The sequence below is a fragment of the Sceloporus occidentalis genome, unplaced genomic scaffold, assembly GCF_023333645.1.
Source record: "Sceloporus occidentalis isolate IW3139 unplaced genomic scaffold, rSceOcc1.0.p SCAF_16, whole genome shotgun sequence".
Classification (NCBI taxonomy): domain Eukaryota; kingdom Metazoa; phylum Chordata; class Lepidosauria; order Squamata; family Phrynosomatidae; genus Sceloporus; species Sceloporus occidentalis.
The window spans coordinates 9,374,979-9,435,926 of record NW_028316996.1 but is presented as its reverse complement, the minus strand read 5'-3'; the positions used below and the strand labels follow the sequence as shown (position 1 = coordinate 9,435,926).

The following is a 60,948-nucleotide window of genomic DNA, read 5'->3' as shown; positions in this document are numbered from 1 at the left end:
AACATAATTAACATTATGTTTATTGTGTCTTGACATTAAAAAGGTATACCAGACTTTTTCCCCTCACTCTTGGAAAGGCCTCACTTGCTGTTAAGTAGAAACCACAAGATCTATATCCAAGGTAATTTCACACACATAACCTATACTGTAATGTTCTAGGTAGAAACTGAATGAAGCATATTTTAAAAAAGATCAAAAGGTGATAATAAAGTTTAAAAATGGGCAAATGTGTTCTGCAGACAGGTTTTATAAGAGTATTTTACAGGTGATTAGTAGCTTCCAATACTATTATGCTAATGCCTTGGCATAAAGACAGGGAGATTCCAGACAAGCTAATTTCTTTGATGATAAAAATAAGAACCACTATATGGCAGCAAATCAATCCTCTAGGGTAAAGTAGAAGAAGACACTTGCAGTGTGGTGGAAAGTCTTGAGCATTGGGGTAAAAGGGGTTGCAGTCTCATCTATTACTACTGTGGACATAATTAACCACATCATGAAAGCTACGTTTCAAGATATGAAACAACGTAAAACCTTATGGGATTATTCTGTCAAATGTGAGTTTACATGTTAGTTGAGTGGGATGAGTCCCCGGCCATCTGTTTGGAAATATATAAGATGGCGGACGCAAGAATCCAATTAAAGGGGAACTGACACCTGGGTCCACGTATCGACATATCCTATGGGATTCTGCATACTGCTCCTCCTTCCATTCCCCTGGCAACAGAAACATGCATTGGATACCAGGAAGTATAAAAACCCTCTGCACCATGCCTTCAATGCTAGGTTATTGAGCCTTTGTGCAGAACATACCCCGGCGTTATAACTCCTGTTTCTGCCCCTGATCCCGTTACCAGTCCCGCTCCTGATCCCTGATCCTTCTATACGGCTTCCTCATTACCAGACCTCGGCTATCCTTCTGAACTTGCTACCTGCTGCCCGCCTCGGTTCTGTTATTGACTACGGCTTGTTTACGCCTTCTGTTGTGAAGTTTTGGAATTACCTAAACCTCTATTAGGTCCTTGCCATTGGGTTCCATACTCAACCACCGGGTTCCATACTCCTCCAGGCGTGACAATATATAATATTATAGTAATTAATATAGTAAATATTTACAAGTAATATATTACTAGGCACTTCAATAATATTTCAGTACTTACCTTTCATTCAACCATTAATTTGATTAAGTAAATTAAGAATTTATGATTATAATCCTAAAAGTGTTTTTTTTGCGTATTATGCTTAACTATGTCCCCAAATATCTTAAATAATTATTCCACTGCACCACATTTATCAGCAACGGATAAAAAAATCCCAGCACAAATCCCATTCACAAATGATTAATAACACCTATTAGTACTAATTTACTGTAAAGTTAATCAGACGTTAACACCTCATGCAAAAACATTCATTAGTGATATATTAAAACGGCTTAGTATACACATTAATTACAGCAAAACCTTGCAGAGCTTCAGAATGTGGACACTAATAGAACAAGAAGCCTCACAATGTGTGGGGATTCTGGGTACGGTAGACATATCTCCATTGCTTAAAATGCAAACAGCTTTTAGAACTAGGTGCTTGGTTTTGGTTATTATTATTATTTTTTTAATCTATTTTCAAACATCCTTATATTGCATATCCCCCAACATTTCCAAATTAGGACACCTGTGATGTGGGGTTGGGTAATAGGTAGGGGGGTTGGGTAATAGGTAGGGAGGGTGGGGTGTAGGTAGGGAGGGTGGGCCACCCTCCCACATTACCCAAATAGCCACCTCACGACGCTAGTGGCGCAAGGATGCAATGAAGAAGCTGTAATGCACAGATCTTGAGCACACCTCAACAAGACCAAAAGCGGAACGGTCGGGCAGCCACCAAGGACGTAGGGACAGTGCCCAAAAATCAGATAGTTGGAAAGTGTGGTATTCTGCAGCACTGTAGAATGGGCAAGCAGGATATAACAATTATAATTTATTGTTTTATATAGCGCCATCAAATTCCGTAGCGCTGTACAATGGGTAGACAAAGACATAACAAGTAGTATGTAACATAACAAATTGACTTACAGAGACAACAGGTGAGGAGGGCCCTGCTCAAACGACAATTAGTGCATCACATAACAATTTGGACTTACAGAAACAAAAGGCGATGAGTGTCAGAAATGGGACATAGTTGGGGAAAGAAGGGGTTTCTAAGCGTTCACACGCCTTCCTCTATGGGTTAAAAACCCTTAATGTATGAATCCTCCAATGGTTCAAGGGTTTATTTCTGTGGCTCAGCATTAGGATTTCTGCTCACAGGCTTACAGCAGGAATTTCGAAAATGTTGTAACAAGACTGGGAACGGACAAGACATGATTCTATGGTAGGGATCAAAGTAATATAATTTATCACTATATATTATATATAGAATTATATTTAGCAAATAAATGCTACAGTTTTTACACTACTACTACCATCCCACTATGAAAAACACTTGATTTATTCTTTCTCTATATAGTTATGAACTCAAAGTTCAATCCCTTACTGTACAAAGCATGAATAGTGTGAGGACAAGAAAATCCAAACACTCTGCCAAATATGTTCTGCATTCAGATCCGATTAGACAAAAAAAAATAAAGGCAGCATTGGCAAAGTTACTCCCACGATGTCAGCAATCTGATGTGCACTTCCAAGTTATTTAATCAACTTGGGAAAAATGTCATCATCTAAGGGCACTGAAAACATCTAAAAAAATAACAAAAAAAATGTTACTTTATATTGTAATCTAAAAACTGATGCAGGATATATGAGCTCTTGGAATGAGTAGCTCCATGCGTATTTCTATAATCAGTTAATATGGAAGAATGTTTTTACAGATCAGGGCAGGAACCTCGCAGTTATGCTGCATTAATGTATTTTGCTATTTTTTTTAGGACGTGGGGGCAATTAATTCCAAGGATGATCTTATTTGAAGGCATTTGTTGTCACATTTCTATGAAACGTTGCGACAGCTAACATATAGCACAGATATAGATCTATGACCTTAACCGAGGTTCCTCGACATATTTTCTTCCAATGGACTGGTACGGAGTTTTGGCATCTATGATGGTCCTACCCTTGTGAGCGTACAGTTACATTTGTACGTATTTGTAATGCCTGTATAAAAACAAAAAGAGGGATTTCTGGGTTGATTGGGGCCACAATAGCTAATGACGTTTCACTTCCAGTAGCACGCATTACCTGGTTACGACAGGTACTAGTAAGTGCTTTGACATTAGAGACTAGTTAACAGGCCTACAGCCCAAGCATTGGCGAGTACATATCAAATAATACCAGCGTAAAGTTAACGGCAAGCGTATATTCGCCAACCGCCAATACAAGCTGCGAACCTGGGATCCAGCCTGTACTGGCCATCTCTCATCAAACGTAGCGTCATCAGATGCGGGGGATGTCTTGCCATCACCAGTCCGGCCAGGGCCGGCCCAACAATGGAGCCGAGTGGGGCACTCGCCGCAGGACTGCTGAAAGGTAAGTACAAGGGGGGGCGGCAGGGACGGAGGAAGGGTAGAAAGGGGGGGGGCATTTTGCCTTGGGTCGGCCCTGAGTCCGGCCCTGCTGGCACCCTGGACGACCAGCCGCAATGAACACCTGTTAGTGGTACACATTCGATTGCTTAGTAGATACAGTGATGCATTCTGGCCTAGGATTAGGGCAGCTGGTCCAGGGGGTGGTTCCAAGAGAGATCTCTCCCCAACCAGCCCCCCATATTATCAATAACCTGCTTTAAGTCACAGAGTGCTGGGATATGAAGTTATGACAGGTAAATACCCCGCTAAGTAGACAGAATCACACGCATTGTTGGCACATCTGACAAAAACAATGGCTTTGTCAATGTTAGCCTCAGCCACCATGTTCTGTGGGCAGCAGAGAAATGGTTAAATCGCTACCTAGCAACACTTTGAAGTGGAGATCACCTCAACGAATCACTGTGTGATCACAAGACAGGGAGGTAAAGGGAAGACAAAGCTCCCCTGCTAAATAAAAAACTGTAAAGTCATTTACTGAAAGGTCGCTCTGTCACAATGCGTTCATTTTGGATCCCTGGGGATCTCTGATCAGTTTCCGAAAAGCTTATTTAAGCTACCTTCCTCTGTACTGCCCTTTATCATGACTTGTAGCACACTAAGAGTACTAGGGACCGCCTCATGTTCTTCGTTCACGCCGCAACCAAAACCACGTGACCGAACCAGGCGCGTTCTCCTTCTGCCATTTTTGACAGGGGCATGGAGACGGTGTCCCGTAGTGGCCAAAAAAGTGTAACGAAACGCGCAGGCTAAGCCAACTTAGCACAGTAGCTCACACATCGACTTAACGATAAGAGCCCAAAGCGGCCTGATAGAGGTGTGTGCCCTCCAGCCCGCCTCTGCTCCGACTTCCCTCCTCTATCGCATGGGGCGGAAGTTTGTGTGAATCAATGGTACTTGGTGCAAGCACCCAGCGAGCGGCCCGGAGCACTGCCACCAAGGGCTGATCCCGGGAATGAAGGAGGTAAGATGAACAGACATTTAATGCGGGGAACCATCGGTGCCCGGTTTATCCCAACACCGGGGGCTATTTAATTTCGATCTGTCACTTCTATAGCCAGTGCTGGCGAGAAGCTCACAGCGTTCGATCGTTAGACAGCCTGCATTCTGCTCTGGAGTCTGATCGTATCATAGGAACATATATCATACATGTGGCTTGAACAACATGTCTCTCCGGCATGCAGGACTTGTTCCTCATCTGTGGATCGTGCATTAAAAGGGATAACCCCATGCCTGCCCTTTAAATGCTTTCAATGTGTCACTCATCCTTATAGCTCGTTCTGTGGGGTCATCAAGCTGCATCATCCAGAGCCAGCTGAAAACCACCATGATATTCTACTTAGATCAGGGGCCAATCTTCTCTTTGTGCAAGCCGTTCAGGCTCTTGTTTTTAATGCATTCTTTTATTTTAGTGATTTGTTACAATATGAGAACAGATACAGTGTATAAAATGAATTGAGGTTTATTGACACATAGTTATTAAACCAGAGTGTTGTGCACGGTTCTGGAGATCCCATCTCAGGGAGGACATTGATGTTCTGCAGAGAGTCCAAAGGAGGGCTATTCATTTTTATCCTGCAAAGCAATCATTGTATCAGGAAAGACTAAGGGAACCCAATACGTATAGCTTGAAGGAAGGAAGATAGAGGGGAGATGTGATAGAAATATTTAAATACTTAAAGGGATTTGGCAAATGAGGAAAGTTCTACTTCAATGAAGGAGAAATGTTAGAACAAGAGGCCATGATCTGAAACTAGAGGATCAGAGGCTTAGATGTAGTGTATGGAAGATTTGCTTTGCTAAGAGTTACCGCACTTTTAGTAAAGTAAATCTTCCTTACGTTACATACAAATATAAAAACAACCTTCCCAGCAGAAGGGGTAGAAGGTAACGCTGTGAAGCAACGTAAACATTCATGCCATAGGCATATGACTCCTCAATCTAAGACAGCATTGGCAAAGGTCTGAGTAAGGATCTGGAGAAATGAACAGACTAGATGGGCCGAATGGTTCTTATCTGCTGTCAACTTCTATGTTTCTAACTTGGTAAGTAAGGATAAAGCTGCAGCCTAAGCACAATAAAGTGTAAGAAAAGGGTGACACCTATGTGCGTAGAACCTAATGCATGAGTATTGTTACTTATATTTGAGCCGTACTGTATTTGAACTCTACAGTCTAGTATTTGGGACTCTAATCATTAAAAAGAACCACTACTTGAGAACGCTGTCTAGGATAAACTCTTGGCATGAGTCCAAGCCTCTAGTATTACTGATATCCAGCATTTTAGACAGATATTTGGTAGCCCTATCCTAATAAATACTGATTTTGGTGTTTCCCTCTGCACCGTGCTTCCTCTAAAAGTAGAGAGCTGGGATATGATGTCATGTCTCAATATCCAGTAAAAAGGCCAGCGGCCCAGAAGGGGATGGCAGATGGAGCTGCGCTGGGGTTGGCCCTTCATAAAAGGAAACTACAACTCTCCTGCCAACTCCCTCTTCAGTCTATAAATCCCATTGTTTTAAAGATGTGTTGCCATGGAAAAGGATTTGTTAAAAATATAACAAGGTGGATGAAAATTGTGAACCACTTGCTGAGGGACGTTTAGTTCATTTAGTAGTTAAAATATGCTGGTTGTAAGTATTTGGACACTCCTGAGGAAAAGGATGGGAGCGCTGCCCTGCCTCAGGCCTAGGGCTGCACCCAAGCTCCATATGTCCCTCTCTATACGGAGTCTTAAGGTAGTTATTTGAAATCATGGTGATGCAAAACCTTATAATTTATGGCGTGAGAGGTGTACACAAATGAATGTCCAGCGAAAATACTTCATATTATAAAGACAAGAGGACTTGTTACATCTGGCGTGGCATTTGCTATGCAGAAGTTGCTGATTTGGTTACATCATGTGTCAAATCACCCTTGTTTAGTAGGCGGTTGGCAGAAGACTTTTGCACACGTGCCCCCTTCCAACTCAGCAAAGCTTTATACTAAGACATTAGTATACCTCCCACCACGCAAACATTCAAAGTCATAGGTCAGATGTTAAAAATTAAATGACAATACGCTATACAAACACTGTTTAGATAAAAAAGATACATTTTCACAAGTATGCCAGCATTTTGCTTTTCTGGTGCAACTGCTTTTGTGGGCTACATCTCCCTGGTCAGCCTAGCAAAGGGTTTGATTAATTGATCTTATTTGTAGGAGATACGTTTTTCCATTGTGCCAGCTAGTTTTAGATCAGGTGGCAACCTATTGGCATCAATTTTTTTTTTTTTTTTTTACTTTTCTGAGGCTGCTGATCAGTCTCTAATCGATCAGCAGCACTCACTCCCTGTGAACAGAGCATTGGATTCATTGTAAACGCAAGGCATCAATTCCAGCCTCAGTAGGGTAAGTGATGGTCCCAAAGTCTAAACTGGCGGTTTTAGGGGTTAAACCAGTTCATATGTCAAACACAAACTGCTACCTTGGACACTGCTTACAATCAATTGTTTAATATTAATACAAAATGTAAAAAAAAAAAAAATGGCAAAAAATATATATTTTTTTTAAGTAAAAATGGCACAATCTACACATGAGCTTGCAGACAATAGAACACAGAGGACACACATGGTCACATACTGCAGGTCACCTTCATTATCACAGGCTTTTAGCTCTCGTCAAGCTTGCATTGCGGTTTTACCATGTGAAAGCAAAATACGGTTAGTCAGCTTTTTCTTTTTTTTTTTTTTACCAGTAACTGGAATAAATTATTGGTATGTCCCATAACGTTTTCAAACTGCTTGCGGCATATCGATCAACTGGTCGTACCGAGACCTCTGTTTTGTTGTTCACAACTTAGGCTGTACAAGGCTGACAGTGTGTGAATGTAATTACATCATAATTTCCCGGTACAGCAGCCCCTTTACACAATCCATGCTCTGTGTACGCATGAAAACAGCCAACAGAAGCACTTTCTCATAAACAGCTGAGGAAGGGTGCGTTCTGCACAAGTATTTTGGCTTAATGCCTCATTGACATGGCCAGGTTTACATATTAAATTAAAGGGACAGTTTACTGCCCCAAGCATGCTCATCAGACATGAATCCATATTAAAGTAGTGTATTTAACAAAAAAAAAGGCACTTGTTCGCTGGCAGTAAAGTTCCCAAGCACTCAGTTTCTTCATGAATTTGATTTGAGTTGACATAAGAGAGAAAAAAAATAAGATAAATCATTTGATTTCATTAAAAGATGGAAAGAGTGAGTTGATGGCCCCTTTGAAGATGTTGCCACGGGATGATAATATAGCATTCTCTATATGGCCGCTAAAATACTGAAGACACTCCTGGCTTTATTCCACCTTTAGGATGCATTGCAGCTCCTCTGCATTGCTGATGTTGCTACAGTCTCAGTCATGGTGAAAACACATTTTATAGCAAGAGAGGATCCAGAGTGATTCAAAACCATATAACAACTTAGCTCTAAGCTGATTTTGGAAGCTTTAGTATTTTTTTTAGAGTTCCTGTACACAGGCAGTATTTTTTTTTAGGAGCGGATGCTTACCTCTTATCCCTCTAACCCAAGAATGGTTAAAAATGCATAACTAATGTTTATCTCCGAACCAGCGGCTGCACTATTTTTGCTTAAAGTTTTTTAGTATCTGAAATTACAACGGCCTTGAAAACAAGATCCTAATGCTTTATTTTATTTTCCTCCTATAATTTTATGTTGCAAACATATGACATATAACTTTGTTGAGGAGGGTTGTGTGTCTGTGTGTATGTAAGTATTTTGGAAGTGGTCGATTGACAGCTTCCATTGCTTGTTTAGGTACCCCACGACAAAACAAACAATGCAACAAGCTCCAAATTTGCGCTTGAAATTCTTTGATTTTTAGCTCTCACGCTGTCTTACACACACTCTTGTTCACATTCTCTCAAGTCATTCAGGCTTTCTCTAAATGTCTCCCTGCCTTCTCGCCGACAGCTTAAATGTCCCAGTCTCCTTGCAGCACTGTCTTTGTCCACTACTCCTCATGTCTTCTGTCTTCGTCTGCTTGTGAACCTGGCTTCTTGGTGAACTTGCTCTCTGATTGGGGGAAGTGTTAGCTCTGCCATTTTGCGGAAGTTCACTGGAAGGACCGATGCAGACAAAGAAAGAAGACATAAGGAGCCGAGGCAAAGAGAGAAGACAGAAGGAAAAAGCAGGGAAAGGAGATAGGGACACAGAAGTGGTCTGTGGGGAAGCTAGGGAGACATTCAAAGAGAGTGTGAGAGAGTAAATTAGAGTGAATTTTGCTTCCGAATGTAAAAACCCCCTGAATTTCATCCGAACCGAAAGCGCAGGAAACAGACTTTATCTGAAAACAAAACTAAAGATTTGTCTGAATCGTTTTTGGTCCATTTGCACAAGTCTAGCGGGTATCATTGGATCCTCCTAAAAATCTTGTGTAAGCCATCACCGAAGGTGGCTGGTGGGGTGAGCAGCTTGTGCTTGTCCACTGCTGAGGAGGGCATGCTTTTTATGGCAACCTGAAGAAGTTGGGGGCAAGGAAAAAGACCACATTTTTTTCTGCATTTAGATAAAAAAGAAATGATAAGCTAACATAAGTGTTCAGTCTGAGGACTGGAGCTTACCCTTTAAGAATGCTCTGTAATGTCAGTTTGCCCTTTCCAGCTCTCCTGAAATTTTCCCGTCGGTACAAATGGAACAGCTGTGGAATTTTCTTTTTTCTGTAAGGAATTCAAATGTGCTTTTTATTCAGTCAAAACTTGTTAGTCTTCTAGTTCTGATTTCTGTTTTTTCCCCCTATCTTTATTGTGGTACAAAATAACCCGACTATGATCAGTGTTTTTTGTCATTCTTGAAACATAACTTTTTGGAATTTTTGCATAAACGCAGCTGGCAGCGGCATAATTGCAGCAGTGTTAATTGCAGAGATGTAATGGAGCGCATGACTAGAGTGATTTGCCTCATGCAAATCCCTTGTAATGTGGTTCACATCCAATGATTTGATTTGGAATAGATCTGCTCCATGTAGCCGGATAATATTTATGCAGTATTTGTGATTTGTTCTTAACCTGGTAGTTTTAGAATGATTAAAGTACTTCCCATGAAGCTGTATAAGTAAACGTGTATAATGCAGATATATCTGTGTGTATAATTGCATTTTTCTATGTTCCGTTGTCCATCATTGTGGAATGACAGCACATTAATAATTCTGTTCTTTGAAGCCTAACTATTTTGTTCCTTTTCTTACTCCCAAGGTCTCTGTGTAATACTCCATAATTGCATCTAAAAAATAAATAAAAGTAAATGGTAATAAATTAAAAAAGTAAATGAAATAAAACCCCTCCCCCACCCTTACATGAATATAACTTTTTATACTAGTCTTGTAAATAAATATTTACAGTCATTATCATACCTGGAACGCTCTGGGTTTTGCGCTGCTTCTCTGTGTCACTTTCCTCTTTCTCCAGGCAAGGGAGCTTTGTTTGGCCATGGCTGCTTCTCCTCTCCCCCAGTCCACATAAGTCTACATGGAGCCTAGGAGTGGGGCTAGTACTGCCTCCATGGGCGGCTAGCCCAGACGCCTCGCAAAACTACTCCCTCAGAAGAGGGAGAGCTCTAGGCGACCTACCCTGGGAAGTACTCAGCTTTGGTCATCACTTATAGCCAATATTGTGATAGTTTTTTTGTTGTGTTTAGGAAAAAGATAAATCAAGGAAAGAAAAAAAAAAAAAAACCAAAAAGTCCTACACTCAACCAAAAGGTGACATAAACTAGATGCCAAGATTTCACCTTGCTTCTGATTTTCATATGATCCATAAAACTCATCAGTTTTACAAGCAAATGTTAACAGTAACAAGGTAAATCGGGCTCTGTAAGTCCACTAAAAATGAGAAGTAGGCTATTCAAATCTTATTCAAATTGTAATAGAGAGTTATAAATGAGTAAATTCCTCTAATAGTGTAACCCAGGTTTTTCTTCTGGTAGTGAGGAAGAATATAGATCATGATTTAAAATTACACACTTCATGGGACCCATGGGAATATTCTAGCCTTGCCAATAATTAGTAAGCACTGCTTATAGATATTATTCATTGTTTCAATGGATTTGATTGAGTGAATGATATCACTTATGTGATTAAAGTTGTTTCAGTAAGTGAAACTAACTTTGTTTTCTATTCATCTCAAATGTGTTAGTTTATGGGGGGGGGGGGAAATGTCAAGATGCGCCGTAGCATACAGTAGTCTCCCTGGGGCTCTATTGTGTTCTTAGCAAGCAAGAGCAGGAATAGATCACCAGGGACATAGTTAGCCTAGGAAGGACAGGCCCTTGTTATCATAGTATGTTCACGTTCAAGAACTAGTCTATAACCGGATTATACAGTATGAGTGCTGCTGTTGTGATTAGATCTTCTGGCAAGTATAACGTCCGAAAATTCAAACCGAATATTTGATGTTAAGGAGACATTCCAACCATTATATATATAATTTATTTTTTTTTTATTTTTTTTTTAATCAAAATATGAAAAATGATGAGCTATTATTATAGGACCACTCGGACAATATTAATATAAAGAGATTACCAAAATGTGTAATTCAAAACGAGATATCATACTATAGTTGCAAAAGATATACTGTGTGTGTATATAGTGTGAAAAATCTATCAAATTTCAATATGTTTGTGTGCAGTACAAAATGTTTAAATGATTTAAAATATAGCATGCCATAGAATACAGTGTATTACTGATCAAATATCAGTTACTTTCCACCCTCTGCAACCAGCCAGTTGACTTTATTCAATCTACTTGGCGGCAACAACAAAGATCTCCGCTTGTAATTGCAATCTGACAAAAGGCAAATGCGTTAGTTAGCAGGTAACAAAATCTGTATCTCACTGTGTTGCAATGTTGCTATTACCAATAATTTAAAGAGAAACCGACTCAAGTCATTACCTTTTAAGCATTACTTCATTACTAGGAAAATTTGGCAACATCTACAGTTTGTCAGTGAGATTTTTAATAATTGATTGGTTTCCCGAAGAAGAAAAACGAGAGGCAACTGCCAAAAAATTTCAATTAGCCAAGAGAAAATTGTAAATATGAAGAATACTAAAGATTAGAGAATTGAGTGAAAATAATAAAATTGATAACCAGAAAAACGTACCCTTCCATCAAAGATAGTGCCACTCATTAAAAAAGTAAATGTTGGATCACGGAGGAGGAGGGCAGCTGCAAAACAGTACTGAAGCTTCTAGGTCAGGTCAGTCCTTGTCTCTGAGGAATGCAAATGAAAGCATTCCCAGACCCATCTATTCTTCTCTAATGGGGTGTGAGGGACATTTCGTTGTCCATTTAAACTTTCCACGTGTTAAGCCGTCCGACCATGAGTATGACACTTTTATTTGAATCGGTTCAAGTACTGGTAGCTGTATTTTGGGTAAAGCCTTGTAGTGAATGGTCAGCAATCTGTGTATAAATATTTAAAGAGCTTCTCTGTACTCTGTGTTTATAATATTATTATATATCTTATATATTAGGACTTGTATCAGAGATATATATATATGTATATATATATATATATATATATATATATATATAAATATTAGGACTTCAGCAAAGGCTGGATAAATCGCAATCAAAATCCCTTGACGCTTTAAATATTTTATTTTGATGTAGTATTTGTAGAGTCTTACCCCAAAATGTTGGTAAGTTTGATGGGTATTTATAGGTATACATTTCCCTGAAAAATGATCAACACATATTCATCTTTAAAATTGGGATCAAACATCATTAGATGTGCACTTTAACCAGTCGGACCACAAAATGTTTAGTTTTCCTAATAACTTTCTAAACTTCAGTTATTCCAACTCTAACATGTTTCGTTATTTTAGTGATGAAATTCTATTGATTACAGCTTCTGCAAATTGCTCAACTGGTTAGCAAAACATGGTGCTCTTTCTCTGGCATCATGTGTTGGTAAATTTTGATTCCCATTACCCAAAACAGACATTTCTTGTACTTGGGCCAGTTAATGGATTCTTTGTTCCAAGTACCAGGGGGTATTGTCTGTTGCCTCACCCATGTACATTAGAGCTTCCCTTGCCTCAAATTAACATTTTACAGAATTGACATTCCGGTTATACCGACGCTGCAGCTGAAAGGCAAGTTTTTCAAGTGTTTCCACTTTGTACCATTACGATATTTGAAATACCTTGTTGTTATTTCCCAGCAATTCACTTTATGCTTTATATCTCCTATACCCCGCACTGTGACCCGAGCAAGATAAAAATAAATTAGCCATGGCTGATAGAGCCACTTTTCTTTTTCCTTAAATACACAGCTGTGAAATATATAAATCAGTAAAAATAATTATAATATTAAATCCGTTTCTTAATGAATAAGTATTACTACTACATAATATGCCAAACCAGGAAAAAACTAAAGTCTTTGAAAGTGTCCTCAAAATGTAATCAACTTCTGTTGGTGGATTGTAGGCATAAGGTATGTAGATCTTCGCCATATGCACTGTGCAAGTTGGGGACCAATCGTTGATGGATGTAAGTCAGTGGTCAATATAATTTGATCGGCATCCCATTGTAGGAGTAAATAGGTATTATGAAGCTTTAACCAATGCAAGGTCCTCTTCATATTATCAGCCTTGTATTGGTATTAAATAAAATCCATTGGACTTTGACTGGAAAATGACAATTTATAGACCCAGTGTACTGTTTCTTTGATATCTCTGTCTCCTTGAGTTCTTTTGAGTTTTTCTGTATTGTGCATGCTAGTCTGTTTACCAGACTTTATGGCAAGGTCCAGTAGATGCAGAAAAGCAGTACCTGGTTAGAAATATGTGGAATAACCAAGATTAAGTAAATGTGCCTCTGATAATACAAATAAAACAGTTCCAGGTTTGCAAACGATTGACCAACTTTCTGATCATGTATTATCCTGACGTTGAACTCGGCTTGGATTAAAATTCCTAGTACTTGGTTTTATAACATTTTGTGTGCTGAATACAAAATAACTGTCTCCATCAAATATGATAACCATCATTAATAAAGTATGATTTATTTCTCACTGTAGACAACACGGTGAATGAAAGCGTTGACCACAGACGGCTGTGTGTCATTAATATGCTGCTTGCTCCTGGATCTTTCTTGCACACGTAATAATCCACTGCATGACACATGGAGGCAGAGGAGAGCATTTTTTTTCCTTTTAATTAAATTAATGGGGGGGGGGGTTGCTCATTTACAAGCTGGCTTGGATAAGTGCCAGGTGGCCATTTCTCCTAAAATTTTGTTACTGATGCCTATCTCTTTTTTGCTGTCTTATTTTGATGCTTACGGACTTTACCGTTTCTTGGTTCCTGAACTAGGATCAATTAATTACTTTAATTATTTTCACAATTGATTTGCATTTCTTAAAGTTATGGATATTTCCCTTTTTGACTGTACATTTTCTTCATGTTAATTTGTGGTAAGTTCACTATGTCCATTTTTCCCCCATTTAATATTTTCTGGGTTTTTTTCTGGTGCTGAAGCCTCCCACGATGTTTTACGTAGAATTCTATAAAAATGCAGTAAGATCGAATACCTGCCTCCTATTGTCGGTTTAACAGATTACATTGTGATTAAATGTTAGGGAGAACAGTGCTTGTTAACGGATAATACGGAATGGAAGTTAAATATTAATCAGCTTTCTCTTTGTTTTCTGTCTTTTTTTCCCATGCCCCATAAGGTATTTTTTGCATTTCTCAATGTTTCATTTGATGTTCGTAACAGTACTTTTTTATTTGTTTTAAAACAGGCATGATGTCCATAAGCTGAAAAAGGAAGAACCTATTTATCTTTTTTGGATTTTTTTTTATTTTTATGAGGAAGACTGATGCTCTTTGATGCTCAGCTTTCTGAAATGTCAGCTCAATGAGATCATTTGGAGAAGGTTGGTGGTACTGTGATCTTGTACAGATCCAGACTTTGGATATCAGCCCTCGCCTTGTCCATTCTCATGTAGGACCATAGAACAGCTCAACATTATGTCTGTTAGTGCAACTGAGGGCGATATCCCCAGGTTCTTCGTGGGGTGCGAGGAAGCAGACGAGATTTTGGACCAGACCAAAGCTGAAAATGTGGACAATCTTTACGAGAACACTGAAGATGAGGATGAGGATGAATATGATTCAGTACGTATTATATACATTTTCTGATACTTTGTGTTATTTATTTGTTTTGGTGTCCATTATAGATACCGTATTTGCTCGATTATAAGGCGATCCTGATTATAAGACGACCCCCCAAAATCTGAATATTAATTTAAAAAAAAAAAGAAAAAGCCTGATTATAAGACGACCCTATAGGAAAAAAGTTTAATTCATGTAAACTTTTTGTTTGTTTTTATTTTCTTTTATTTGCCACTCTTCCCCCAGAAATGCCTTATACCCCCTATGTGCCACTTTGCCTCCCTGATATGCCTTTTACCCTCCTATATGCCACTCTGCCCCATGTTATGCCTTTTAACCTCCTATATGCCACTCTGGCATATAGGGGGTTAAAAGGCATATCATGGGACAGAGTGGCATATAGGGGGTTAAAAGGCATAACATGGGGCAGAGTGGCATATAGGGGGACACTTACACACCTAGACACTAATATACCCACTTACATACTCACTTTGACACTTGCCTACCCAGACCCTAATATACACTCAAGCAACTAAGAGACTTCACTCACTATGATGCCTCAGCAGGCGCTTACTGCAGCTCCCACGGGATCACACACAATGCCGCTGTGTGACCCCGCTAGGCCCCGCCTCCTCCAGAAAATTACTGGATCTGCCGATGACTTTGGGACGGCACAGTGCCGCCAGGGTCCCGGTCTTTCTTCTGATCTCTCCGACTGGCTCTGCTTCCCCGGGAGTGGGGGTTGGGCTATCCCGGCAGTGAGAAGGTACGCACATATGCAACCTCCGCTGCTGTCCGCACTTTCGCCAGCGCTCGGTGATGGACGCCGGTGGAAGTGCCGGCAGCAGCTGAGGTTATCAGACAGGAGGATCCAGGTCCCCTGCAGCGCTGCAGGGGATCTGGATCCTAGTCTCATAGTCAGACCTCTATTTGAGGTCTGATTAGAAGACGACCCCGATTATAAGACGAGGGGTATTTTTCAGAGCACTTGCTCTGAAAAAAACCTCGTCTTATAATCGAGCAAATACGGTATATTGCGGAAAGCTGTCCATCGTTCAGGAGCTATTTGACACGGCTTAATTTTACAAGTGTGTAACTTAAAGTGAATTCTTGTTTTTGAGTTTGTAGAATGCAGACTCTTTGATGAACTCCCAGAGGGTTATACAAACTATTGCTAATATTCGCTCACCCCTCTGATTAATTAAGAGAGAAAAACTCTATAATACCTGGAGCGAAGAGACACTTTTGCAGCAATGCTTGTGTCCTTAGGACAATGTGTTCCTTAGCTTTCTCACATTCGAAGGTTAACTCACTGTGACTGAAACAGGATAATGGTGGTCATAAGAGTATTCTGGGATAAATGCAGTATATGTATGTATATTATGTTTTACTGGATCATATCACACACAACAATTGCATAAACAGTCTTTTATTTTGGAATAATTTGATATAAAAACACAACTCCAAGAAACAGAAAGCACATAAATATACATAAATAATTTATGTAGGAGACAAATCACAGTAGTACCAAGTACAGAACATGTCTATGAATGCAGAGACATTCCATATTAAATGCGTAGTATATTCACAATCGCAAATGATGGGCTATCATGAAGAAGATGTTCATCTGGCGCAAATGTTTAAAGTTTAAACAATTCATGTTTTCTTTCCATCTGTTTTGCAGCCGCCAGAGAGGCAGATTGTGGTGGGAATCTGTGCAATGGCAAAGAAATCCAAATCCAAGCCCATGCAAGAGATCCTGGAGCGGCTGTCCCTGTTCAAATATATCACTGTAGTTATTTTTGAGGAAGATGTCATCCTGAATGAACCAGTAGAAAAATGGCCTCTGTGTGACTGCCTTATTTCCTTTCATTCTAAAGGTTTGTTTCACGCAGGTTGTGATGCATGCAGGTGTATGACAGCACTTAATTAGTGGGAAAACACCAAAAAAATAAGTAACTCAGTGCATCCAATCTACAAACAGTGAAACGTACAAACTATATAATAAAGAGGAGAGGGATCATTATAGATATGCTTTCTCAATATCTTGTGAAATAAGGGAACATTCTTAAAAACATTCAGTTAAAGGCATGGTATGAGGTGAACAGGGAAGTGATACCAGATAAACACTATGTGACCAAAAATATGTGACACCTGACCATCACCCCTATATGAGTTTGTTGGACATCACATTCCTAAACCATGTTCTTTAATATGGAATTGACCTCCCTTTGCAGGTATAACTGCCTCCACTCTTGTCCCCACAAGATTTTGGAGCCTTTATGTGGGAATTTATGCACATTCATCCAGTAGAGTATTTGTGAGGTCAGGCACTCATGTTGGGCGAGAAGGCCTGACTGACAATAGGTGTTCTAATTCATCCTAAAGGTGTTCAGTGGGGTTAAGGTCTGTGTGGGCCACCGGAGTTCCTCCTCAACAAATTTGTCAACCCATGTATTTATACATGGGCCTAGCCCAAAATTTGAAAAGCAGCCCCAGACACTCCGATTCACTCGACATCCCTGAGCTTTGAACCCAACTTATTTTATTCCTTTATTCACACGTTGTTTGTAAATGCTATCATATTAAACATCATGGTGTGTAAAATAGGATCCAGGAAATTGGAAGGTCTACTTTTAAATATCATTTAACTTTACTGACTTGCTAATTACTACGAGTTAACACACTCATTTTGCTATGATTGTTTATTCAAGGTTTTCCACTGGATAAAGCTGTTGCTTATGAAAAACTCAGGGGTCCATTTGTAATCAATCACTTGAATCTCCAATATCAAATCCAAGACAGGTAAGACAGTCCCAGGGTTCCTTTCCGTGTTGTGCTTCTTTGTGTGTCATTGACCTACATCCTATTTTTAATAGAAAACACAACCTTCACTACACCAACTTGAATTTTCAAAATAACTCTTGTTTCTCTGTGCCAGGAACCAAAGTTATCTTTTGTGACATTTTCATAAAACAAGGTGTATACTTCTGGGATACATATCATTGTCTTTTATTTGCTGGACTGACAGATTCCCTAAACCTAGTGGTCTATTCTTGCCTAGGGTGGAAGTCTCTAGGCTTCTTTACTAGTGGCCCATAGCCCTATTAGGAAGTTACTAGTCTGCCACAGCTCTAAGTGGGTTGGCTGGAGAGATTTCCATTAAAGCTGTACCATTTATGCTTTGGATGTCCTATGTAGACCTCCGTAACCTCTCTTGCTTGTAATGACATTAGATCCCAATGTTCTGCACAAGAGGACCAGGAACAGAGGATGACCTCCTTGGCAGGAACCCCTATAAAAACATCACTGGCTGCTTCTGCAAAGAGGCACTGTACTGTAGTTTCCTATTGCAGAAGCTGACAGTGGTGATTACCCTGAGAAAGCAGCTTGTAATGTCTGACTTTTCCCAAAGGAGCCAAGGTTATTTGAAATATTACATGCCACGTTTTCTAGATAGTGAATATGATCCAGTTCACAGAGCTTCTTCTATGGCAAGTAGTTGAATAGCTATGCTCCCATAAATTTAAGTGGAACCATATGGCTTAAAATGTGTTGCTGTTCTGTTTTTCACTATTATGTTAAAATGGCTAACATAAAAAGACACCACTCCAAATCAATATATAGACGTAGAAGTTGATGACAAATAAGAACCATTAAGCCTATCTGGTCTGACCAATTTTCTTGATGTAAAGGATTCAAATACCTCTTGAGTCCTTGTTTAGTCCCATACTGAGGATACCTTTATTTCTTTTCCCTACCTGGTTAAATTCCCTAAATTTATCAGCCTCCATCACGTCTGCTGAAAGATCGCTCCATTTAACTTCCTTACATTACCAATATGCCTCTGACCCTCTACTTCTTATACTATGACCTCCTTGTTCTAACATTGCTTCTCTGGAAGTAGGCTTGCCTCCCATCTCCCTCCTCTCCTCCAAGTTATACATATTAAGATCCCTTAGTCTTTCCTGATAATCTTTATGCTGCAAGACACTTACCATTTTTGTAGCCTTCCTCTGAACTCTCTCCAATGTGTCAATATCCTTCTGGAGACGGGGGTCTCCAGAACTGTGCATAATACCCTAGGTGAGGACGGACAAGTAGCAGAACCACATCTCTCCCCCTGGTACTAATGTCTCTTGCTATGCAACCCAGCACCCTGCTTGTTTCTTCCATTGCTTTATTGTATTGTCTGCTTACCTTCAAGTCATCAGAGATAATTACTCCTAATCCCCTCTCTTTCATTGTCACTGACAGGACAGTGTCACCAATTCTATATTCTGCCTTGGGATATTTACGTCCCAAGTGCATTATTTAACATATCTCAGTCCTTATAATATTAATATAATTACCATTTTCATATTGTTCAAAAAGTGGGAGGATTTGGGCTAATTAATGACCCATGCATGTTTAAGTTGAATATGTGATGTCTTTTATTTGCATAACCTTTTGTTTTATTGACAATCTAAGAAACCCCTTCTTAGAGTAGATTTTTCAACGAATGTGTTACCGTTGGCTTATTTAAGTACTCTGTATTGTGCTGCAGTTCATGGAGAAAGATTAGTGTAATTGATTTTCAGATGCTAGAATCAGCACTAGCTATTCAATATTTTTTTTCAAGAAAAAACCTTGTTACCATTAACAAAACAAATTAAAATCTTATGTTTGGTTGCAGGAGAGAAGTTTATCGAATTTTGAAAGAGGAGGGAATTCTGCTTCCTCGCTATGCAGTTCTTAACCGGGATCCTAACAAGCCAGAAGGTACCTTACTTCCAGGAAGAAATAAAATACATATGTTTTTATATATTCACTTCTGTACACAATTTCTAGAATTTTGGCAGCTGTTACATAATTTCCATAAAGTGGTCTTGTTTGCTAGCCGCTGTCTCTCCTTGTGCTTCCCTCCTCTACTGTAAGTGGATGTGATGTTGGCGTGGAGTGTGATCTCATCAGACCTTCCACTAGGAGCCTAGATTCCAATTTATCACTCTGACACATATGTCTTGCTTATCTCAAAACTACAGAAAAGTTCTTGTCTTAACTTGTGTCTAATCATCAAGACAACAGATTACTCTGCCAGATATGTAGACCAGCCATTACACATATAATGTAATCATAAAGTCGGGTCCTCAGAGATGAATGTGCATAGGTGTACAGCAGCACTTTTCTAACATTGAATTTTTTAGGTTATAATATCCATCACATATACACATTGTATGTTTAGTGTGTACACTCTGTTGTGTAAGACTATACCGGTAAATAAAATTTTATATTTCCCGTACACTTTTTGAACCCCTTTTTGTTCTAAATTTAAATTTGGGTTTCCTCAAGAACAAAGTCAAGTACTCAAAATACATACACCATACCGCCTCAACTTCAGTGGACTATTTAAAGCCTATCGTTTGGCATTTTAGAAGAAATGTTGCCATGGAAGGTTGAGTGGAAGGCATGATATTTCCATTTCAAGTAGGACACATGCAAACGGGTTTCAGATTCCTAGCTAAATACAGACACCTTTTCAAAAGAGATATCTTGGGTACTTGCTGTTTTGTGTTTTAATCTGGCAGTATGACTGTTTGGAGCATTGTCATCACTCATGTGTTGCGACGGAAATTTGTCACAAGATCACACAGCAGTATGACATGACCTCCAAAGGTAATGACAACTTAAAAGTACATCAGTACTGGTGACCAGTGCTGTCTGACATGTGTTGGAATGATCACAATATACATTCTATAGGCAGATCAATGCTTAAAGCCTTATGTTTGTGCAGGTACTTGACTCCTGGTGCAGTAGGTTGTTGTGGAAATGTACTTGAACTGGTTTATTCCTTTCCAATAAGATTAAATATATAGATTTTTATGGGAGCCAAGAACCAGCCGGTCCTTTAAGTCTGTCTGTCTTCTTCTACAGTATGCATTCTTTAGGTATATCTAACATAACTATCAAAGAAGAAATGGTGGGAATTTTTTTTTTTTTTTTTTTTGGCAAAGGTCTTACAGAAACAGAGATTCGGCCCATCTAGTACGTCATTTTTCCCTGACTTGAAGACTCCGACCATAATCGATCCCAGCTCTCATTTTAGATCTAGGATATCATAAAGTAATCACCAATAAACTAATGAAGTCTTTTCTGACAACAAAAGTAAAGACCTTGTCCTCATCAAATTAATATAAAATCTGTTTAATATAAAAACTTAATTGGTGATTGGATTTGTTTCCCCCCCAGAATGTAATTTAATTGAAGGAGAGGATCATGTTGAAGTGAATGGTGAAATTTTCCAAAAACCTTTTGTGGAGAAACCAGTCAGTGCTGAGGACCACAATGTTTACATTTATTATCCAACATCCGCGGGAGGTGGAAGCCAGAGACTTTTTCGAAAGGTATGTTTTTACCGTTTCCGAGGTAAATTTCAGATAACAATTACGGTTGTATTGAATTTAATTATGTCAGAGATATATCCAGTGCTAGACAGATAGAGTTGGGCCAACAAACACGATCAAGGGAAAATGGTGTACAGTACATAGTCTTCTGTTGACATATTGCGATAAGCTGTCATATGATGTATCAATAGGACAAATGCATCACAAAGAAAATATATTGAACAGTGTGGTTGCACAACGGGGTTTTTTTTTTTTTTTTTTTTTGCTTTGGGTTTTTTTGTGTGTCTTTTAATTGCGTTTTGTATTATTTTTAAGATCGGCAGTCGTAGCAGTGTGTATTCACCTGAAAGCAGTGTGCGAAAAACTGGTGCCTACATTTATGAGGAGTTCATGCCGACTGATGGCACCGATGTGAAGGTATCTTTTAAAAATAACGCATTTAAAATTGCATAAAGTACTGTTTAGCCTCTATTTTACTCTACACTGGGATAGAGGTTGGTCTGTTTCTGGCAATTATCACATTATTTGAACGCTGTATTAGTCATTGAGGTGTGGATCTGTTTGTTGTTGAGTTAGAAAACTAAGAGAGCTGCCTCATGTCCAAAGTGCAATTTAGCAAATAGTTTGTTTCGCCGTAACTACTTGGTGACCGACAATATAGTCAGTGGGAAAAAAATAAAAAAAGTAAAGATTACAACTCCAGTGATACATATTATGTTACAGTATATCTGGTTTTTTTTTGTTTAATCTATGTGAAAATGACTGTACAGTTAAATAGAATTATCTAATTATCTAATTATCTGCAGCATTGAATAAAATCTGATGTATTATTATGTTTACTTTCCTGCTATGTAAGCGTTTAACCTCTGAGGAAATCATATTGCATCCCACGTATCTGGCCCTTAAAGTCCAGGGCTAAAGCACAGTGATGTTATGTCCTCTGTTGTTCATGGTGCACAGCAGAATCAGTAAGCAAATGACGACCTCACTGGCCCTGAATTAAATGAAACAATGTAAGCTTGTGTTACGTTGTAATGTATTTAAATACCTGAACAGCACTTCCTTGCTACACTTCCTACATGCATGGGCATCTGGAGAAGGGGGCAACCCCCCCCCCCCCCCATAATTTCAAGGAGGCCCACTGAAGCTGCAGTAGGCCATTTAGAGTAGGTTAACTAGACATAGAGGCAGAATAAACACCTGATAGTTGGCAAAAAAGCTTTTATTTAGTACACCCCCTGCTGTCAGAGTGGGTTGGTCTGCTATCTTCCCCTCCATCTAGCTGGTCTTTTGCCCTTTCCTGTCTGGGCAACACAGTTTGCATGTTGCAGACACAAGGTAGTTTATTTTAGCTAGTCTGGTATGTTAAGCATCATGGGAAAGTGAGTACTTAACAAGTGGAATGCCAAAGGTTAGCTTTTATATCATTACGGATTGGTACTGCAGCTGGTGAGGAATGCCCTTCTCATGATTCTCAGCCATCCACTCGGTTGGCTTAACATCATGATAAATGTAGTAACAGCACTCCGGGTGCCAAATGTTAGCCGCAACTGCTGCAAAACTACCAAGCGTCCTATTTTGGTTCCAAGCCTTTATGTCCCTTTTTTCCCCGACCCTCTAACTAATCTTTTTGGTAATGCACAGAGCTATACAACACAACTACACAACATTAACTTTTCTTCACTGCTCTTTTGTGCAACTTTGCTGGCGCCACATCATGGAAGTTGCAGTCAAGAAAAGTTCATGTTGATTATAATGGGAAAAGTAGCTAGTAACTTTAAATTGGGCTTGGGGGAGGGGGTAGAATATGTCTACAGTAGAAACACTAACTTTTGTTGACTACAATAATGTCCAGCTCCCAAATTGCTAGCTGAATTGAAATTGTAGTTATAGTCTGTGGTTGTGGTGGCCGACTCTACAACCTGCAGCTCTTTACCACCCCAGCTATTGTAAACCAATGTTCTCATGTTGCCCAGGTACATGCTGATCTGTTATCTGCTACTACCCTAGTCAAAGCATGAATAAATAAAAATAAAATAAAATAGAATAAAAATACTTAAAAAAAAAAAAAATGGGGACCCTATGATATCATCATGACATCATTAGAAGTACCAGAGGTACCCATTTTTTCCTGCCGACCAACCCAAGAAAAGAAAAACAAAAATTTGTTCTGATAACCTACCGTAGTTCCCAAACTCCTGCTTGTGCCTATACTTTGAATTTATTTTCTCTAAACCTATATGTGTGATAATCCTATTATGCAGATCAGAGAGAGCTTTTTATGGACTCCTGTGCCGCTCTAGAATATAATTACGTTCCGCTGAAAAAATGGATGTGTGTTGGATTCCGCTAGTCTAGCGTTAACCTGTTTTGTGCCATATGATCTGTAAGCTTTTGTGGTTCTTTTGTAAACCAGGTGTACACAGTAGGACCTGACTACGCTCACGCTGAAGCTCGCAAGTCTCCTGCCCTAGATGGAAAAGTAGAACGTGACAGCGAGGGAAAAGAAGTGAGGTATCCTGTCATTCTCAACGCCCGCGAGAAACTAATAGCATGGAAAGTTTGCCTAGCTTTTAAGGTAATTACACATTGTAAAAGTGTGGCTGGCAGCCTACTATATGTGTCGTGCGGTTGTCAGATATTCTTTTTTTAGTCTTTACTGCGTCGCGTCTGGACGGGAATCTCATGGGAAAACGTTGTGGACATTAGCGATGTATTTCTGTGTCTTTATAAGAGTCTTAGTTGGGTATAGCACAACCAAAGCCAGCTACGTGTCTAGTCATGTGGAGGAATACTAGCTATGAATCTTTTCACAGAACATATTATTATGAAACATCAGTAAAATGCAAAAACCTTCAACAACTTTAATACCTCCACTGTGTATATTTAATCTTGATTTCTTTTGATTAAGTTTCATGATATCATTTGCTCTTTTATATAACAATAAAATAAGATGAATACAGTTGTTGGCTGATGGAATAATCATGTAAAAAAATTACAGAAGACTACGCTTATCAGCTATGAAAATAAGTGAAATATTTTTTTATTCTCCTGAGACTTTCAGCATTTTTAATTTTTAATGCACCCACACAAATTATATATATATATATATATATATATATATATATATATATATATATATATATATATATATAATATATTTATTTTTTTTTATACCATTTTGCATAGTCCAACATTTAGTATGAATAATACATTAAAATAACAATATTTATTTTTAAAAAATGGTCCCAAACCAGTTAATTTGACCAAAATATCTTGATTTAGAAAATAAGTCTGTCTTATTTGGGACTGTTAACAGCCCACCAGCTCAAAATGTAAAAAAAAAAATAAAAAAAAAAGTATTTCACTAGGAGCAAGGTAGGCACACAGAAAATAAAGGGTTAAATGATAATACACTATGCTAACTCAGATTTGATTAAAAAAAAAGATACATGTACATAAGTACTCCAGCCTTTTACTATTCTTGTGCACCTGCTTTTGCGAACCACGACTGCCATACCCTCAGCCAAGGAGCGCACACCGCCAATTTCTTCAAGAAAATATGTATGTCATCATGATGGGTTTTTGGGCTGCTTTTACATGACGGCATGCAATGTCATAAGGGTTTTTTTTTTTTCTTTTAGTATGAAATATAAATTTGTATGCACGTGAATAAAATTGTACATCTATTTTCTGAATAGCAAACAGTTTGTGGTTTTGATCTGCTGCGTGCAAACGGACAGTCTTATGTCTGTGATGTAAATGGATTCAGCTTTGTGAAGAACTCCATGAAATATTATGACGACTGCGCAAAAATACTCGGGTAAGATTTGTATGTGAGATCAGCACATGCTGCAGGTTGTGTTTTTACGTATGCTCTTTTTTTTTTTTTTTTTTTTTTTTAACCACTAGATGGCACATTTATCCCATTATTATGGAAATATATTTCTCCATCCATTGTAACCTATGCTGTGAACATTGGGAACAATATTTTATATTGTTTGTGATAATGTCTCTGTGATAATGTGACTTAGATATATATAGATGTGTATTACACACATATAAAGTGCCCTTCACGAATACTGGTAAATATTAGCAAAGAAGGCTTTGAATAATTGCCTTTTTTTTTTTTTACCCTTTTCTTCAAAGAAATATGCACAAATAATCTGCTTTCTTGGACATCAAGCCATTGCAAACACAACACAGGTTTATCCATGAACAAAATTGTGAGATATACCGTATTTGCTTGATTTATAAGATCCCCCCCCCCCAAAAAAAAATAATAATTTAATTTTTAGGAAAAAAAAAAAAACCTGAATATAAGACTACCCTATAAGAAAGTTTTACTAGTAAATATTAATTCACATGTAAACAATTTTTCATATTATAAAAAAAAAAAACTGATTGAGAATTGGTTTTGTTTTTATTTCCTTTTATTTGGCACATCTACCCCCCAGAAATGCCTTATAACCCCCTATTTGCCACTCTGCCCCTGAAATGCCGCTGTGATGCCGGCACTCCGGCTTTCTTCAGATATTTGTCAGATATTTTTGATATCTAATTTCCTGTAAAAAAAAAAAAAATAAAATAAAAAAATTTGTCCTGAGTTTAGAAATACTCAATGTTTTTATGTTTATTCACTTTTTTTCTTCTAGATTTAGGGCAATAAGTACATGGGCCATTTGAAAACCATTTTTGCCAAATTTGGTAATCCTGACACCATATCCTGTTTGGGACATTTTTTGCAGCTGGCCGATTAAATTTACCTCATCAAACCATATATATATATATATATATATATATATATATATATATATATATATATATATATATATATATATATATATATATATATATATTGTAACAAGGTGCGGGGTGTTGTCGTGGAAGGGGTATACATTCCCCCTCGATTTTGCAGGGTTTTATACGACATATAGGGCAGGCTGGTGCTCCACCCCGCAGTTTACATGCACCTGGATTGACACGGGTTCCAGGCCGGAGTTTAAGCTGACTCCCATGCACTGGTCAGCTGCAGGTAATTAGCTGCACTGACTGCAATATACCCTGACCTGTTGGACAGAGGGGGGAGAGAGAGTTTGTTTGGAAGCAGCAGAGCTTGCTATGCACAAAAGAGACCATCAAAGAGGTTGGTGGGATTATGTTTTGTTTTGGTTTAGACCCTTAGTAGTGAGGGAGTTATATGTTAGTAAGCGCTCAGACGAGCTAGGCTTTTGTTTGTAGGGAATTTGTGTTCTATGTAATCCTGTAAATAACTTCATACGTGGACTACAAATAAATCGTGGGTGATTACCTAACTGAGATGTGGCGTTAATACCCTAGAGGACCGTGCTGTTTGGTACCCTGTGTGGGTGCAGGATCACAATATATATATATATATATATATATATATATATATATATATATATATATATATATATATATAATAATTTATTTTTAAAACTAGACTCCCCAAAGTATTTCTAATGCTGGTATTTTAACCCTTTCCATGCACTAATTATTCTACCAGTCTTTGTCAAACTTTGTGGAAGTAATTTATTGTGTGGGGTTTTTTTCCCTCACACTAATTCAAGTATAAATTTACAGATCCTGGTATATGTTGGTTCAAAACAACATCGAAATATGTGTTCAGCAACATCTCCTGAGTACAGGGAATCCACCCATGCATAGGTTTGTCAGGTTATTTGGGGGCGAAAAGGCCACATTTGGGACATGCGCAATTCAGGTTTTCAACTTGGAATTTTGACCACTGGTACTTCTGCCCCATGTCCTATTTGGGACATCTTTGAAGCCAGCTAATTCAGTGTACCCCATCAAATCATATAAAGACACTCCAGGGTATTTCAAATGCTAGTATTTTAATACATTCCATGCAATAATTATACCACCAGCCTTTGTCAAAGTCTGTGTTTGTTTTTTTAAACACACGTAGCAACTGTATCTCGCTGAGTAAAATAATTCATTTGTAATTGTTTTCTCACGTTGAGTAAATATGGTGTTAAAAAATATAGATCTAGAAACCTTTTTTTGTGTCTTTCCTTTAGAAATATGATAATGCGAGAGCTTGCTCCTCAGTTTCATATCCCATGGTCCATACCATTGGAGGCAGAAGATATACCCATTGTGCCAACAACATCTGGAACAATGTAAGTATATTATTAATATTCCCTTCAATTAACAAAGTATTCATTGTTATTACAAGCAGACAGGTTCATTTGATGGAAATTAATAGTAATTCAGTTTAATAGTATTTATTTTATAGTTTTTAAATGTAATTTTGTGACCAATGAGCAGACTAGGTGGGACGAATGGTTCTTATCTGCTGTCAACTCCTAAGTTTCTTTAACTGTTTTGTTCCATGTATATGATCTATAAATGAACTGCTCTTCAACACCGTTTTACCACCACCAGCTTCTACAAGAAGACAATACCTGCTCTAGTAAATTAAGTGCTTTTTAAAAAAATATTTTGAATGGGTCCTGTAGTTTGTTGAGGAACCTGGAGTACCAGGGTTCCTAAATATTTGCATTTCATAGTTCAGTGAGAAGACAATCGGAGCTTCCCTTGGTATAGATGTCTGTAAATTACTCCTTCACCAGTTTGCCTTTCTAAGGGCTGAAGATGCAGACTATGATGTCATGCTACAATATACTTTAAGTTGTGATAAAATGCACTCTTGTGCAATCTATTAAATATAACCACAGTTGTGATAAAATGCACTCTTGTGCAATCTATTAAATATAACCACAAAAAAACAGAACCTGATGTAGTGGTCTACTCCAGTATTTCCCAATTCTTGAAAACAGATACAAAGGTAATAGTGCAGTACAACTAAACACAATAACTCCCCCCAATTATGGTTGCATTCACAAACGAAAAGCAATGTTTGCTCCAATATTGGATAAATTTTTCTGAGAGTATTTAATGGCCGAGGAGAAACACCAATTATTATATAAAAAAAAAAAAAAAAATCAGCACCCAAAATTTTTATGGAAAAAAGTAATATTGTACATATCGATTAGGAGTCTTTCGTGTATCCCCATAAGGCCAAATTAAAAACCCATGACATTCTAAGAAATGTTTTGATAAAGAATGCTGTGTAGTTCCCTTCCTTTATATTTCTTAAATGCGCTCACATTCGCGGAAAGACAGGTTAAAAAGTTTATTTTAAATTCTTTTCTATAGGATGTGAAACTTTCAGGAGGAAAGTTTTGCTTTACATATACCTCAAGCTCAGGTTTACCTTAGGTCTACAGCTGTTACCCCTTGGCCATCCTCAAATGTTGCCAGAGTGCTCTCCATGATTTCTTCTTGAGGTCTACACACCACTTGATGTAATTGAGTGCCAGGGTATAACATCATATTCTATAGGCCAGCGTCTGGTGGTATTGATGGTGAAATGTGCTGCCAAACCTCCAACTCGTACTGTACCGCCAGGGATGCAGGGGGCTCTAAAGCGGTTATAACTATGTTGGAGGGGCTTGTATCAATGAACAAAATGTCTTATTTTTTTCTACGCTTACAGGATGCATTAGTGCAGTTATACATTCTTCATGCTAATGCTTGCTAAAACGTTACTAAAGCTGATCAAAGGTACAAACTCAAGTGATTTCTTTTTTATCATTATAAAAGGATGGAGCTGCGCTGTGTAATAGCTGTTATAAGGCATGGTGATAGGACACCAAAACAAAAAATGAAGATGGAAGTAAGACATCAAAGGTAAGCTGTTTTGTTTTTGTTTTTTTATTATTTCTGTTTACATGGAGGTTCATATTCCATGTTATGTTTCAGTTTATTGTTCCACAGATAATCTCAAATATTTGCACATTTTCAGAGAGGTAAAACATGGACCTGATACTTTTGGTCATTTCAATTTCAAATTCCGCTCCTATTACTTCATTCTCTGATTTCGACAAACTTATTTATCCAAATCACAGGTTCGTTCATAAATCATTTATTAAAAAGAGTTTTAAGACTGCTGAACTTTTCCTTTGTTTGTGTTGCATATCAGTACGTTTATTAATTTATACATTTTTGACATCAATAGTGAAGTCAGCAAAACAACTTGAAAATTGTATGAGCCATACTACCATTTGTATTGAATTTTCAGCCTTTTATTTACGTTTTCCCAGCACAACAGTTTGAAGAGGCTCTAGGGTGAAGTGCCCAAATTAGAGAGCGTCCTGTAAAAATTATTGTAATGCTGCTTCTGAATGATCTAATATATATATATATATATATATATATATATATATATATATATATATATATATATATATATATATATATATATATATATATATATATTGTATGTGTATGTATGATAAAAGGGTTTGTACCCTATTAGCTGTTGAGAAAACGGGAGAAAAGTATAGTTAAAATTCTACCATTTATTGGCTAACAGAGTTTAATTGTGAGCTTTCGAGACCAAGTTGTTAGGTCCGTGTGTGTGTGTGTGTGTGTGTGTATATATGTATATATGTATGTATGTATATATATATATATACATATACATACATATCACTTTTCTCAAGAACTGCATTGAACTATTTGCATTCTCCAGTTATTTGAATTAGAAGATGAGAATGATGTATCAATTAACTCCTCCCCAGCTGCCTTTGCTGAAACCAGGAAGTATTTCTATGTACACTTCCTGTACTTGCTCGAATAGCACCCCCCAGTCTACTCAATGAGAACTGGGCTCCCATCAAAAACGCTGGGAGTAGCAGCAGCCAATTGCACGTGTGCTTGCTTAAATACTGATGTTTTGCTACCAAAGATGCCATTGACTGCCAATAATACCACTGATATGAAGTATGCTTACCTACTTACGCTTCTCGGCTTCGGTATAAGCAGCTGCGGGACACAAAAAATTAGACATGTCTCATAACGAATATATCCATATAAATGCATTGGAGTCGTAAAAATTAATAATTTTAAGAATAACCCAAGCCTTGTGTCAGAGTGATTAAGACTGAGCCATTCTGACCATGTGAGTAATGAGTCAATAGAAGCACAATTAGCATTGCCATAAAGCATCAGCTGATTATGGTAGTTGAGCAGGGAAAGTCATCTGGAATATCCTGACTGACATGAAGTTCAGATGAACAAATTGAGCTAAAACCACGTTTTTGTCAATGCTAACCTACATTACTGTATAGAGAACTGTATTTTATGCTCAAGGGGATAAATATTTAATACAATGAGATGAAATGTTTCAACTTGACAAACTAACTTATTCCCATTAAAAGACTTGTTGAGTGTCTAATTTTTGTACCCTGTTTAACATGATCCTGCATCTCTCGTGTCAAGATATTCATGTATGCTTAAATCACTCTTGTTTTTAAGATTCTTTGATCTGTTTGAAAAATTTTATGGTTACAAAACTGGAAAGCTAAAATTGAAGAAACCTAAACAGTTGCAGGTAAGATGTGCGTGTTTTTTTTTTTTTTTTTTTTTTTTTTTTAATTTAGAAATTTTATATTGAATTTAGGTTTCTGAATTTTCAGATAATTACATACTTCTTAACTACTCAACCTCTTTATGAATTAACAGGAAGTCTTGGACATTGCCAGACAACTACTTGTAGAACTTGGCCAAAACACTGACTCAGAAATTGAAGAAAGCAAAGCAAAACTTGAACAGCTTAAAACTGTGTTGGAAATGTAAGTCTGTGTTTTGATAGCATCTCTGCGATTTCACTTTTGCATTTTAAAGGAAAATAAAAACACGATGAAACACGATTCTTGTACAAAGTCAGGTGGAACTGCCAACCAAGTTTTTCAAGCCATGAGAAAAACCCTATTGGGTTGAAATGTCGCCTTGTGATTCTTTGCTACATTTGAGGGTGTTGGGTGGTAACCCTGCTTGTGCAGTTAAGGTGCTGTCTAACCGTCTCCGAAGTGTGTATTGAGGCTATACTATAGACACTGACATTTGGTCTGAGATGTACATCACAACCATCAATACCTCACATATGCTCTTATTTGTTGATTTGTTTATAGGTATGGTCACTTTTCCGGAATAAACCGTAAGGTGCAGTTGACGTATCTCCCTCATGGTTGCCCTAAAACCTCCAGCGAAGAAGAAGGTATAGTGTGAAGTCTGTGTATTGTAAATCATATTTGTAAGCAGAAATGTCTGCTTGCAAAGAAAGTTTTTCCATTATACATAAAAATTACACAAATAAGCAGAACATAATGAGCCAATGAAAGGGCCCGTACAGTTAGTGGGATTCAAGAGACCCAAGTTTGGACTCTATAGAAAACTCCTATCACCTCCATGCCTTCTCAAAGTAAGTAGCAGATCAGGTCTTGGACCTTGGACCTTATACCTTACTACCTTCGTTCCCTTCTGTTAATATAGCTTATAATAACGTGTCCTGATTGTCTTCGTATAGACCCGCTGTCCGGTTAATGGATATTAGTAGCCCCTACTTAGAGAGTGGTTTATTTAATTTTAAATATACAGTATCTTGGGAACAGACAGGACACTATCTCATGGAACACAAATCATAAGATTACAAAGTATGGAAAAAATTTTTGAGCTACGACATATTTCATAGCTTTTTATAGATGCAATTTACTATTGTATTTGTTGCAAGTAGAGGTGCAAATTGAGGCAATTTGGGTTCTTAGGGGTAAAATATAGGCATTTCTGCATCAAATTTATACTGCTCACCCTGCTATCCTGCTATCCTGAGCCTCGTATTTGAATGAAGTATGCCTTCTGAAATAAATAATTTACTCGATAGTAATGAGAGTCTGGCAGAAAAGCCATGACTTACACTTGGCAGGCTTGGTTGACGTTAGTTCTAGAACCTTTTTTCCTATTTTTGCCAATAAACCGGAAAACGTCCACTTAAAATAGTTGAATTTGAGCTAGATTTTCATTTCAGATTTTAATCTACCCTGGCACTAAAGCTATCTTGTTTTGTATTGTAGACTGCCGAAGAGACGAGCCATCGTTACTCCTGGTCCTCAAGTGGGGGGGTGAATTAACCCCCGCAGGTCGGGTCCAGGCAGAAGAGCTTGGCAGGGCGTTCCGATGCATGTATCCCGGAGGCCAAGGTAATGTTTATTTCCTGCAAGTGGATAGTTAATAAGCATTCTTTCATAAATACCGTCAGCTGGATGAACATTATGGAAACTGCAGCTGTTTCTAAAATCTGCAGTAAACCAATCACACAAACATCTTGTGGTAACCTTACAAGCAATCAGTAGCTGAAAAGTACACAAGCTGGCAGTTTCCCCAGTCAGCAGCGGGGAAGAGTCCTTGCTAGAACTTTTAACACTTTAATTCCATATGTTAACAGTGGTTTCTAGAACTGTCCTTTTAACCTTTCCCCCGTCTCATGTTTAACCCCTTGATGACAATTGCCGGTCCGGGCACGTCACGGAAAATCATGTCGTTAACGACAAATGACGTGCCAGGACCGTCATTTGTGATCGATTTTTTTTTTTTACCCAAACGGCGTTGCTGTAATGCCTCGACCTCGAGGCATTCAGCAACGCCATGATCGGAATCAGGGGCCATGTCTGGCCCCTCCCCGGGGCGTCAACATCCGCCATACAATGTATGGCGGCGGACGCCCGTTTTAAAAGTGTTTAGGAGGCGATCAACGATCACCTCCTAAACTTAAATGGTGTCGCTGGAATGCCTCGATCAGGAGGCATCTAGCGACACCAAACACTTACCTCTTGATGGACTGTGACCGCTCCGGAGAACGGTCACAGCCGCAGCTGCCGGTGATCTTCGCCATCAGCAAGATGGCGGCGACCCGGGAAAAAAATAATAAAGACGGAAAAGTTCGCTAGACGGTCTCCTGACCCTCTAGAGAACTCTGGCTCCACTTGCAGGTTGAATACAGGTACTGCATTCAACCATGCAAGTCAATGGAGCTCAACTTTCTAATCACAGTGTGATTAGAAAAAAATAAATTAAAAATAAAATAAAATTAATAATCATTAGAAAAAAAATAGTAAAAAAACAGTAAAATGTAAAAATAATTTCCCTCTGATGTCACTATCAGGGGAACCTTCAAGTTGAAAAAAATTCTTAAAAATGTTTTAAAAAAGGCAAAAAAAAATTAAAATATATATATAAAAAATATATTTTTGTGAGCAAGTCCTAAAATTAGCACATTAGCTTAAAACAATTCTCGCATGGAAAGAGTTAAAATACTGGCATATTAAATGCCCATGGGGTGTCTACTTTTAAAAAATTTATGATTTGATGGGGTTAATTGAATTGGCCGGATTCAACAATGTCCCAAATAACACGGGGGGAAGGATGGCCACACATCTAATTTCCAATTAGAAAAATGCACACGTACCAAATGTGGCCTTTTAGTTCACCCCAAAAATGACAAACCCATGCATGTGGGGTATCACTGTACTCAGGAGATGTTGCTGAACACATATTGGGGTGTCGTGTGACAGCGGCATATACCAGGAGCTGTAAATTCATACATAAAGTAGGTGTGTGTGGGAAAAATACACACACAAAAATACTACTGCAAACTTTGAAAAAATGCTGGTGGTAAAATGTGTGCATGCAAAGAGTTAAAATACCAGCATTTAAAATACCCTGGGGTGTCTAGTTTTCAAAAATATTGCTTTATTGGGCACACTGAAATGGCCCGGCTCAAAGATGTGCCAAATAGGGCATGGGCAGTGGATCCCCAAATGCCAAAGTTCAACATTGAAAATGCGCATGCCCCAAATGTGGCCCTTTTGCCCCCAAACACCCAGGCAAAATCATTCATGTGGGGTATCACTGCGCTCAGGAGATGTTGCTAAACACATATTGGACCTGTTTATTCATACCTAAAGTAAAGTGTGTGAAAAAACAAATGCAAAAAAAATGACTACCATAAAGTTTGACAAAGGCTGATGGTAGAATTAGTGCTTGGAAAGGGTTAAAATACTAGCACTTGGAATACCCTGGGCTGTCTAGTTTTCAAAAATATATGACTTGATGGGGTAAATTGCATTGGCCGGCTTCAAAGATACCCGAAATGGCACATGGGGGGAAGAATTACCAGATTTGGAAAAAAAGGCTTTGAAATAGCAAAACGCTACCTGTACTTTTTGCCCCATAATGTGTAGAAAAAAGCAAAAAAACATAAAAACATTGGGTATTTCTAAACTCAGGACAAATAGTAGAATCTATTTAGCAGGTTTTTTCATTACCTTTTATTGATGAGTAAAAGATTTTTCAACGAACCATATTTTATACTTTTTTTAATAGTAAATAATATGATACAATCAAAACAATGTCATCTAAAGAAAGCCCTTCTTGTCCTGAAAAAAACAATATCTAATGTGTGTGGGTTCAGTAAACGGGAAAGAAGAAAATTACAACTAAACACGAGCAGCGCAGAAATGTTAAAACGGCCATTGTCACGAAGGGTACAAAAAGTAAAATCAGCCTTTGTCATGAAGGGGTTAAGCACCAGACAGCCTCCTCTCTTTGCCTTTAGCGTTTGATTGAAACAGTTTAGGGTAGTAATCCTGAAGCTGCCGTTAGAACTGGCATAGGAGCAGGGGGATATGGGTAGGTCAGAAACTGCAGCTTTTAAGTTGAATAAGTGAATAAAATGTGTTCTTTTTTAAGGGGACTATGCTGGGTTCCCAGGATGCGGCTTGCTACGGTTACACAGTACCTACCGACATGATCTTAAGATCTATGCATCAGATGAAGGGCGAGTCCAGATGACGGCTGCAGCTTTTGCCAAAGTTAGTTTAGCTTTTTTTGTTTGTTAAACATACATCTTATTTTTTTTATATATGTATATTTTCATATATTCTTATTTTTTTAAATACTGTTGGCCCATAATTCTTTTGTTTGCATTATTTAATGATATTTAGGGATTGTTGGCTCTGGAGGGAGAACTGACCCCAATACTTGTCCAGATGGTGAAAAGTGCAAATATGAATGGTCTACTTGACAGCGACAGTGACTCTTTGAGTAGCTGCCAGCACAAAGTGAAAGGAAGACTCCACGAGATCCTCCAAAGAGACCGAGATTTCAGTGCCGAGGACTATGAAAAGGTACAAAAAACATTTCATAAACCTAAGCCTTGTCAGCTTGAAGGTTAGGAGTCACACAAGATGCAAGCTTTTGCTGAGTCTGCATGTATAGGCTACAAGGGATCCAGCACCTCTAGAACATTATCATTCAAAAAGTAGCATATCTTTGTCATAACCAATTTGTAACTATTCTTTGTGATCACACTTTTAAACAGAACAAATTAGGAAATTATGCTTGTACATGCATGGCAATGATAATGTATACATTTTTTTAATCTTTTGTGTCAGGAAGATAGAAAAAAAATTGTTTTATGTGTTAGAATACTGAAAGTGCTTTTATTTCACATTCTCAGCTTACACCAACTGGAAGCGTTTCCCAGATTAAGTCTATGCATATCATTAAAAACCCAGTTAGGACCTGTGACAAGGTGTACTCTTTAATCCAAAGCCTGACATCCCAAATCCGGCAGAGAATGGAAGATCCAAAATTTGCAGGTAATAATAAAACATAAATACTAAAGCCATAGTGCTGAATGAAAGGTAAGATATCGCTTGTGAAGGTTCCGTGTTAACCCAAATAACAGTTACTGGTGGTATGCTGAAAAAAAAAGGTTTTATCAATCAAGCAATTTCCTTTTGTTGATCGCCAGTTTTAGACACAAATAATGGATCTACTGAATAAGAGATGTGATTATAGGGTCTGTAGCTGCAGCTCTGCAGGACTGATTAGTGACCACTAGGGATGCAGTGGTTAAGAAAGACAATTTGTCCTTTTTCATGTGATTAACATAGTAACATAGTTCATAAGGTTGAAAAAAGACCAAAGTCCATCAAGTTCAGCCTATATACCTATTGTGTGACTACTGTGTTGATCCAGAGGAAGGCAAAAACCCCTTATGAAGCAGATGCCAATTGCCCCATACCAGGGGGAAAATTCCTTCCCGACTCCAAATATGGCAATCAGAATAAATCCCTGGATCAACGTTCTGTCCCTATTAATCTAATATCCATAACTTGTAATATTATTGCTTTCAAGAAACACGTCCAGGCTCCTTTTGAACTCTTTTATTGAGTTTACCATCACCACTTCCTCTGGCAGAGAGTTCCATAATCTCACCGCTCTTACTGTAAAGAACCCCCGTCTGTGCTGGTGTAGAAACCTTCTTTCCTCCAGCCGTAGAGGATGTCCCCTTGTTATAGATACAGTCCTGGGTATAAATAGGTCCTGGGAGTGATCTCTGTACTGTCCCCTTATATATTTATACATAGTTATTAAGTCCCCCCCTAAGCCGTCTTTTTTCCAAACTAAATAACCCTAATTCTGATAATCTTTCTGGGTACTGTAGTCCTCCCATTCCCCTTATTACATACATCGGTCTCTATTAAAGTTTTATCTGTATAAATGTTATGTTTTATCAGACGGGGTTCTTTCATTTCAAATAGTTTTATACACACAGCCTTACGCCTCCAGATTCTTATAGCAATCAAGTGATATTGATAAATATTTACAGGGAAACAAATAGTCTTTATTGTTTGAGTGACATATATATATAATGTATATGTAGATATATGTGTATATATATGTGTGTGTGTGTGTATATATATATATATGTGTGTGTGTGTGTATATATGTATATATATATATATATATATATATATATATATATATATATATATATATATATTCAATATGCAATTGAGCTATTTCATTTTGAAAGCCATTCACAAAGTTTCTCAGTCCAGATAGTCATGTAGGTACACGTAAAGCCGGTGGGCCCAGGAGGTAAGTATGACCTGTTGCAACAAAAGTTTTGCTCCTGTGTTTTGTTTCCACTCATTTTGGTAGAATACAAAATGCAATACACCTGCTGCTTTTGTTTTTATGACTAGATATTCAGCTTTACCATAGTGAAACCCTGGAGTTAATGCTGCGCAGATGGTCCAAACTGGAAAAAGACTTCAAAATGAAGAACGGGAGATATGACATCAGCAAAATTCCTGACATATACGACTGCATTAAGTACGACGTTCAGCATAACTGTTCCTTAAAACTGGAGAACACAATGGAGATATACAGGCTTTCCAAGGCTCTAGCAGATATTGTCATACCTCAGGTAAATGTCCTTCACTATGTGCTCAATATCTTAGGGGGATCTCAGACCCCTTTCACACCAGAAGATTGTTGGTCAATTTTTATGCTGTTTGACGTTTCTGCAAAATCAAGTATTTAAGTTTATATTTAGGTTCGCAGTGCATAGAAAAGAAAGACTAAGCCTTATCGAGAAAATAGCTGTAAGCAGATCCACAATTACTTTGTTCTACGCGTTGTGAACGTTGCGTTCTGTTTATGTTCTAGGAATATGGCATTGCCAAATCGGAAAAGCTAGAAATTGCCAAAGGTTACTGCACACCTCTTGTTCGAAAGATTCGCTCCGATTTACAGAGAACTCAGGATGATGACACAGTCAACAAACTACATCCGTTGTATGAAGCTCATCTTTTATTGTGTTGAGAACAGACAATGCCGCCTCAATTAAAAATGTCAATAATAAATAACTAAACATTATATGTATGTTTGGGTTAAATTAGTATTTATTTTTCTTCTCATGTATACAAACCATTACCGAAATGCTGCCTCCTTCCAGTATCCAAAACGTTTGGCTTTCTTTAGGCTTGTGATGGTTCCAACAGACTAACGTATCAATTACTGAGCATGCATTATTGTGAATTTATTTTCACCACTTTATATACACCCCCCCCCCCAAAAAAAGCTAAAGACAATGATTTTTGATAGAGGCCATGCTATAGAATTGAAGTAACCTTTGTCTGTCTTCTTGCTCAAAGGTATTCCAGAGGGGTGATGTCTCCGGAGCGCCATGTGCGTACTCGCTTATATTTTACCAGTGAAAGTCACGTCCACTCGCTGCTGTCAATTCTCCGTTTTGGGTCATTATGTGATGTAAGTACTTCTAGAACTGTCTGTCTGTAGAACAGATCTACCTTTGTGGATATATCATTTCCCCCCTCCTCCCAAGTGTGAAAATAACACAGAAACTGTTAAAGAAGCTGTTTCTGTTTCTAGGGCAACCCTCAATCTCTGCCTCCGTGTGTGAATTTAGTGAATGAGGCATCATTTTGCGTTTCTGGGAAGAGGCTGGACATTTTGACAGTACTAGAAATTGTTTAAAGCAAATTCAAAAGAGTAGCTGGAACAGCACCTTCTAATATGCCCATTTAATAACTATTATATGATAATGAAAAGCACACTAGCCCTATATGTAGTTTCTGTGTATGTTGTCATCGTCGTCACCTAACCCAAGCTTCAGAACATACAGTGACAATGTCCCATACTGACCCACCAAAGAAGGATGCAGATCAATGTACTTTGTAAGCCTGTAGGAGCAAAAACACAAATCATTACCTAAAGGAGAAGCTGCAGCTCCAGAAGAATGTAATTTAAATCAATTGGATTGCATTTCATTCATGCACAAGTGTTGGGGGGGGGGGGGTGTCTACATGACCCCACTGGAACCCTCACATGAGCCAGTTCTGGAAATCATAATAAATGAACAATATATATTTTATAACATGCTTATGTTTGTTTTTATTGAAGGAAACAAAGGATGAACAGTGGAAAAGAGCAATGGACTACCTAAATTTTGTAAATGAACTCAATTACATGACCCAGATTGTGATAATGCTTTATGAAGACCCAAACAAGGTGACCTAAAATGGTATATTTCAGAAGTGCATATTCTCTGCAGCGATCACATGACATGGATAGTAATTTTCTTTTCTTGCAGGATCTTTCATCGGAGGAGCGCTTTCATGTTGAGTTACACTTTAGCCCTGGAGCTAAAGGCTGTGAAGAGGATAAAAACCTACCATCTGGATCTGGATACAGGCCTGCATCTCGAGAGGTTTTTGAGCTAGTTTTGTTTATTTTGCTTGTTGCTGTCAATGTCTGGGGCTGCAGTCTAGTCTCTTGTAATACCTCATTTCACTTCAAATCCCACCTCACACTTAGTCTTATGTCATTCCGCATGTTTTACATGCATGGCACAATATGGGATGGACTACACTATTTAACCATAAAATTATTTGTAGAGCTGTAACACACAAATGAAACATGCTAAACTTTTTCCCCTAGAGTTTGAGAGGAAGCATTTAATCTCATCTATTTAACCTCAATCACTGTGAGATGACCCTGGAAAACACGTGGTCTGCTTAACCATGTGTAATGCAAGGCTGTCAGATAGACCTTCTTGGAGGAGAAACATCCCAGGGTTATTCTTCCTTAATAATTGATGATATCAGTGAAATAAATTGTTTAGTTTGACTCATGAGAATAACACAGTTTGGTGTTACCCATTTGGTTGCTAATTTTGTTTAACTAAACTGCTAATTAATATCCTTGAAGAATGTCAAACTCAAAGGTTTAAAAACTAAATGCAACATCGGAAAAATAGATCCCAGTATTATATGCCCAAACCTTTCCCATGAGTAATTATTTAGTCATGTCAAACTTTACCACATTCATCATTTTTCAGAATACAAAAATTGGATAAAGTCATATTAACTAGGCCAACAAAGAGAAAGACGGAATCTGGGTGGTGATAGATGGAAGATACACCTGAGTTCTTCAAACTTTCTGTAACTTTATATCTTTCTCTGTTGGCCCCAAAAAACATGAGTTTCAAGTAAAGACACCAATTTAGTTGCATCGCCTTTTAAATATAGAACGGTTATAGAATACGGCAATCTTATTAGCTGTATCATTTCATGTGTCTTTTTAGAACGAAAGTTCCAAGAAACAAATCCATGGCACTGACAGTGATGAAGAGTCCAGAGACCAATGCAGGAGGGATGAGCCTGACAGAGGATTGCTGATGTTTAAGCCTTTGGTTTCTGATCCTATTCACATACACCGAAAATCTCCTCTTCCCCGATCCAGAAAAATAGGTTCAGTAGAGGTAAGTGAAGATAACCACCTTAAATCACAGGTGTCTTATAACAGGTCAGTCCATCATTATTTTCTCTGTTCTTTAATGCTTCTTAGCTCATTTAGTTATTCCACCTTTAATGTGGCTTTTAGAAAAATCTAAATAAACCAATTTGTAATATTTTCTTTTCATTTTAATTGGTCAGTCATTGAGTATTAGAAGCTTATTTATTTAAAATCAAAGAAAAAAAAAAAAGCAACGGCTAAAAATAAAACTGCTTTTAAAGATCATCATATAAAGTTCCGTGCAAAACTTTTTGGCAAGTGTGAAAAAAATGCTTTAAAAAATAGATATGTTAATAGTTTATTTTTACAAATTCATTCAATTCAAATGAATGCAAATTTAGTGAATAGAAGAAATATCTAAATCAAATCAATATTTGGCGTGACCACCCTTTGCCCTCATAACAACATCAAATTTTCTAGGTACTCTCGCACAAAGTCAGGGATTTTGTAGGCATATAGGTGTATGATTAAACCGTTTTACCAAACAGGTGCTTATGATCATCAATTTAATATGTAGGCGGAAACACAAGCATTAATAGAAACAGAGGCTAATTGTGGTTATTGCTTTGATTTAGATTTTTCTTCCGTTCACTCACTTTGCATTTTGTTAAATGATAAAAAAAAAATAAACTATTAACATGTCTATTTTTTGAAGGATTCTTACTTTACAGCATTCTCCGCTTTTCCAATACCAAAATGTAATCTATCATGAGATAACATGTCCATTCAGAATTCTGGCAAGGGACGACTTTTGTTAGTTTGAGATTAGTAGCCTATTGCTTATGTAAAGAAAAGCAAGTATTCAAAGTCATTTTTTTTATTAATGTTTTTCAAAAGTACGTCCTATGTTTCGCGTATCACGTGTTCAGTGTCTAGTTTACACCTAGGTTTTGCCAGCACTTTAAATGCTTTAGGAATACATAACTAAATTGAGAATTAATATAGACTAATACTATAAAAACACATTAAGAGCAATAACCTTAATATAAACTGAAGTGGACAACAGTCTAACGATCTGCAAACTGTTCCTGGCATTGTACGTCTTTCCCGACCGTGCTTAGTTTATCCTGTCTTAGATTGTAGTATCCTATCTAATAATCCCTGCAAAGCTTCTAATGCAGATAGAACACCAAGTCTATAAAAGTTCTAAACTCAAGACTAAATTGCAGTTTGCTGTCTATCCGGCCACACATTAAAGGCTACAAGCAAGTTTTCCTTCTTTTCTGGATTACAAACAAGGTTTTTGGTTTGTTTTGTTATTCTGATCGTTTAGCTTTGTTTCTAACTTTGCATGCTTTTGCTGTTTTTTGGTCCCTTTCTCACTTCTAGGGAGAGAGCCCCCTGAGTGTGTCTAGCCCAGAGTGTATCGGTACCTGGATGCATTACACCGGTGCTGTGGGTTCTGGGCGTCGAAGACGCAGATCAGGGGATCAAATCACTTCTTCCCCCGTGTCCCCTAAATCATTGGCTTTCACATCCAGTATTTTTGGCTCATGGCAACAGGTTTTTAAACTTTACTTTCACTAAACTTTTTATTTTTTGTTACCCGAACAGACCAACCAAAAATCTGTACTAAAGGACGACTAATCCCTTTATTGGTTATCGTCACATTAAAATGACGATAATCGTACAAAATATACGTGCAAAATGCTGGAAACAGCCTTGTGGCATCTGTTTGCTAAATTTTAAACTGGAAGTATATTACAATAGGGGCAAAAAAGAAACTATTTGGGCTTAGCTGTCCTTTAAGACTGTATTATAGCATCAGATTCTTGGGCAGCAGAAATGATATCTGCAAAATATCTTCTAAATAGTAAAATGATGCTATGGAAACAATGGGGGTGAAAATATAATTAATGTTTCAGTATTCATTTGTCCACGGCATAAACTACATTATTTCTATTGAGTGGCTTGGTGTTTAACTATGCAAGGATTAAACTCCAGTACTAATCTTTCTCCTCTTTTGGGGTACTTTAATGTATTTGCAAACATCACTTCTTCCATGTCCTGTTATCGCAATTACAGATCCCTAAGCTGCTTGTAAACGGTTAATAATTTATTTTCTTACTATCAGTCTATAACTTATTAAATAGTAAGAAAATGCAGAAATGGAACAAATTGTTGGTTTCCACACGCCCACTTAGGGCCTACTGGTAGCGTCCCCCCGGGCTGGAAAGCATATTGTAATGAGTCCCAATTATTGGGTTTGATGGTTGGAGAGCATGATGAATTTACCAGTGCAGTGCTTGCTAGGCAAGCAAACGAAAACACACACATACCAATAAGCACATTTTTTATTCCTTAACTATGAGCTCCTTCATTTGCATACACATACACAACATCTTTGGCCTAGCACATTTGTCAGTCATCTTTCTTTTTATTTTATTTGGATCTATAATGGTCACCGGATCATGGAAGAAGTTGTGTCTAGCATTCCCTTTTCCTTCTGTCCGTTTCACTCTCTCATTTGTGCAGCAAACATACGCAAGACACTGCGCTAGGAAAAGGTCCTTCGTACATTGGTACAAACTATAGTTTCTTTCAGTGTTCCTCCTTTAGGACCGATGCATGGAATGTGGTTACCCTGTTGTGAATTGTTCAGGCTGTTTACCTCTGGCTTCCCCCTTTTATTTTTAACTTCCGGACAGGAGTAATTATGTCTATTGTTTGCAAAATGCACTCTTTTCTTTTTCTTGATCGTATGTAATTTGTGCGCCCATGGCTACCTTTTGAATGCTTGTCTTGTGCTACTTCATCGTCACAGGACCTCATCTGTGAAATCGGCTCCTTTCAGGAGGGGAAATCTGCATGATGTTTATTTCTCGCTAACGTGCATCATGTGTCATATTAACCCTACGTGTCTGGTACAGGTGGCTGTATCAACATTCAGTGTCATTTAGTTGTCACTAGCCTTTGTTCACATCGTATCTTTACTTTTAGGTACTATCAGATAACAATAGTCATGTGAGAGCATCTAGACACTTGGAACAAAAACCCGGTGGTTTAGGTAAGTAGGTCAATCTTCAGAATTGTCCATCTGTCAAAGTATTCCCAATGAAGTACATTAATGCACTGCTAACTGGTTATTAAATGTGTATGAAGCTTTCCCCCCCACTTAACCAACTACATTATTTGGAAAGTACAATGAAGCATGGCATGATCATGTTTTTGCATTGTCATTTAGTATTAAGCCATAATCCTCTATGCTTTTGATGAAGGACAGTGAATATTAAAGGCTTTAATATGGCTGTATATTATGCCCACTGCAATTTAGCAACAATCTGCTTCATTATTTGAAATGGGAAAACTCATAAGAACCCATCAGTTAGTTATTTGTGCTTACTTTTTTGAAATAAGATGAACTCTCAGATGGTTCTTGAAAGACATATACAAGGAGCACATTTTTTTATTATAAATGTGTTTACATATGTGATATTGAGGTGGGCAAGCTGGCAGAATTGTGACCTAGTGTGAGTCCAGGCTGTCGTGTCGCCACGTGAATCGTGCCCCTCGTGGCAGAAGGTGTGCGACCTGGAAGTCTATAAGGAGGCTGTTGGGACTTCCGTTCCTGCACTGCTCTGACTCACGGTGTCTCAAAAAGCGGAGCTCAACATCTTATTCCTGGATACACCATTGTGCTCGGTTCTTGAACACCTCTTCTCTGTTCGAGGAATCCCTTCTTAATTTCATATTTTGCTTTTTAATAATATAATCATATTCCATCAATGTAAGGAAAGCACGTTTGCAACGCACCTTCAAACACATTGAATTGTACTGAAAGGTTGCGATTTGTTTCACAGTAGTTTGATATTCACATTAATGCCCAATCTGTAACTGACTTGAATATGGTTCTTCTTTTTCTTAAGCAGATGTACGGGGGAAAAGGGGTTTTGTCCCAGAGCACCTGGACAGGTTCTCATATACCATACAGCCTTGGCAACCATGTAGAAATTCTGACTTTGACAATATGACTATGTAGATAGTATAGATGTCCGCGCCTATCAAACATTAAAGTCTAAAAAAAACTTTTAATGTCAGATGGAGTTTACATGTAGTCATGCCAAATGTTCAAACCATTATTTAGGGTTACTTTTTGGAAATCCTGCCCTGCATGCACTGAACAAGCACTTGCATGTAGTGACCAGGATTCACAGTTTGGGTGTATTGTGTCTGAATACCACAGAAACCTTTCAAATAGCGAGTCTTATTCATTCTCTGTGGCTGGAGCAAGCATTGAAGTGTTACTTCTACATTTCCTGTGGACATTCTTAAATTCTGTGCCACCTTCTGCTTCTCTAAAGGTTACTGCATCCCATGTATCCCTCTGATAATTTATTTCCTTAATATTTCTGGTAATTTTAAGGCTTTTTGGACCATTCGTGTTTCCTGATATAACCGTTTAAGGGTCTTGCTACCGTTGCTCCAGTTTTACCGGTGTGATTACATGAAAAGTTAGGCACTTACCTCTCTTAGTGTTTGATGTAGCTATAAACTATTCCAACATTTAAGTTGCCGTTCGGCTAATCGTTAATGAGAGCAGCTACTCCCATGCAAGATGGTGTGCGTTTCTTACACTGCTATCTGAAGTCATCTTGTACCGCAGTCATTTTATTGTACTGTAAGCTCGTGTCCTCCTCTATGCACAAATGCAGCTTAACATGTAGCTGGGTCACACTTGGACATGTCTCTCTGCAGACACCCACACACTGAAAAATGAGTCCAGAAGTTCTTCTTGTTCTAGGAAGTCTAGACTCGTCGGTCACTATTGGAGCTCTCTGCCCAGAGGTAAGGAATATGAAGGCATTCCATCCTCCCTGCAGCTCAATAGTGTAGCACAGCTTTCTGCATAGATATCGTACAACTTTTCCTTCCAACACGCTCCTGCTTTGAATTTATTGATAAACTAGCTCCACATAGATGCCACCTTATTTTTATTATCCCGCCTATTGCATTATTAAACAGTTGAGGTCTTTTTGACAATAGTTGGTTTTAGAAAAAAATATAAAGAAAATATGGTTAAAAAGGCTTGTCTGCATCATGTAAATGCCTTGAGCCAAAGAATGAAAAATGGGAAGCATCTCACTCCCAAATTGACAGGAGAGTTGTGTTTCAGCTCCTATACATTATGAAGGTCGTTCACCACTGAACATCTGCTGCAGGGATAGCTGGGTTGGTCCTGTATGATGTATGGTTAGATAAGTTCGAAGACTTGTGTCTCTTCACCCATCATCTCTTCCATTTACGTTATCTCACATTTTGCAGCGCAATCTTGGCTATTCTAGGTGGAGAAACCTGATTGTATTGGCCCCTCGAAAATGAATAGCATTAAAATCACAACTCTCCCCCTAATTCTCCTCTCACCTCTTTCTTCAGTGAATAGACCCCATTGAGACTTCCCAACGGTTAATGGGACACATAGACTGGGTAGATGGTTCTGTTTTCAATAAGGAGATACAAAACATAGAGATATGGTATTGTCTTAGTGTGTGGTTTTATCTAACATATACCTGATAGAAGCGCCTTAATGCCTGTGTGAAGGATAGAAAGAATGACTGGAGGTCTATGTGGATAAGATAGTTGTAATGCATTTTCCTACATATTTCAATATATTTATCAAAGTTAAAGTCACCGATAAACATTTGATGGACTTATTCTTTCTGCATGAACTTTCCTTCTGTAGCACAAATGCTCTTATTTTTCAGGGATAATTTATTTGGAGTTTTAGTAAGTGCCAGGTAGACTGTCTTGACCAATAGCTCTGCAGAAATTATTATTTTTTTTGTTCAAGGGAAATATAGAACATTTTCAGCAAACTAGTAACAGATTTGTTTTTATTCGGCTTGTCAAGTTGTCCTTGTATGTTTCCCAGGTTGGGCATCTGTATCTTGAACCTGGAACGCCCCTTAATTTCCACACGGAGATATATGGGTGAAGCCTGACTTGTTTGGTGTAGGGAGGATTTCTTGTGTGATACGCGGGCATGGCTGGTGAGGTCTAAGGATTTAATATATGAACTACGTTTAGCTTTCTTTACATCAAATGAGTAGAGCCAGTAAAGTATACAGTTGTTATTAAATGATAACATCCTAGATAGGGCATCTTGATGTTTTCTTCTTTTTTTATACTTGGGTAATAATACAAATCGCTTGTTTCATTTACTGTTGATCTTGCAAGTGAGTTGTCCCCTCATTTTGTCTGTTACCCATACAATTCATTTTAGATTGTAAGCTCACGACTGGGGCCTTCATGAGTCTACCATTCTTGCCAGAAATGTTGTATAAAAGTTTTATGCGAGGCTAGATTGGAAGCTCAGTTGGGGTCCATAACCTATTGTACCTATGTGTAATCTAATGTTTCTTTTTATGTATGGTACCCCCCTATATTTATACTGTGCAGCACTGTGGAATACGTTGATGCTCAATAAACAAAATTATGTTCAGAAGTGAGTCCCCCATCATGTAGTACCTTGGCTTGATCGGTATTAGGCTGAGCTATCTGTGAGCTCTGGATTAATACGAGGGGCTGTCAGACACCAGCAGAGACGAGCCACTCTGCACCAGGTCCGTACATGACCTGGTTAATCCAGTGCAGATCTGGCAACTCTCTCCCAGCGTCCATCTGGGCCCAGACAAGGTCACAGAATGTGCTCTCCTTGGCTGTTTAGTCTCCTTCTTCCTCTCTTTCTTCACTACTCTCCCTTTCCTTCCCTTCTATGTTAGATGGGCTTGTGCGCCCAGCCACAGGCTGCGCAGGAGATTGTACCCCGCTAGTGAAAGGACTGCAGCCCCAGACAACAAGGAAGTGTCTTTATTAATGGATGATAGCAACTCTAGGCCGGTTTAGATGAGCTTAAGTGTTTTTTAACCCCTATATTGCATAGAATATATGAGACCTGTTATGATGTCGACCCTTAAAATTAACAGCATGTGACATAATAGAATCTACAATAAACGATATATATATATATATATATATAAAATATATATTTTACATTTATTATGTGTTTTTTGTGTTGACATGGAAAAATAGGTGGGTAAAAAAATATATATTTTCTGTGTGCTTCAGGGCCCCCAAATACTTTATCTGGCTTTGACAGTAAATATATTGTGATCAAATTATCCTTGGGGTTAAAATGTGATTGGTTTTTTTTTTTGGGGGGGGATACATCTGCCATTCAAGTCATGATGACTATGAATAGAATGAGGCTATTCTCCTCTTTTTGGTAGGTAAATATTATGTTTGTGTCTGACTGATAAGGGATGCAATTGTTACTTGGTCTCTCTTTTAAAACATGACCACCCTTTCACTTGGGCTTTTATGAGTTTTCTCTGTCCAGACTGAATAAAATGCCACAATTTGCACTGGATGTCGCAAATATATATAATGTGTATGACATACATCTTGTTCTCAAGTGTTTTCACCATAATATAAAGGAAGTCAGCATTAGAATTTAGAGAGCTTTTTTATCCCCAACCAAAAGTTAGTTGCCACCTTTCCATAGGGTATGAAGGAATCCTAGGGTACGTTATCCAAATCAAAGAGTTAGAACCTACTGAAAGCGGCCAGACAGAATCTAAAGAAAAAAGAAAACTTGTAGTGATTAAGCAGATCATAAAATGTCTCTTGCACTGGAATTATGTTGAAATTCTGATTTATGTCATAGATACTTTAATGACTTGGCTTCCGATAAACAGCTTCTTCAGTCATATGTGCTAATTCCTGCAATTCAGTACAGCTTCATTCTTTAATTTAATTTAGTATCTCTAAAATGGATTTCATTATTTGTGAATTTTATTCAGTTTAGTTATCCTTTGCTATACTGATTTTTATATAAAAAAAAGCTGGAATTGAGCAGAAGATGGCACAGGATACAGCAAACAGGACCAACACATGGACACGTTTCTCTGTATCTTCTCCAGATACACTGCAGCCGGGCTTTATTGCATGCTGCATGCATTACCAATGTACATGGAGGACCACCAGGTTGTTGTGTGTATTTTCTCTAACTCTCACTAGGGTCTCACTGCGTGGGTCTGTTTAGCACTTCGGTGCTTGGGGGTTCTTCAAGTGCACCTAACCTACTGGATTATGCTCGCTTCCATCGTAAAAAGCTGACAGGCGCTGGCTGTATTGATGGTACGTGCGCTGACTTATGCACACAGTCCTAGCAAAAACAGTGCCTACTCACATGTAAAGAAAAGCATATATTTTTGGCAAGTTCATTAACTGCCGACCAATATTTTTTTGCAGCTCTGTTTATCATATCTCTTCGTAGGTCATGAACTCCTGAGACCCATGGTTATATTTAAACATGGTGTAATATCAAATTCTTATTTTTCTCACGTATGTCCTTGTTTGGTAATTGGTTATTAATTTGAACCAAAACAACAAAATGTACTCTGGCTACAACACATTCAGCATTAGTTTTAATTTATGCTGATTTGCATCAAACTCCAGATTACTCAGGTTTTCTGGTATAGCTGCGTCCCTGTTCTTTCCCAGAATTTGAAATAAATATTTTAAAAATAGATTTTAACCCAAATATATATATTTGTTTGCTGTGGCGCACATTGCATGCTGCTGGATTCTAACAAGTTCCAAAACCACTGGATTTTTTATTTTATTTTATATATAATCTATTTTTTTTCTAATCTCTTTTGTTTGGTAGCTGTTATGAATTTCAGGTACCTCTTTTTCTCTCTCTTAGACGCCACACGCAGCTCTGCTGTTAAAAGATTTTCTATCTCATTTGCGCGACACCCAACCAATGGTATGTTTTGTTTATTTGGAACAATACCCCCTTCATTTTAGTTTTTTTTATTTTTTTTGTTTCTTAGTTTTGGGATATAAATCAATTTTTTTTTTTATTTTTTTTTTTTAATTATGATCACTTCATTAGCAATCACGTGTCACAATCAGTTTTTTTAATACACTCAACAAACCAAACCCTTCACCCCAGTCATGGTCATGTACATAAAGGTATGATCACAGGTTACCTGCCAAAGAAACCTAATTTGTCGGTAATTTGCAATAACCCTTGATTTACAAACTGACTTTTTTTTTTAAATTGTTATCAGTAGACATTTGATTGCATCGTAAAAATTCCAAAATGGTAATTTTATTTGAACTATTTAAGCAAATCATCATATGTTTTGATTTTAATGTTAACTTCATTTTCTGTTACAGGCGTTTTTAGAACTTTAGCGGTCCGTGAATAACAAAAGAAATATTTTGGTCATGATATAGATACACCGAAAAAACATGGAAGGGAACCTACTTTTCATGATCTCATAAGCACAGTAAATTGTGTGCTTCTCTGTTAACCTTTTTTAATAATTTTGAATATTTTTTTTTTGGCACCATGCCTTTGCTTCCTTGAAGGGTCTAATCTATGAAAGGACAGTTGTGGTTTCAGCTCCTTGACTTCAATATACATTATGAAAAGCTGACCCCAGTGAGCTTCTGCTGCAGGAAGAGCTTGGCTGGCCCCATTTTATATACAGTCCAATTAATAAAGGTTCTGGACACATTGAATTATTGCACATTAAAATGCCATCACTAGGACTAAGTTTGTCCAAGAGGTGGTCTAAGCTGGCCCTGTGTCATGCAAAGTGAATAATGAAGCGAGACACTTAAAACCACAACTATTCTGTAAACCCTCCTGAAATTTCTCCCTTTAGTGAATCAATCCCAAAATCAGTCTATAAAGTGCCCTTTGAGGGCAAACACATCCTCTGTTACTCATATCCTGCACTGGATTTTGCCTGACTTCATAGTGCGGCGCACTATGCCCAGGACGTGAAGCTTCCTTATGCCGGTGTTTGAAAGGTTATTGTAGATCGAGATTCGCATCAAATCTGGCACTGGGACTTTGGCGTGTGTACCATAGGATAGTTGAATCTCTAGTACCTTTTATGTGTTTGTCAAACCCTATGTTGTTTCTCTGGAAGAGGAAAACCATAATTACAGACTTGTATTTCTTCGTACGTATTATAACATTAATATCCGCCAAACTATGCCTTCTGTCTTATTATCGCATAGTCGATCAGGTGGGATGAGTTCTTTCACTTCAGATTCGTATGTTGGTCCCGAACACCAAATACATTTACTTACTATAAGGTTTATTTTTCTTAATTTTTAGTGCTATGCAATGCTTTTGTAAGTCTTGTATCATGTTAAGAGTGATGGTTTTAAATAAAGGTTTTATTTAGGTTTATTGCGAAGGATTTAATATATGAACTCGGTATGAAGGTTTGGTTTCCTGGGTTAATTTGTAGGTTAATGGGTTTTTCAGGATTTGGTACAGAGCATTGCTCTAAAGATATCCAGGGTTCCCAATAGCTAAAATGTTTCTTACAACTTAATTTTATGCATTTTATGCAACAAAACCAACCCTGGATGCGATGGCACCAGTTACAATGCAGTAGTTTATTATTATTTTTATTTAGTTTTGTTTCAAACAAAGCTAAATGTTTATACAAAATGAAAGTCACAATTTAAGATGTTTTTTCATTCACAAACCTAATTTTTTTGTGTGTTTTTTTGTAGCGGGGTCCAAACATTGTAAACATTGAAACACAAAATACATATACCCTAGAGCGTAGGGTTAATATGTTTTCTTAAGTTTGTTTTATTATGTGGGGAAGGCAGCTTTTTCTTCCGTTTCTGTATTTAGTAGCAGACATGTTTTAGTTTAACATCTCTACGCAATTGTGTGTTAGAGGATTGATTCTCCATTCACCATAATATTTACTCTTTGTCAGCCCCCTTTGATCATTCCTTAGGAACTTTGCTGTTCTTAAACTTTCTTAATTCAATTACTGCCACGTCTGACATTTTGGGACACTGGTATGATTCCATTACTTGGTAAATATTTTTGGTCATTCTTTTCCATACCTCTTTGATTCATAGAATCCCTTACTAGTTTTAAACCCTTGTGTATGTGTATCATAAGAAGGCGTTCCAAACACGTTTAGCTAATGGCCAAGGAAACCAACATAGGAAAGTGATGCATTTTGAAGTAGTTTTGAAGTCTTATAGTAGGAAGAATATGAAATCTCAAGTTTATAAATTGACGTAATCAGGATGAAGAGCAGGGTTTGTTTGTATACTGCAAAGGCTCATATCATCACCATGTTCTCCATACTGTGTAAAATATTGTAGCCCATTGTTTTGACCTTATATTTGAGTTTTGGTAGCCATTCTACATGCCAGGTTTTTGCTTAAAAATCTGTGTAATCGTTTAAACCTTTTTTTTTTCTTCAGGATTTGAGCTGTACTCCATGGTGCCTTCCATTTGCCCCCTTGAGACTCTTCACAACTCCTTGTCTCTAAAGCAGGTGGATGAATTTCTGTCTGCCATTGCTGCTCCTTCCGACTGTCTACTGGATACACCTGCTTCTCCCTGTAGGGTGGTCTTCTTGATTTGTGTCTCCATGTACCTGTGAGATGTTGCTCTAGCAGGAATGTTTCTATATGTATATGTTTCATTAGGTGTAAGAGCCAATGAAGATCAAAAATAGTTATTCAATGAGCCTTGTAACTATAGATCTGCACCATACCAATTGGTATGATTTAGATATCCATAATATACATTTATATAGATCACATAAGCATTGTCTATACTACTTGAACGGCTTAAAATGGCTTATTCAGCTTGCATGAATAGGGACATCAGTAGTGTTAAAAAAAAAATAATATATATATATATATATACATACATACAATTGGTCCTTTAAACGTAGGCCTCTTTGACCAACAGATCCTTGTGTAGTCCAATGGAGGGCAGTTTAAAGTTTGATTACTGTTCATTGAATCTCTAAATTGGTCTGTTTAGTAAAGAGGGCGCAGGGTTGAACATTTGAACTCCCTGATATGGCTATGCATTATCAAAGCCCAGTGAACTTCTGCATGACAGGCTGTGCTGGCCCAGTATAATTCTAGGTTCACGTATTTAGCTATGCATTATACAGGGCCAGTTTTTGTAGGAGAGGCATAGTAGAAGTTTACTAGAAGTGTCCCTTCCTAAGTTATGTTGAGTTGAAACTTACTCTCCTGCAGACTGCCTCTTTTGGGAATCGACCCCAGTCATATTGCACAGCAGTCAATGAGAAGTAGCTTCAAAATCAGACATTTAATGGTGATATATGAATATATAAAGCAAATTTTGCACATGTATTTTTTAACCCTTTCAGGATTTGAATTTTTGCTTGCATTTTGTGTATTCTTACAGCTACTCCTGGATATGGTAGCCATATAGGTGGCAGGAAAGTGTCACTAAACACGTACACACCCACAAAAATTCTCCCAACACCACTTTTCCTTTCTACGGATGTTGAAATGCCGGATGCCCCTGATTTACGTGAGTTGATATATGCAAGGTTTTAGATCGTAGTAAACTCAAACTTTTATAAAACTACATTTTCTTTTGTAAACAGCAGCTTCACGAATGCCTATTTACAAAAGGCGTTACTGCCTCTTATACACATTTTCGTCTTTGCCGTTTGTGCCACGTAGCAGGTTACAGATGTAATTCCTTCTATTTGTAATTTGTGCTCCAATACAGAATACCTTTGGTGCTTAAAACAAAACAGTTTGTGTCCTGATATAAGTACATTACATGCATTTTATTCAATGAGATTACTTTCCAATCCTTTTTCCTTATTCCTTCTTTTTCTTTAGCGGACACTCGACTTACAAATACAGACTTGGATATGGAACCTTTTTCTACGCAAGAGAGGGAACCCAGTGGCAATATTGCCAGCAAACCATTTCCACAGTAAAATAAACCAAATTTTTGTCCTGCATTCATGAAGTAAAACTGCACCCTTCTCAATGTCGGTGTGGAATTGGTGGCATATTTTAATAATGCATCTGAACTATCCTACATGCTATTTTTTTTATTCTAATATTGCTTTTCAGTTTGTACATACAGATAAAGAAGGTAATTATTTTTGTTTACATTGTAAATATCGTATAAGGCTAAATATCTGCTTTATCGGGTCTGTTACAACCACAAATTTCTATATTTTTTTAATACTTCGGTGGGGGGGGGCTCTAAAAGTGACAAGTGTTAAATCTTGCACTTTTACGGTATCTGTTAGGACAATTTGCATGTTTCTGAACATCCACAACAAAAAAAATGGGAATCGAGACTGAAAATTAACCAAATCCTGCGTCAGACTGTATCAGATACGTATCATTATTAATTTTGGTGCATATGGTTCTTTTTTTCTTGGTTTCCTAAGCATTTTCAAATTATAGAGCTGGACAGAGCTCAATGCATCATGCTTTAGATTGTAATCCTAATAATATATTATATATGAAATGCTATATTGTAGAAATAGCCACCATCTCCTATTAACATCTATATTATAATCAGCTATAATAACATGGTTGCTGCTAGTGTAAACAATGTTAAAGAATCTGTTAAAGAATAGTTGAATGCATTCCATATCTCTACAATATTACATTTAAACATTACAGATCCACCACTTTTAGTCCTCTGATTAAGTACCCTAAATTGTTACAATTTTCAAATGAAATCGGTAGATTCACTCCAGCTGTTTTTTTCCCCCCAATTAAAACATCCAGCATGAACAAGGTCATTTCGAGGATCTCAATTTATATTTAAAAATTGAAGGGTAAATGTTATTTATTCCTGGATGAGAGTGGTCTTCATAACAATTTTGTTTTAAAATACCTTTGAAAACTATCATTCACCAAAACTACCTAGAAGAACAACAAAGGGAAGCACAAATTGAGTACATATTTTTCTATTTGGTCCTATTTTTAACCTTTTTTAGCCTATTTCTGCCATCTGTTATGATAATATAGAGAGCGCCATTGAAGCCACGACACTGACACCAGTCAATTTTTTGTACTCTTCCTTGTAAGTTCTGATAAGACATTTATGTTGACCACTGGATGGTTTCTTAGCAAGTCTGCACGCTTTTGTCTTTCATATGATATGACCAGACTGTTATTGGATAAGTTGCTCCAGCAGCAATTGACTGATGTATGTTTTACAAACAAGGATGTCGACTAATACTATTTTTGCATCCTATTTTTTTTGTACTTTTTTAAAAATGTTATCACACATAATAATTTTGGGTGTATGTTACAATAAAAATATTTGCGTTACATTACAGTCACATTTCCAATGTTTGGAAGCTTGCTTTTTAGCATCTCGGCTAGTGCTCAGCCAAATATATCAGTTTTAATATAATGTCAGTACTGTGTATATCATTGTATCATGTTTACACTCTTGTCCTATAAAACAAAAAAAAAATGTTGAATATGAATCCAGTTTGACATTGTGGGTAATCATCTCCATGTTTAATGCAAAATAAAAAAATAAAAAAGCTTGACAATAATTTATTTTTACTGTCATAAATTGGCTGTATAGTGATACTGTTTTAATGATGTCATTTTAAATATTCTTTATATATATATATATATATATATATATATATATATATATATATATACCGTATTATAAGACGACCCCCAAAATCAAAATATTAATTTAGGAAAAAAACAAAAAGCCCGAATATAAGACTACCCTATAGGAAAAAAGTTTTACCAGTAAATATTCATGTAAACTATTTTTTCATATTTAATAAAAGCTATGATTGAGAAAATTTTTTTTAAATTTCCTTTTATTTGCCAACCTGCCCCCCCCCAGTTATGCACATCTGCCCCCAGGCTTGCCACTCTGCCCCCAGAAATGCCTTATACCCACCTATTTGCCACTCTGCCCCATGGTATGCCTTATACCCCTATATGCCACTCTGGCATATAGGGGGTTAAAAGGCATATCATGGGGCTGAGTGGCATATAGGGGGTTAAAATGCATTTCTGGAGGTATATATAACTGCTAACAGCAATCACACTCCTATCAAGCCAAGGCAGCCAGTACATGCTGGAACCTGGGGATGATAGTAGTGTGATTACAGCCTCCCTATGCCATGCTACAACCCCCACCCCCCTTACACATCCATGCTATCACACACACACACTCATTCACAAACATTTAAATACTCATTCATTCCGTTAATCACACATACTCAAAAACCCTCCCTGACCCCCCTTACCTGAACTGCAGATCTCTCACTCGCAGACTTCTGCAGGGGCCCGGCTGTGCGAGCAACTTCTCTGGCCCCGCCCCCAGAAGAAGGAGGGGGAGGTAGAGTTATGTGAAGACTTTGCTAGCTTCCTGTTCTCCTGCTGCTCGGGACCAAAGCCCGGTAAGCAGCATGGCCCCAGCAGACATTTTTTTGAGGTCTGAGTAGAAGACGACCTCGATTATAAGACGAGGGATATTTTTCAGAGCATTTGCTCTAGAAAAAACCTCGTCTTATAATCGAGCAAATACGGTATATATATATATATATTTCTAGAGTATATATTCTGCTAATTGCAAAGTGCATGTTCTAAATAATTATTGTGAGATGAAAACTTTGGATCTAATGAATTTGAACATTAAAAATTCAAGTTACTGGCAAGAATTATTTGACCTAACTCTCTGAGCTTGCTCTGTCCCATTCGATCAGTGAAAGATATACCGTATTGGCCTGATTATAGGCCACACCCTTATAGTTTGGTGCTATTTTAAAAATGTATTTTTAAAGTAAAAATAGACGTTAGTGGAATGGGAAAACAGTATTTTATCTAATGAGCAGGAATACATGTATTTTAAGTTGGTCAGCATATGTTATATATAAACAGCAGCGGAGGTTGTCTGTGTGCATCGCACAGACCTCCACCGGCTGCCAGAGAGGAGGATACAGGTCCCCTGCAGCCCTGCAGGGGTACCTGGATCCTAACCCTGCTACTTGTTCGCAACAGGGCTACTGGAAATGAAAAAGAAAAAAAAAAACCCTGTTTGGCGATGGAACTGCACGCGTCAGGCGATACGAATTGGGCATTCCTGCGCTAAACGCTAATTATAGACCGCACCCCCACTTTAAAGACTTAAATTAGGGAGGGGAAGAGCGGCGTATAACCTGGCCAATACGGTATACCTTTTTCATAAAAACAGTGGTAAAATGTACCTTTTTCATATAAAGTAAAACCTTAATATATTAAATATATATACATTAACAAAAACAAGATATATATATATATATATATATATAATATATATTTGTATGCGTATGTATAGGGTCAAATCCAAATCATATCTTTAATATTGCGTTTAGGTAGAAAACCTCACAATGTTTTTCTACAAGAATGATTCCTTGGCTATATGCACAGTGACCAGATATTGTTAATAGACTTGTGTATCGGATTGTAGCTTTTTTACTCACGCTTTCACTCACTCACACTCTCTCACTGTCTCATAGTCTCACTGCTCTCATTTAAATTCTCTCTCAATGTCCCCATACCTTATAAGATGACCACTTCTTCCGCGGCGCTGTTTCTTCCTCTGCCTCTTCTTTCTTCGTCCACCAGGTCTTCCAACACACCTCAGCAGCACCTGCGCACACCCTCTCCTCCAGGTTGGGGAATGTGGGAGAGGCTATCCCTGTGGCTCTGCCCTTTTGCAGAAGTACTCCAAGAAGGCAGAATACACGTCTCTTCCATCACGGTTCCATCTGCCTTATTCTGGCTTCTTGGAGTACTTCTGCAAAAGGGCAGAGCCATTGTGTGCCCCACAGGGACAATAGAACAAGAAGAGGCAAGAGAAGAAGCGGAGCTGCTAAAAAAGGGAATAGGGACATGGTAGCGGTGATGTTCATCAGAGAATACATGGCCTTATGACTATGCTTAACTTGATGGGTCAATATTTGCCATTAATAGGTTTTAACCGAGTCACAAACATACAGCTTTGAATTACATAATTATTTGATACTTAAGTAAAAAATATGGATTTGGACATTGCAGCTCATCATTTCTGCAATGTGAGTTGCATTTTGCTTCCACTTTCATGTTCTGCGCTTGCCATTTCCTGGCCACTGCAGACTTGAACAGATAGCTGGTTGACCTCGGCTCAGCAGTGGGAAAGCAAGGGACCAGCTTAAGCTCCCCATTTGCTGGGGTATATATTCTTGAGTTTATAGGGCTGAATCAGCCAGGTTGCGTGATCTGGCTCCACAAGCTCACCTATACCTCTCTTGAAACCTCACACTTACAATGAGGTACCACTTGTACCATTGTTTTTCAACCAGTCTTGATTTTTGCTTTTACAAAAAAAGCTACCAGTGGTCAACTAAATAAGTCTCTTTAGGTTCATGTTCTAAAAAAAAAAGGCTCAAAGAAACTAATTCCATATTCTGAACAGAAATTGAATGCTTGTTAATTTCCAGATCAAATGAATATGTGCATGTTTACCAGTATATTAATAATCAAATGCAGGCTTGTTTTGATGAAATTATTAATTATGTAATACAAAATGTCATCACAATTATGGATTTTATTCTGGTTCAACCTAACCCAGTTCATATCTTCTGCCTTAATATGTAAGCACTCAAAACTGCTTCAGTTCCTTTGACCAGTAGAAATTCTAAGGGAAAGGCATTCACAGAGGTGTAGCAAGTATGAAAGCAGGGAGAAAGTGCCAAACTGCTATTGCAACAGAGAGTGTGAGTGAGGGTAAGTGACAACAAATTTTGTTTGCTAATTTACTATGCTAATTTGCCTCCCCTTCCAGCTTCTCTGACCAAGAGTCTGCTGTCCATATAAAAAACAAATGGCATCGGGGATTACATCATACCCCATGATTCTACTTACGCTGTACCTCAACCACTCTTCTTGTCACAAGCCCCCCCTCCAGCTGCTTCAGTCCTGTCACCCCTAATAAGTTTTCCGGTGTCCTCTTGTCCTCCCACCTGCCTGTTTAACTTTTTTCCCTCACATCTCCTAGCATGTCTTTCTGGTTTCCTTACACCCATCTTAACATGTTTCCATACCAGTGGAAAGAGGTTATGATCGCACCCATTGAAAGAACCCTTCCCTAGATCCCACAGACCCATCAAACTACCACCATTTATCCCTTTCGCTGGAGTACAAACTGCTGGAACTTATAACCTATAACTCACTTTCTCTTCTCCAACCCTTCTTCTTGACCCACTTACAATCTTTGTCCACAACACACTACTGAGACAGTCCTTACCAAAGTTACTAATTATCTCATGTGTAAAACAAAAGGTCACTTCTCCCTGTTAATGTTCTTGGACCTCTCTGCAGCCTTCTACATTGTTGACTACCCCATCCTCCTGTAAATTCTTCATTTTTATGACTTTGCTACATGGCTCTCTCCTAGTTGAAATACCTCTCTGACACGTACGTTTAGTGTCTAGCTCTCTGGAACTTGTTTGTCTTAAGGATTCTATCTGCACAATAAATATAATCTTTTTTGTTTCCAGTACCTCCTATCCGCAGACAACACCCTAATTTACGTTTACTCTCCTGACCTCACACTTTCTTCTAACTCATTTCACCATCAGTCTTTCTAAAATTGCATTGTGGATGTCTTTCTACTACCTGCAGCTAAACATCTCTAAGACTGAGCTTCTGGTTATTTCATTGTCTCCTCTGTCCACAATTCTTGATATCTCAATTGAGAGTAACACATTACACCCTTCAAACCTAGTTCGCTTCCTTGGCATCACACTTGATTCTATTCTGCTTCATCCCTCATCTAGTTCCTCACCAACTTCTACTGCGCAAGAAAGAGTTCACAAATTTGTCTTTTCCTCACGTGAAACAACTAACTGCTATTCCAAATAATTGGTGGGCGTTTTAATGGCACGTGTCCTACGTAATATATGTGGAGGAACTACTGGCTGTAGGCTGCTGTATTGGCTTTTGCATGCTTTTTATATCAGGGCTCTTAAAATAACTACTGTGCAAACTTTTTAATACATAGTGTTTTCCTAACTTAACTCCTTATATGAAGTATGCGTTATAGAGTCAAGTGGTACTTGCAGGGGACTTTCTGCTGGGATTGGCCATTTTGGTGAGTTAAAACTGCAACTCTCCTGCATACTCAGGCTTAAGTGATTAAGGTCCACAAACGGTATGATGTTTTGATGTATTACAGTAAGAAGGGTGTGGTTGTAAGAACAAGTTCAAAGGTCCAATAATCACCCAAATTACCCACTTTATCAGTATTGTGTGTAGTTTTATGGGGCTGTAATTTAAGATCTTATTTCCTCTATACTTGTTCTTTAAACAAAGAAAACTATTGCGTTGTGGACTATACATTATGTTCTCCATGTTTTGGTATTCTGTTCATGTCCATGCGCACGAATCTATATGGACGTATACTGTAGTCCTAGATGGTACAATTGTATGGTCAGTCATTCTTGCAGCATCTGCATTTTTTTTTTAGACAAAGCACCCAGATGTAGCAATAATAGAGAGTTCCTACACATTGTGACTGCATAAAAAAAATTGACATAGAAAATAAAATGTGTGAACAAACAAGCTAACAAAGTGAATAAATTGAATCAGCTGCAAACAATTTAGCTTTCTTTTAAACTAATCAGCACTTCTAATAGTTGCTGCCACAGCTGCTTCTATGCGAATGCTGAGTGGCAAACAATGACTCGCTTCTGTATTTATTTATATGTAGTGTATGACTGTTTCATTACAGAATCAAAAAAGAAAAATGGTAAAAGGATGTGTAGTTAGTATATGAAGCACATTCTACAATATTGGCCAATGAGTATCCCCTAGATGGGTCACTGGCCACCTTCAGTTTTGACACCGAGGAATTATGTGAACCCTTCAATGTCTCTGCATTCAGTAATAACTGTTGACAATGTACCTTATCAGATATAAATTCAGCCCTGAACTTTTTCCCCCAGTTTCTGTTATCGTTGTCTAAGCCTTAAATATGTCCGAACACCCATTTGTACAATTGAATCTATGTGGGAATTCTAGAATTGATTGCTAGATGTAAGCCATGTAAGCCACACTGCCTTTTGTAGTTCCACCAGGTTTTACGGTGTAATGTATTTTTGTTTATCAGGGATAGTGGGGGAATCAATACAATAACGAAAAGTAAAAAATACTGTTTTTGGGTTTAAATTTTTATCAAATAGGCTGCTCAACAAGTAAGTGTAGCAACTCTCTTACTTGTATAATAACACTACACTACATGTATAATAACAAGAAGAAAAAGCTTTGAGTGACATCAGTATTGTCAAAGCACCAAACAATAAGAAAAATGTATATGTAAATGATCCACAATAACAGACAGAGCAGGGGTTAACTATAGAGGCTCCAAATCCAAAATTCAAATATGTAAAGGCAATTAAGCAAATCATAATGTGATCCATAAAGACACGTTTATTATCTAATTAAAAAATATATAAGGCTTATGTAAAATAAACACAAGAAACCATAAGGAGTCTCATGTATAACGTATTTGAAAAGTCTGATGCTGCAGTCTCACATACTTCCTTCATGCAAAGCAAATGTGAGCCAGCGTTCTACGTATAGGCCCGTCACTGCAACGCGTTTCGCCTGCCCAGAGGCTTCTTCAAAGTGCGTACCTCATTGCAGCAGCCTCGGTTATACCAATTGACAATTAGTGTATTGTTGAACAGTAATGCCCTGGCTTCACAAGATGGGAAATAAATTAATTTTATACATAATTGTATCTACGACCATGGATAGGCACAAGCCTGTTTCACGATGGACATTTTCAAATCCAACCGGATCAGTGGTGGACACCATGCATATTTTTTCATTTAAAACAATCCTTAATAGTTTCTAAACCAGTGATTAAATATAAAATGTTGTCACCATCTCAAAAAC

At 37.8% G+C, this 60,948-nt stretch overlaps 1 protein-coding gene across 1 annotated transcript; it reads left to right on the top strand.

The window, feature by feature from the left end:
- Window positions 1–14,593: 14,593 nt before the first annotated feature.
- On the top strand, window positions 14,594–52,961 carry LOC149302994 (inositol hexakisphosphate and diphosphoinositol-pentakisphosphate kinase 2). Its single transcript, XM_089481736.1, has 30 exons — window positions 14,594–14,740; window positions 16,422–16,617; window positions 17,452–17,542; window positions 19,413–19,498; window positions 20,966–21,120; window positions 21,436–21,537; window positions 23,537–23,698; window positions 24,822–24,943; window positions 27,183–27,284; window positions 28,771–28,857; window positions 30,487–30,562; window positions 30,694–30,803; window positions 31,143–31,228; window positions 32,082–32,207; window positions 34,756–34,877; window positions 35,010–35,192; window positions 35,525–35,666; window positions 37,062–37,285; window positions 37,528–37,655; window positions 38,016–38,130; window positions 38,785–38,892; window positions 38,975–39,091; window positions 39,968–40,144; window positions 41,509–41,682; window positions 43,120–43,186; window positions 48,196–48,315; window positions 48,887–48,949; window positions 51,445–51,585; window positions 52,412–52,540; window positions 52,861–52,961. Exons 1-30 carry the CDS (start codon window positions 14,594–14,596, stop codon window positions 52,959–52,961), a joined length of 3,759 nt encoding a protein of 1,252 aa, XP_089337862.1.
- The last annotated feature ends 7,987 nt before the right edge of the window (window positions 52,962–60,948 follow it).

Excerpts from the sequence above, each read along its gene's own strand:
- LOC149302994 (XM_089481736.1), top strand. The coding sequence starts at position 14,594 with ATGTCTGTTAGTGCAACTGAGGGCGATATCCCCAGGTTCTTCGTGGGG. Across the intron at positions 23,699-24,821 it reads AAGTTTGCCTAGCTTTTAAG|CAAACAGTTTGTGGTTTTGA; the intron begins GTAATTACACAT and ends TTTTCTGAATAG. Across the intron at positions 52,541-52,860 it reads GCCGGATGCCCCTGATTTAC|CGGACACTCGACTTACAAAT; the intron begins GTGAGTTGATAT and ends CTTTTTCTTTAG.